Raw genomic sequence first — 72,089 nt, forward strand, 5'->3', positions numbered from 1 at the left:
CAGTGGGTATACTCAGGCCTTCCGGGTGTATGAGAGAAAGGATAGCCACCTTGACCCTCCAGGTTGCCCAGAACATATGGGAAACACTGGCAAGATTGTCTGGGACCTGATATTACCCCTAATGAACAAAGGGTATCACTTGTACTTAGACAATTTTTATACAAGTGTCCTTTTGTTCAAGCTACTGTATTGCTTTGATACAGTAGCTTGCGGTACAATTAAAAAGAACCGCACAGGTTTCCCAGGACAACTTGTACGCACCCGGCTACAAAGGGGGGAGACCTTAGCTCTGCGCCAAGAGGAGCTGTTGGCACTTAACTACAGAGACAAGAAGGATGTATACCTTCTTACCACCATCCACAATGAGAGGACGGTGGCGGTCTCTGTACGTGGCAGAGCTGAGATCATAAGGAAGCCAGTGTGCATCAAGTCTTATAACCGGCATATGGGTGGGGTTGATCTGGCAGATCAGCTGCTGCAGCCTTACCTAATTATGCGGAAGACAAGGGCCTGGTACAAAAAGGTTGCAATTTACCTAATGCAGATTGCAACCCACAATGCTTTTTTGTTGTTCAAAAAAGCAAACCCCAGAATGAAACAGACTTTTTTACAGTTTCAGCTCCAGATCATTTTGGGGATTTTGTACCATGATGCACCTGCTCCCCGGGCGGTGATGGGAGAGAGCAGAGTTGGGGCTACCCATTTTATTTTTAAAATCCCCCCTACTGCCGCAAAGCAGAAACCACAAAAAAAATGTAGAGTCTGTACCAAGAGGGGGAAGAGAAGGGACACCATATATCACTGTCCTGATTGCCCTGGACAGCCTGCACTCTGCATTGGGGACTGTTTCAAGCGGTACCATACAATGGTCAATTTTTAAAAAATAAATACATTTGCAGTTTTTTGGTTATGTTTACTGTTTTTTGGTTGTTTTTTTTTTTACTTTTACTGTTCCAGATTTTTACATTTCACTACTTTTTTTCTAAAATTGGGGCTGTGTTTTTTTTTTTTTCTTTAAAAACCCCTGTCAAACCTATGGACGGGGGACATAGGTGTTCTCAGGGTGCCTTGCAGAAAACAACCTAAAGTATTTTTTTGCAATAACTTACAACAGTCTCTCCTAAATCATAGTCAAAAAGTAGTGTGTGTGTGTAAAAATGAAAATTGAAAAATTACCACCATACATTTTCTCCATTTTTTTTGGCTAAACGGTTGCTTCAAAGACATCACAGCACACTATATACAATACCTTGGGGTGTCAACTTTTGAAATATATGCACATTCATGGAAAACAAATAAATTGGTGTATGTAAAAAGACCCTCAAAAAAGACGATAGGCAAAGAAAATATGTTAAATGTGAAAAAAAATCACAAATGCATGTCAGACATTTGGCATTGCACCCCCCAAACAAGCCAACAAACCTATGCATAGGTGGTATCACTGTACTCAGGAGATGTTGGTGAACACATATTGGGGTCTTTTTTGGCAGTAACACATAACAGGAGCTAAGAATCCATGTCTAAAGTACAATGTGTGTGAAAATTAACACAAAAAAATGAATACCCAATAGTTTGACAAAGACTAATGGTTGAATTAGTGCATACAAAGTGTTAAAATACCAGCATTTAAATTTACATTGGCCGGCTTCAGAAATGTCCTAAATATTACATGGGGCTACTAGATGCAGTCTCAACTGATAGTGATGTATCTGTGGCTGCTAGCCCCCCTGCTACCCCCCCTACCAGCCCCCCTGCCAGAAGGAGGCGTGTTGCTGCCATTGCCGCTGAAGAGTGGGTAATGCCTCATCTCCAGAGGCCAGATATCCCACCCTTCACAGCAAATGCTGGAATAAATATAGATGTGGCAGGTTTTAGCCCCCAACAGTTTTTGGAGGTGTTTCTGGGCGATGATGTATTGGGGAACATTGTCGCCCAAACTAATTTATATGCCCATCAGTACCGTGCTGCAAAGCCTGAAACATATTTGGCAAAGTAGCAATGGGCCCCCGTCTATGTGCCAGAATTTAAAAAATTCTGGGCATTGACTATGCTGATGGGCATCATAAAGAAACCCTCTGTTCGCTCCTACTGGAGCAGTAGCCCCATCTGCTCTACCCCCATTTTCTCCCAGAGTATGTCGAGGCAGAGGTATGAAATGATTCTGCATTTCATGCACTTCAGCGACAACAGCCTGTGCCCCCCTAGGGAGCATCCCCAATTTGACAGGCTGTATAAAATCCGCCCCCTGATTACCCAGTTTTCTGCCAGGTTTGCAGAGGCTTATACACCTGGAAGGAATATATGCATTGATGAATCCCTGATGAAGTATAAGGGAAGGCTGGGATTCAAGCAGTATATTCCTTCCAATCGTTCCAGGTATGGGGTAAAGGTGTATAAGCTCTGTGAGAGCGACAGTGGGTATACTCAGGCCTTCCGGGTGTATGAGAGAAAGGATAGCCACCTTGACCCTCCAGGTTGCCCAGAACATATGGGAAACACTGGCAAGATTGTCTGGGACCTGATATTACCCCTAATGAACAAAGGGTATCACTTGTACTTAGACAATTTTTATACAAGTGTCCTTTTGTTCAAGCTACTGTATTGCTTTGATACAGTAGCTTGCGGTACAATTAAAAAGAACCGCACAGGTTTCCCAGGACAACTTGTACGCACCCGGCTACAAAGGGGGGAGACCTTAGCTCTGCGCCAAGAGGAGCTGTTGGCACTTAACTACACAGACAAGAAGGATGTATACCTTCTTACCACCATCCACAATGAGAGGACGGTGGCGGTCTCTGTACATGGCAGAGCTGAGATCATAAGGAAGCCAGTGTGCATCAAGTCTTATAACCGGCATATGGGTGGGGTTGATCTGGCAGATCAGCTGCTGCAGCCTTACCTAATTATGCGGAAGACAAGGGCCTGGTACAAAAAGGTTGCAATTTACCTAATGCAGATTGCAACCCACAATGCTTTTTTGTTGTTCAAAAAAGCAAACCCCAGAATGAAACAGACTTTTTTACAGTTTCAGCTCCAGATCATTTCGGGGATTTTGTACCATGATGCACCTGCTCCCCGGGCGGTGATGGGAGAAAGCAGAGTTGGGGCTACCCATTTTACTTTTAAAATCCCCCCTACTGCCGCAAAGCAGAAACCACAAAAAAAATGTAGAGTCTGTACCAAGAGGGGGAAGAGAAGGGACACCATATATCACTGTCCTGATTGCCCTGGACAGCCTGCACTCTGCATTGGGGACTGTTTCAAGCGGTACCATACAATGGTCAATTTTTAAAAAATAAATACATTTGCAGTTTTTTGGTTATGTTTACTGTTTTTTGGTTGTTTTTTTTTTACTTTTACTGTTCCAGATTTTTACATTTCACTACTTTTTTTCTAAAATTGGGGCTGTGTTTTTTTTTTTTTTCTTTAAAAACCCCTGTCAAACCTATGGACGGGGGACATAGGTGTTCTCAGGGTGCCTTGCAGAAAACAACCTAAAGTATTTTTTTGCAATAACTTACAACAGTCTCTCCTAAATCATAGTCAAAAAGTAGTGTGTGTGTGTAAAAATGAAAATTGAAAAATTACCACCATACATTTTCTCCATTTTTTTTGGCTAAACGGTTGCTTCAAAGACATCACAGCACACTATATACAATACCTTGGGGTGTCAACTTTTGAAATATATGCACATTCATGGAAAACAAATAAATTGGGGTATGTAAAAAGACCCTCAAAAAAGACGATAGGCAAAGAAAATATGTTAAATGTGAAAAAAAATCACAAATGCATGTCAGACATTTGGCATTGCACCCCCCAAACAAGCCAACAAACCTATGCATAGGTGGTATCACTGTACTCAGGAGATGTTGGTGAACACATATTGGGGTCTTTTTTGGCAGTAACACATAACAGGAGCTAAGAATCCATGTCTAAAGTACAATGTGTGTGAAAATTAACACAAAAAAATGAATACCCAATAGTTTGACAAAGACTAATGGTTGAATTAGTGCATACAAAGTGTTAAAATACCAGCATTTAAATTTACATTGGCCGGCTTCAGAAATGTCCTAAATATTACATGGGGGCATGGGTAGTGAAAATTCCAAGTTGAAAAACTGGAATGCGCCCCCTAGAAATAAGGCCTTTTAGCCCCCAGAGAACCCGACACACCTATACATGGGTGGTATCACTGTACTCAGGAGATGTTGTTGAACACATATTGAGGTGTTTTTTGGCAGTAACATATAACAGGAACTGAGGATCCATGCCTAAAGTAGAATGTGTGTGAAAAATAACACAAAAAAATGACTACCCAAAGGTTTGATAAAGACTGTTGGTTGAATTAGTGCATGGAAAGTGTTAAAATACCAGCATTTGAAATACCCTAGGGTGTCTACTTTTCAAAAATATATAGTTTGATGGGGGTAAATTACATTGGCTGGCTTCAGAAATGTCCCAAATAGAACATGGGTGCATGATGACAGATGTGAAAACTGGAATGTGTCCCCTACAAATAAGGCCTTTTAGCCCCCAGAGAAACCGACACATCTATACATAGGTGGTATCACTATACTAAGGAGATGCTGCTGAAGACATATTGGGGTGTTATTTCGCAGTAACCCTTAACATTTTCAGTAAATGTATTCTTAAATTGCTATTTTGTCAAAAAAATCAATTTCTTTTTTTTTCTCAAAATTTAGCATAGATTGGTGGTAAATTGGTTGCATGAAAAAAGTCAAAATACCCCAAGTTTAATACCTTAGGTTGTCTTCTTTTAAAAAATATATACATTTGAATGAATATTCAGGGATTCCTGACAGATATCAGTGTTCAAATGTAACTAGCGCTAATTTTGAAAAAAAGTGGTTTGGAAATAGCAAAGTGCTACTTGTACTTATTGCCCTATAACTTGCTAAAAAAGCAAAGAACATATGAACATTGGGTATTTCTAAACTCAGGAGAAAATTTAGAAAGTATTTAGCATTGGTGTTTTATGGTGGTTGTAGATGTGTAAGAGATTTTGAGGGTCAAAGTTAGAAAAAGTGTGTTTTTTTTCCATTTTTTCCTCATATTTTATATATTTTTTTATATTAAATTATAAGATTTTATGAAAATAATGGTATATTTAGAAAGTCCATTTAATGGCGAGAAAAACGATATATAATATGTTTGGGTACAGTAAATGAGTAAGAGAAAAATTACAGCTAAACACAAACACCGCAGAAATGCAAAAATAGCCTTGGTCCCAGACGGTCAACAAATGGAAAAGTGGTCCGGTCACTAAGGGGTTAACCCCTTAATGACAACTGACATACCAGGTACGTCATGCATTAACAAGTAGTTAATGACAATGGACGTACCTGGTACGTCAGTTGTCTAAGAGAGTGCTGGAAGCGATCGCAATCTCTTCCAGCACCTCTCAGGGTATTGCAGTGATGCCTCCATATGGAGGCATCCTGCAATACCTTTTTAGAAGACTCCGATGCAGAGAGGGCCACTCTGTGGCCCTCTCTGCACCGGTAGCGATGGTGCCGGTTCGTTGGTGGGTGGGAGCGCAACAGGGAGGCGGGTGGGCGGCCCATCGCTACCCGGCATCCGGTTCCTAGAAGTGCAATGTGCATGCCGGGTGCCGGGAGCGTGCGGGGGGTGCGCGTGCGCGCGCATTAGCTGGCCACTGACACCAATGAGGAGGGAAGGGGGGGGGAAAGATTTTTTTTTAAAATAATATAAAAGGATCTGGGAGGGGGAGGGGGGGTAGGGGTATTGTGGGGGGCTGCTACACTACAGAAAACCTAAAAAAAAGAAAAAGAGCAAAAAATACTTTTGTTTTTGGGCAAATTGGGTACTGGCAGACAGCTGCCAGTACCCAAGATGGCCGCAATTAGATAGGGGAGAGGGTTAGAGAGCTGGGGGCGGGATCATGGAGGTTGGGGCTAAGGCAGGAGTCCATCACAGCTAAAATATTTTATTTTTTTTATTAAAAAAAAAAAAAAACTCCTTTTATTTAGTACTGGCAGACTTTCTGCCAGTACTTAAGATGGCGGGGACATTTGTGGGGTGGGGGAGGGAAGAGAGCTGTTTGGGAGGGATCAGGGGGTGGGATGTGTCAGGTGGGAGGCTGATCTCTACCCTAAAGCTAAAATTAACCCTACAAGCTCCCTACAACCTACCTAATTAACCCCTTCACTGCTGGGCATAATTTACGTGTGGTGCGCAGCAGCATTTAGCGGCCTTCTAATTACCAAAAAGCAATGCCAAAGCCATATAAGTCTGCTATTTCTGAACAAAGGGGATCCCAAAGAAGCTTTTACAACAATGTGTGCCATAATAGCACAAGCTGTTTGTAAATAATTTCAGTGAGAAACCTAAAATTGTGAAAAATGTAAAGGTTTTTTTTTATTTGCTCGCATTTGGCGGTGAAATGGTGGCATAGAATATACCAAAATGTGCCTAGATCAATACGTTGGGTTGTCTTCTAACAAAAAATATATACATGTCAAGGAATATTCAGGTATTCCTGACAGATATCAGGGTTCCAATGTAACTAGCGCTAATTTTGAAAAAAAGTGGTTTGGAAATAGCGAAGTGCTACTTGTATTTATGGCCCTATAACTTGCAAAAAAAGCTAAGAACATGTAAACATTGGGTATTTCTAAACTCAGGACAAAATTTAGAAACTATTTAGCATGGGTGTTTTTTGGTGATTGTAGATGTGTAACAGATTTTTGGGGGTCAAAGTTAGAAAAAGTGTGTTTTTTTCCATTTTTTCCTCATATTTTATTATTTTTTTTGTAGTAAATTATAAGACATGATGAAAATAATGGTATCTTTAGAAAGTCCATTTAATGGCGAGAAAAACGGTATATAATATGTGTGAGTACAGTAAATGAGTAAGAGGAAAATTACAGCTAAACACAAACACCGCAGAAATGTAAAAATAGCCATTGTCATTAAGGGTAAGAAAATTGAAAAATGGTCCGGTCATTAAGGGGTTAAAGGGATACTAAACTCATTTTTTTTTTCTTTAATGATTGGGATAGAGCATACAATTTTAATTAACTTTCTAATTTACTCCTACTATCAATTTTTATTTGTACTCTTGATATCTTTATTCAAAAAGCAGGAATTTAAAACTTGGGAGTAAGACTATTTTAGTGTCAACACCCTGGATAGTGCTTGCTTATTGGTGGCTACATTTAGCAAACCAATACGCTAGCATAAAACAATAATAGGCCGGCTTTTAAGCTTTATACATTCCTGCTTTTTAAATAAAGATAGCAAGAGAATGAAGAAAAATGATAATAGGAGTAAATTAGAAAGTTGATTAAAATTGCATGTTCTATATGAAACATTAAAGAAGAAAAATTAAGGACACCCAAAACAAGGTAAAATGAGAAGCAAAGAAAATAGTTCTCCCCGTTTATAACAAATAGTTATTTGATTAATCAGAATCTGGTTATCCTGAAGTGTTCCTAAAAAAAATATTTTTTTCACACAATCAATTATGCAACTTTTTTTTTTTTACTGAGGCTTACACAGATTTGTTCTACATGCTTCGTTCGTTGGCCAGGATGCTTGAACACAATGACAGAGTAAATAGAACTGGCAGTCAAATAATACGTTTAAAACAGGAGGAACAATACAACCCATTATTCTAAGACTGGACTTTTTTTTTCAATTTGCGTTTTTAACGTGATCAATGTATTATACTGATACTGAACAAGAATACAAATAGCTGAGCAGGAAAATGTATTTGTCTTCTGAAAAAAAAAATGATAATGTAGTATTAAATGGATTTTGATGTTAAATCGATTATTCGTTTTTCAAACTTTATAAGATATAACTTTAACACCCGTATAAAAAAACAAACATATAAAGTCGGCGAATTACGTCGCTACATTTTCCCACCCTACACAAGTCAGGTGAACAGTACGCAAACTCATTTTATTTTGCAGGCTTAGGGATTTGTGCGTGGTGACGTCACCTGTATCGGGTGTACGTCCTAGCAGTATGTGGAACGCCGGGCAGCTTCGGTGAGGTGAGAGATGTGGTAAACCCGCCTTATTACTGCTGCTCAACTGCAAATGTTGGCAATGAAGCACCCAGGATAAACATATATACACTGAAGTCAGCCCACGGAAACAGCTAGCCGAGAGGCGCCAAAAGCGAATGAGTGCGCATGCGCAACCGTCACACTGCACGCCCTTTGCGCATGCGTAATGTGGAAGCTTGAAATGATGCATTTGAGTAAATGGGGAAGTGCAACCGTTGCGCATGCTTACTAACGTCGTTGACGCTGTGCAGGGAAACCTCCTATTCAAGGTTTGCGCTTGCGCTCTACCGCCTTTCGTTATACGCATGCTTAGTGCTGCAGGATTCCTGTCCTGCTAGATAGTGAGCCTTGCGTGTTTCACATATGCTGCCATATAGTGAGGGCTCTTCCTAGTTCGCTTTCAGGGGGGCAATAAGGGGCCCCAGGGGTGGGGCAGAACAGACCAGGAAGCAGGTATCGCATCCCTTGAGGGGAGGGAAGAGAGGCTGGGCCCCTAGGAGGGGGCTCCTGAGAGCCCGAGGGGAGGAGCCAACAACCAGAACTGACAGCTGATTGATACCTGGGATATCAGTAGTAATACTATCAGAGCCTGAGTATAGTGAGTAACCATATTACTTAGTGTGTTTGAAACTAATATATATATCTTACTTTTGACATAATTTACAAACATTCTACTTCCTTGTGATAGATACGTGTGTCTTATAGATATGCTTTAGCTAAACCACATGGTTTATTAATGGCTATAAAACATAACAATATTTATATGTTAGTTGGCTGTTTCTAGTAATACCTGTTACCCTTTTACTTTCTGCCACAATAGTTTCAACTGTTACTAAATTAGAGAATAAGTTCTCTGATAAGATCCTTTTCCTACATTTTTTTAACATATATTCTATTTACATGTAAATCATAGTATTATCAGTCCTTAAAGGGACACTGAACCCCATTTTTTTTCTTTTGTGATTCAGATAGAGCATGCATTTTTAAGCAACTTTCTAACTTACTCCTATGATCAAATTTTCATTCTCTTGGTATCTTTATTTGAAATGCAATAATGTAAGTTTTTAGATGCCGGCCCATATTTGGTGAACAACCTGGGTTGCTCTTGCTGATTGGTGGATAAATTCACCTACCAATAAACAAGTGCTGTCCAAGGTCTGAACCAAATAAAGATAGCAAGAGAACGAAGAAAAAATTATATTAGGATTAAATTAGAAAGTTGCTTAAAATGGCATGCTCTATCTGAATCACAAAAGAAAAAAAATTAGGTTCAGTATCCCTTTAAGGATCCTGCCTCTACCAGATTTACAACACTCAAATACATAATAGTGGAAGTTGAAGGCATTGGATAGGTATAGGAAAAAAAAACTGTAAACTTAGAGATAGAGAATGCAAATTTAAGCAACTTTCTAAATTACTCCTATTATCAATTTTTATTTGTTCTCTTGCTTTCTTTATTTGAAAAAGAAGGCATCTAAGCTATTTTTTGGTTCAGAACCATGGAAAGCACTTGTTTATTGGTGGGTGAATGTATCCACCAATCAGCAAGAACAACACAGTGGGGCCCATTTATCAAGCTCCGGATGGGCCCGCCAGAAAACAGCAGTTATGAAGCAGCGGACTAAGGACCGCTGCTCCATAACCTGTCCACCTGCTCTGGGCAGGCAGGCAGACATCGCCGAAAATCAACCCGATCGAGTACGATCAGGTTGATTGACACCTTTCTGCTGGCGGCTGATTGGCCGCAAATCTGCAAGGGGAGGCATTGCACCAGCAGCTCACAAGAGCTGCAGGTGCAATGCTGAATACGGAGAGCGTATTGCTCTCCGCATTCAGCGAGGTCTGTCAGACCTGATCCGCACTGTCGGATCAGGTCCGACAGACGTTTAATAAATAGGCCTCAGTTTGTTCACCAAAAATGGGTCGGCATCTAAACTTACATTCTTGCATTTCAGATAAAGATACCAAGAGAATGAAGAGAATTTGATAATAGTAGTACATTAGTAAGTTGCTTAAAATTGCATGCTCTATCTGAATCACAAAAGAAAACATTTGGGCTCAGTGTCCCTTTAATCAGACAGAGGGAGACCAAAGGAAAGTGGAGCACTACCTATATTTTGACTTTGTTTTCCACCTTTTAACAGTCTCTTATCTAGATGATTTGGAGAAAAGTATAGTGTTTATTTACACAGGCATCTTTGTGTAGTCACCCCTAATACATGCAAATATTCAGTATTTTAAAGGGACATTTCAATCAAAATTTAAATACACATAGATTTATTGCATTTTGGAATAGAAACATATTTTCAATATACATATATTGGCAAAAATGCTTCTATTAATAGTTATCACTGTTTAAGTGTTAACATTTTTCTCTGCATGTTAAGTATAGCTAGATATTTTCACTGCACCCACATTTTAAAGAATGCAGCTGCTCAGATTATCAGTGGGGCGTGTATCATGTCAGCAATTAACAAATTGAGTCATTAGCAGATGGTACAAGCACCTTAGGCTCTCCGAACAAGTGTTGGGTTTAAAATGCTGGTGCACGGTGCATACTTAAATACACTTTTTAAACAGCTATAGCTTTTATTAGAAGCCTTTTTGCTAATGCATTTATATTACAAAATTGCTTCTGTTCAATACCAAAATGCACCCATGTGGTTTCCAATTTTGGCTGGAATATCCCTTTAATATTGTTCGTAGTATATACACAAACACAACTTTAATGTTTCTAGTAGTCTGTGATTGGTAAACAAAGAACAAAAAAAACCATCATAATGAAAAATAGAATAGTATGTTTTTTTTTTGTATATATTGTTAAACAGAATTATGTTTTATTCTTTCTGACAATAACTATTCCCTTTTTATTATAAAACCAAATATGAATTATTTTATTTCTGTGATGTGAACAGGCCTTGGAGGTGAGAGTCACTTGTAGATACTCAATGTTGCTGATGTTGTCTTGATTGTGTTACAATTTAGGCAGGTGAGGCATGCCAGGCAACGGAACTCATTATAATGAAGTACATTTGTAGTTTTCCAATAAGGCTTTATTTGTTAGTCTAGATTGGTAAAGGGACATGAAACCTTTTTTTTTTTTTTTTTAATTTTGTTAGAATGTGCAATTTTAAACAACTTCACAGTTTACTTATATTTAATTTATGTAGTTTGTTGGTATGCTTTGTTAAAAAGCATACCTAGGTAGGCTCAGGAGCAACAATGCACTACTGGGAGCTAGCTGCTGATTGGTTGCTGCACATATATGCTTCTTGTATTTTGCTCACCAGATATGTTCAGTTATACTAAGAGAATAAAGCACATTTTGATAACAGAAGCTGGGATGTTGTTTAAAGTTGTATACTCTATCTGAAACATGAAAAGGTTTGCATTTCATGTCCCTCTTAATGGACAACAGAAGTTAGTTTCACTTAAATTAGTTACAATTCTGTATTTAAAGTCAGGACTTGTACTGGTTTAGAGTCCTCAAGACACCCCCATTTCCCCCTCCTGACCACCCGGCTAAACTTTTAGCCAATATCAAGCTAAAATTAGCTAATATTAAACATGTTACATTTTTATTGCACAAATTATCATTAAATAAATTTGTTAAATTATGCTATTAATTTCTGCTTTGGATAGCAGAAAATGATACAATATTAGGAAATATTACACTGCCCTCACTGGTGACTTCATAATGCCTCCCAGCTACTTCATAATGCCACCCGGCTGGCAAAATTCAATGTGTAGAACACTGGTATGGGTTGACTCCTAGATTTCGAACACATTTTCTAGCTCTGTTTTAGCCTGTGTATCAGGTGAAAAAAAGGGGGGGGGGGTATGTACAGCACCTAAGGCTCAGGACTTATTGTAATAAATTGTGAGGAAGGGTTTACTACTAGTAAATTATTATTGTGATAAACCCTTCCTCACAATTTATTACATTCAGTCCTGAGCCTTAGGCGCTGTACATACACCCCCTTTTTTCACCTGTATCTTTTTCCATAGGGGTGAGTTAGGACCCCTTATCTGTACAGCCACAGGACAGATCATAGCGCTGGGCCACCTCTATCACATCTTAGCATGTGTATCAGTCATGAGTTTTGCACTATTGATCAAAAGCCTTGTATTGTATATCAAACATGGACTCAGTCTTGTGTTGTATTGAATATCTTTCTCTATTTCTTAGGGTGCCTCTTTTTATAATTGTCATTGTAATATAGGTGTTATCTTGAATGTATTGTGCCAAGATTCTCAGATAGGATCACTGATACTGATTTCACTTTTCAGGAGAAGGTCCCTCGGGTTCCTTTCTCCGCTCACACAGTACCATCAAGCTGGCGATGTCGCGAGTACCAAGTCCCCCTCCCCCGGCTGAGATGTCCAGTGGTCCTGTGGCTGAAAGCTGGTGCTACACACAGGTAATAATCTTATTGTTATTTTATAGCTTCTTTGTTGAGAGCTGTGTAGTAGCATGTGTTGGTATAGATTTGATAATGTAGCCTGATAACTCTGTTTTGGAGTTTAAAAATGGCATTTGTTAACTTGTTAGTTTAAAGTCTACAAAGACACGTTTCATCATTCTGTTCTTAATTATGTCTTGATTAAGTGCATAAGCCAGAACAATGTAGGCACTACAATATGTGTACATTTTTTGGGTTAATGCAGTAACGCATTAAATTGTAGCGTGACTATTTTCAAATTGGCGCTTGATGCATATTTTGTATGATGGGGTTGGAGTGCATGGAGGAGTTGTTATGTTGTACACAGGAGTGTTTGATACACATTTTGGTGTCTTTTTGTAATGAAAGATGGACACATGAAAGATAACAATGGTTGAATATAAGTGAGATTTGTAACTGTTCTCAAAGATTTGGAAGTACCAATAAGTGATTATCTCTTGTATGCCTCTTAGATCAAGGTGGTAAAGTTCTCATACATGTGGACCATCAACAATTTTAGTTTCTGTCGAGAGGAGATGGGGGAGGTCATTAAGAGTTCCACCTTTTCCTCAGGGGCCAACGATAAGCTTAAATGGTAAGGAAAATGATTGGTGCCCAGTGTGCATGTGTCATGTAAAACCCTCTAAAACTATTGTAATCATATGTTTGGGAAGGACACTGTAGGATTTGGGGTAGAACAAGAGACCTTAAATGGAGGGCATCTGAAGGTAATTTAACTTTTGTCCTCCTTGACACATGTCAGGTGCCTGCGGGTGAATCCCAAGGGACTGGATGAAGAAAGTAAAGATTACCTGTCTCTTTATCTGCTATTAGTTAGCTGTCCGAAAAGTGAGGTGCGTGCCAAGTTCAAATTCTCCATACTCAATGCCAAGGGCGAGGAAACGAAGGCTATGGGTAAGTGACTATTCCTGGCCCCCATCTTCTTTCCTTTTCACTTCACAAACTTAAAGACTCATTTCTTTGTTCTCTTTGTAGAGAGTCAGAGAGCTTATCGATTTGTGCAAGGAAAGGATTGGGGCTTCAAGAAATTCATTCGTAGGGACTTCCTACTTGATGAGGCCAATGGCTTGCTTCCTGATGACAAACTTACACTGTTTTGTGAGGTATATGGCCAACACAGTTATGCATACTGGCATATGTGAGAAGCTAAACAGCCCATCCAAGCAAATTTATAGTTCCTTTCAGGCTATGATAATTAAAATGCCCAAATCTAGGTCCTTAAATGGAAAGATACTTTAAATGTATACACAGCATGGAAAATGAACAGGTGTGGTGAGCTGAGATATGGTGTGTGTGGACCACATAATTGTTATTAAAGTGAGAAAAGTTTATTATCCCATCACTGAGTCATTTAAATTGTTTGGCCCAGAGAGAGAGAAAGGAAAATAACACTAATACAACCATGGCTCATTGGAAACGTCTTCATATTAAATGCTCTTTAACAGGAAGCTTTATACTGCCATGTTGCTATTCTTTGAAATGGCTCTGTCACCCATGTGATTCCCTCTTTACAGGTTAGTGTGGTGCAGGATTCTGTAAACATATCTGGTCAGAATACAATGAACATGGTTAAAGTCCCAGAATGCCGTCTTGCAGATGAACTTGGAGGATTGTGGGAGAACTCACGTTTCACTGATTGCTGTCTGTGTGTTGCTGGTCAGGAGTTCCAGGCTCATAAAGCTATTCTGGCAGGTCAGTGAGAATGACATATGTCATGGTTATTAGGTCAACTAGATCTTAAAAGGATAAAGTCCCACGTAGGGGCACATAAACTTTATCACTATATTGATACATGATAGTTTCAAGTTTATGCGATTGGAGCACAGGGAGTGTAAGTTAAGTGATCAACATAACCTAATTATTTTTATGTGTGTGTTCCTTTTATGTGTAATGATGTTAAATATTAGAATATAATATTTGATTTTGTTTTTGTGCAGCTCGGTCACCTGTATTCAGTGCAATGTTTGAGCATGAAATGGAAGAAAGTAAAAAGGTATTTTGGGATTTGTTTGTGGTTGGGTGTTATGGGCTGTGATTGGCTAATAACCAAGTTTTTGATAAGAGATCTAATTTAAGAGATAACCTTACCCTTTTATTTTATTTTTCTACAATTAACTCTGATATTTTTATTTTAAAAATAAAGGTCAGCATGGGACATGTAATCTGTTCTAACCTTCTAAAATGTTGTTGTTGGGATGCTATGTCAATATTCTGTATTAAACTTGAAGGGAACTGTTGTTCACAAGGAAAATCTTAGAGCACTGGTTTTCAAACCTGTCCACAGGCCACATTTTGTGGATTTCTGAACTAGAGTACAGGTGAAATAATCAGCTGATTAGTAAACAGGGTTATTTTACCTGCTTTCACCCAAGGTATTCCTGAAAACCTGGCCTGTTGGGTAGGCCTGAGGACAGGTTTGAAAACAGTGCCTTAGAGGTAAAAAAACAGGGGTTATGTGCTCTATTTGGGGAAATTACGAAAGTTGTATACATATGTAGTCCTGATATTATCCGTCTAAATTGTCATTGATGCACCAATAAAAGATCAGAGGACTTGCTAGGGTAAATGTGTGATTGGTTACTTGTTGTTTTGAGATAAAGCACTCTGTTTACTTTTAGGGATATGAAAGTCAAAATGTACCTTTCATAGTTAAGGACATATTTAAGAGACTCTTTAATTTACTGTTATTGAATTTACCTTGAGCTCCTGGTATACTTTGTTGGAACGCATATTTAGGTAGGCAAAAGAGCAGCAATGTGTTGCTGAGAGCTAGCTGGTGACTGGTAGCTATGCACATATGCCTCTTGTCATTGTCTCACCAGATGTGTTGAACTAGGTTCCAGTAATACATTGCAGCTTTGTTACTGACTTTAACTATGTTTTTCAACCTTTTGCAGGGGATAAGTGCACAGAGCATTTTATTATTGCACTGTTGGCTGCATATAATACATTAGACTATTTTATTTTACATCCCTTTTGTTAGTGCTGTTTTCAGTTTGTCCTTCTGAACCAAGAAGCAAGTATGTCTGAACTGCATATTGTATATTTTATGGGCTTTGGTTTAACATATTTATTTAACCCCTTAATGACCAAGGATGTACCAGGTACGTCCTACAAAAAACGGTTGTGAACGTCCTCGGATTTCAAGCGCTGGAAGCGATCGTGATCGCTTCCAGACGATTTCAGGGTATTGCAGCGATGCCTCGATATTGAGGCCTTGTGCAATACCCTTTTCTAAGCAACCAATGCAGAGAGGGCCACTCTGTGGCCCTCTCTACATCGGTCATTGATGTTGCCAGTCGTTTGTGGCGTGGGAGGGCTTGGCGGGAGGTGGGTGGGCGGCCTATCGCTGGAGGAGGGCTGGAGCAGGTGGGATTGCCACTCTACATCACTGCAGTGAGTGCGAAGGAGGGGGATCCTATGTGGGATCCATGTCTGGAAAAGGATATAACTGATAATGATAATAATAAAAGGATCTGGAAGGGGGGGTATGCTAATGGGGGGGGCAACTACACTATGGAATTTTTTATTTATTTTTTTAGAAAAATTACAATAATTTAGAGCAAACTGGGTACTGGCAGCCAGTACCTAAGATGGCAGCAAATAGAGGGGGGAGGGTTATAGAGCTGTTTGGGGGGGGGGGGGGGGGCTGAGGGAGATTGGGTGGTAAGGGGGGATCCTACACTGCAGAAAATATATATATTTTTTTTATTATTTATTTAATACTGTCAGCCTTTCCACCAGTACTTAAGATGGGGGTGACCTTTGGGGAGTGGGGTAGGGAAGAGAGCTGTTTGAGAGGGGTCAGGGAGTGATCAGGGTGGGATGTGTCAGGTGGGAGGGTAAATCTATACACTAAAGCTAAAATTAACCCTACAAGTTACCTAATTAACCCATTTACTGCTGGGCATAATACAAGTGTGGTGTGCAACGGCATTTAGCGGCCTTCTAATTACCAAAAAGCAATGCCAAAGCCATATATGTCTGCTATTTCTGAACAAAGGGTATCTCAGAGAAGCATTTACAATCATTTGTGCCATAATTGCAAAGGCTGTTTGTAAATAATTTCAGTGAGAAACCTAAAGTTTGTGAAAAGTTTAAAAAAAAAAAAAAGATTGTTATTTGATTGCATTTGGCGGTGAAATGGGGGCATGAAATATACCAAAATGGGCCTAGATCAATACTTTGGGTTGTCTACTAAAAAAAAGTATATACATGTGAAGGGATATTCAGGGATTCCTGACAGATATCAGTGTTACAATGTAACTATCGCTAATTTTGTTCTACTTGTACATATTGTCTTAACTTGCAAAGAACATGTAAACATTGGGTGTTTCTAACCTCAGGACAAAATTTAGAAACTATTTAGCACTGGTGTTTTTTGGTGTTTGTAGATATGTAACAGATTTTGGGGGTCAAAGTTAGAAAAAGAGTGTTTTTTTGTTTTTTTATCAGATTTTATAAAAAAAAAATTATAGTAAATTTTTATGATATGATGAAAATAATGGTATCTTTAGAAAGTCCATTTAATGGCGAGAAAAACGGTATATAATATGTGTGGATACAGTAAATGAGTAAGAGGGAAATTACAGCTAAACACTGCAGAAATGTATAAACAGCCCTGGTCCTTAAAGTGAAGGTCAATTTTCATGTGAAAGTGCCCGGTTTTTAAATATAACTATTAAAAACGGGGGCACTTTCATTCATGAAAATTGACATTGCACCGTATTTTAAAAATACTTGCCTTTCTTTCATGTAATTAGCAAGAGTCCATGAGCTAGTGACGTATGGGATACACATTCCCACCAGGAGGGGCAAAGTTTTCCAAACCTCAAAATGCCTATAAATACACCCCTCACGACACCCACAAATCAGTTTTACAAACTTTGCCTCCCGTGGAGGTGGTGAAGTAAGTTTGTGCTAGATTCTTCGTTGATATGCGCTCCGCAGCAGGTTGGAGCCCGGTTTTCCTCTCAGCGTGCAGTGAATGTCAGAGGGATGTGAAGAGAGTATTGCCTATTTGAATTCAATGATCTCCTTCTACGGGGTCTATTTCATAGGTTCTCTGTTATCGGTCGTAGAGATTCATCTCTTACCTCCCTTTTCAGATCGACGATATACTCTTATTTATATACCATTACCTCTACTGATTCTCGTTTCAGTAGTGGTTTGGCTTTCTACTACATGTAGATGAGTGTCCTGGGGTAAGTAAGTCTTATTTTCTGTGACACTCTAAGCTATGGTTGGGCACTTTTTTATAAAGTTCTAAATATATGTATTCAAACATTTATTTGCCTTGACTCAAGATGTTCAACGTTCCTTATTTCAGACAGTCAGTTTCATATTTGGGATAATGCATATGAATAAATCATTTCTCTTGTTAAGTGTATCCAGTCCACGGATCATCCATTACTTATGGGATATTAACTCCTTCCCAACAGGAAGTGCAAGAGGATTCACCCAGCAGAGCTGCTATATAGCTCCTCCCCTAACTGCCATTCCCAGTCATTCTCTTGCACCCAACGACTAGATAGGATGTGTGAGAGGACTATGGTGATTATATTTAGTTTTATACCTTCAATCAAAAGTTTTATTTTATAATAGCACCGGAGTGTGTTATTCCTTCTCTGGTAGAATTTGAAGAAGAATCTACCTGAGTTTTTACTATGATTTTAGCCGGCGTAGTTAAGATCATATTGCTGTTTCTCGGCCATCTGAGGAGAGGTAAACTTCAGATCAGGGGACAGCGGGCAGATTAATCTGCAAAGAGGTATGTAGCAGCTTATTATTTTCTGACAATGGAATTGATGAGAAAATTCTGCCATACCGATATAATGTAAACTCAGCCTTAAATGCAGTAGCAGCAACTGGTATCAGGCTGTCATGTATGTATATTTTACACTTCAGTATTCTGGGGAATGGCACTTCACTGGAATTATACTGTGTGCATAAGGCTTTAGTCTAATTTGCAGGGACTGGCAACAGGCTCTTTAATAACACTTAATTTATGTTAAACGTTTTTTGCTGGCATGTAAAATCGTTTCATTTTCTGAGGTACTGGGTGAATAAAATGTTTTGGGCATTATTTTTTCCACTTGGCAGTTGTTTTATTTAATTTATGACAGTTTACTGATCTCTCTCACTGTTGTGTGTGAGGGGGAGGTCAAAAAATTCAGTCAGAAGCTCATTGTATTTCCTGCATGATCCGGTTCATCTCTACAGAACTCAGGGGTCTTCAAAACTTGTTTTGAGGGAGGTAATCATTCACAGCAGAGCTGTGAGATTGTAGTTGACTGTGATAAAAAACGTTTATTTCTGTAACTTTTTTTTCTGCTATCAGGGTTAGTTATCCTTCGCTAATGGGAACAAGCCTTTGCTAAAATTGTGTTTTTTACAAAGATTTGATGCTTTAACCTTTCAGTTTATTAACTTTCAACTGTCATAACTCTTTCTGTGCTTCTTATAGGCACAGTACGTTTTCATATTATAGTAAATTACTTGAAAAGTATTTCCAAGTTGCTAGTTTATTTGCTAGTGTGTTAAACATGTCTGATTCAGAGGAAGACATCTGTGCTATATGTGCTAATGCCAAAGTGGAGCCCAATAGAAATGTATGTACTAACTGTATTGATGCTACTTTAAATAAAAGTCAATCTGTACAAATTGAACACATTTCACCAAACAACGAGGGGAGAGTTATGCCGACTAACTCGCCTCACGTGTCAGTACCTGCATCTCCCGCTCGGGGGGTGCGTGATATTGTGGCGCAGAGTACATCTGGGCGGCCATTACAAATCACATTACAGGATATGGCTACTGTTATGACTGAAGTTTTGGCTAAATTACCAGAACTAAGAGGTAAGCGTGATCACTCTGGGGTGAGAACAGAGTGCGCTGATAATGTTAGGGCCATGTCAGATACTGCGTCACAACTTGCAGAACATGAGGACGGAGAGCTTCATTCTGCGGCTGATGGTTCTGATCCAAACAGATTGGATTCAGATATTTCAAATTTTAAATTTAAGCTGGAAAACCTCCGTGTATTATTAGGGGAGGTGTTAGCGGCTCTGAATGATTGTAACACAGTTGCAATACCAGAAAAAATGTGTAGGTTGGATAAATATTTTGCGGTACCGTCGAGTACTGACGTTTTTCCTATACCTAAGAGACTTACTGAAATTGTTACTAAGGAGTGGGATAGACCCGGTGTGCCGTTCTCACCCCCTCCGATATTTAGAAAGATGTTTCCAATAGACACCACCACACGGGACTTATGGCAAACGATCCCTAAGGTGGAGGGAGCAGTTTCTACTTTAGCTAAGCGTACCACTATCCCGGTGGAGGATAGCTGTGCCTTTTCAGATCCAATGGATAAAAAGTTAGAGGGTTACCTTAAGAAAATGTTTGTTCAACAAGGTTTTATATTGCAACCCCTTGCATGCATTGCGCCTGTCACGGCTGCAGCAGCATTTTGGTTTGAGTCTCTGGAAGGGACATTTGAATCAGCTCCATTAGATGAGATTACACACAGGCTTAAAGCTCTTAAGTTAGCTAACTCATTTATTTCAGATGCCGTAGTACATTTAACTAAGCTTACGGCTAAGAATTCCGGATTCGCCATTCAGGCGCGCAGAGCACTGTGGCTAAAATCCTGGTCAGCTGACGTTACTTCTAAGTCTAAATTTCTTAATATACCTTTCAAAGGGCAGACCTTATTCGGGCCCGGATTGAAAGAAATTATCGCTGACATTACAGGAGGTAAAGGCCATGCCCTGCCTCAAGACAGAGCCAAACCTAAGGCTAGACAATCTAATTTTCGTTCCTTTCGGAATTTCAAAGCAGGAGCAGCATCAACTTCCTCTGCTCCAAAACAAGAAGGATCTGTTGCTCGCTACAGACAAGGCTGGAGACCTAACCAGTCCTGGAACAAGGGCAAGCAGGCCAGGAAACCTGCTGGTGCCCCTAAAACAGCATGAATTGAGGGCCCCCGATCCGGGAACGGATCTAGTGGGGGGCAGACTTTCTCTCTTCGCCCAGGCTTGGGCAAGAGATGTCCAGGATCCCTGGGCGCTAGAGATAATATCTCAGGGATACCTTCTGGACTTCAAATACTCTCCCCCAAGAGAGAGATTTCATCTGTCAAGGTTGTCAACAAACCAAATAAAGAAAGAGGCGTTTCTACGCTGCGTACAAGAGCTTTTATTAATGGGAGTAATCCATCCAGTTCCACGGTCGGAACAGGGACAAGGGTTTTACTCAAATCTGTTTGTGGTTCCCAAAAAAGAGGGAACTTTCAGGCCAATCCTGGATTTAAAGATCCTAAACAAATTCCTAAGAGTTCCATCGTTCAAAATGGAGACTATTCGGACAATTTTACCCATGATCCAAAAGGGTCAGTACATGACCACAGTGGATTTAAAGGATGCTTACCTTCACATACCGATTCACAAAGATCATTACCGGTATCTAAGGTTTGCCTTTCTAGACAGGCATTACCAGTTTGTAGCTCTTCCATTCGGATTGGCTACGGCTCCGAGAATCTTCACAAAGGTTCTGGGTGCTCTTCTGGCGGTACTAAGACCGCGAGGAATTGCGGTAGCTCCGTACCTAGACGACATTCTGATACAAGCTTCAAGCTTTCAAACTGCCAAGTCTCATACAGAGTTAGTACTGGCATTTCTAAGGTCGCATGGATGGAAGGTGAACGAAAAGAAGAGTTCTCTCTTTCCACTCACAAGAGTTCCCTTCTTGGGGACTCTTATAGATTCTGTAGAAATGAAGATTTACCTGACAGAAGACAGGTTAACAAAGCTTCAAAATGCATGCCGTGTCCTTCATTCCATTCAACACCTGTCAGTAGCTCAATGCATGGAGGTGATCGGCTTAATGGTAGCAGCAATGGACATAGTACCCTTTGCACGCCTACATCTCAGACCGCTGCAATTGTGCATGCTAAGTCAGTGGAATGGGGATTACTCAGACTTGTCCCCTACTCTGAATCTGGATCAAGAGACCAGAAATTCTCTTCTATGGTGGCTTTCTCGGCCACATCTGTCCAGGGGGATGCCATTCAGCAGGCCGGACTGGACAATTGTAACAACAGACACCAGCCTACTAGGTTGGGGCGCTGTCTGGAATTCTCTGAAGGCTCAGGGACAATGGAATCAGGAGGAGAGTCTCCTACCAATAAACATTCTGGAATTGAGAGCAGTTCTCAATGCCCTTCTGGCTTGGCCCCAGTTAACAACTCGGGGGTTCATCAGGTTTCAGTCGGACAACATCACGACTGTAGCTTACATCAACCATCAGGGAGGGACAAGAAGCTCCCTAGCAATGATGGAAGTATCAAAGATAATTCGCTGGGCAGAGTCTCACTCTTGCCACCTGTCAGCAATCCACATCCCGGGAGTGGAGAACTGGGAGGCGGATTTCTTAAGTCGTCAGACTTTTCATCCGGGGGAGTGGGAACTTCATCCGGAGGTCTTTGCCCAAATACTTCGACGTTGGGGCAAACCAGAGATAGATCTCATGGCGTCTCGACAGAACGCCAAGCTTCCTCGTTACGGGTCCAGATCCAGGGATCCGGGAGCGGTTCTGATAGATGCTTTGACAGCACCTTGGATGGCTTATGTGTTTCCACCCTTCCCGATGCTTCCTCGATTGATTGCCAGAATCAAACAGGAGAGAGCATCAGTGATTCTAATAGCGCCTGCATGGCCACGCAGGACTTGGTATGCAGATCTAGTGGACATGTCATCCTGTCCACCTTGGTCGCTACCTCTGAAACAGGACCTTCTGATCCAGGGTCCCTTCAAACATCAAAATCTAATTTCTCTGAAGCTGACTGCTTGGAAATTGAACGCTTGATTTTATCAAAACGTGGTTTTTCTGAGTCAGTTATTGATACCTTAATACAGGCTAGGAAGCCTGTTACCAGAAAGATTTACCATAAGATATGGCGCAAATACTTATATTGGTGCGAATCCAAGAGTTACTCATGGAGTAAGGTTAGGATTCCGAGGATATTGTCTTTTCTACAAGAAGGTTTAGAAAAGGGTTTATCCGCTAGTTCCTTAAAGGGACAGATTTCAGCTCTGTCCATTCTTTTACACAAACGTCTGTCAGAAGTTCCGGACGTTCAAGCTTTTTGTCAGGCTTTAGCTAGGATCAAGCCTGTGTTTAAAACTGTTGCTCCACCATGGAGTTTGAACTTAGTTCTTAATGTTTTACAGGGTGTTCCGTTTGAACCCCTTCATTCCATTGATATCAAGTTGTTATCTTGGAAAGTTCTGTTTTTAATGGCGATTTCCTCGGCTCGAAGAGTCTCTGAGTTATCTGCCTTACATTGTGATTCTCCTTATCTGATTTTTCATTCAGACAAGGTAGTTCTGCGTACTAAACCTGGGTTCCTACCTAAGGTGGTCACTAACAGGAATATCAATCAAGAGATTGTGGTTCCATCTTTGTGTCCTAATCCTTCTTCGAAAAAGGAACGTCTGCTACACAATCTAGATGTAGTCCGTGCCCTGAAATTTTATCTACAGGCAACTAAGGATTTTCGACAAACGTCTTCCCTGTTTGTCGTTTATTCTGGTCAGAGGAGAGGTCAAAAAGCTTCGGCTACCTCTCTCTCCTTTTGGCTTCGTAGCATAATACGGTTAGCCTATGAGACTGCTGGACAGCAGCCTCCTGAAAGAATTACAGCACATTCTACTAGAGCTGTGGCTTCCACTTGGGCCTTTAAGAATGAGGCTTCTGTTGAACAGATTTGCAAGGCTGCAACTTGGTCTTCTCTTCATACTTTTTCCAAATTTTACAAATTTGACACTTTTGCTTCTTCGGAGGCTGTTTTTGGGAGAAAGGTTCTTCAGGCAGTGGTTCCTTCCGTATAAAGAGCCTGCCTGTCCCTCCCGTCATCCGTGTACTTTAGCTTTGGTATTGGTATCCCATAAGTAATGGATGATCCGTGGACTGGATACACTTAACAAGAGAAAACATAATTTATGCTTACCTGATAAATTTATTTCTCTTGTAGTGTATCCAGTCCACGGCCCGCCCTGTCACTTTAAGGCAGGTAATTTTTCCATTAAACTACAGTCACCACTGCACCCTATGTTTTTCCTTTCTCTGCATGTTTTCGGTCGAATGACTGGTAATGGCAGTTAGGGGAGGAGCTATATAGCAGCTCTGCTGGGTGAATCCTCTTGCACTTCCTGTTGGGGAGGAGTTAATATCCCATAAGTAATGGATGATCCGTGGACTGGATACACTACAAGAGAAATAAATTTATCAGGTAAGCATAAATTATGTTTTTTTTCTTACCTTAAAATTTGACTTTTTCCCTGTGGGCTGTTAGGCTCGCGGGGGCTGAAAATGCTTCATTTTATTGCGTCATTCTTGGCGCAAAATTTTTTTTCTGTTTCCGGCGTCATACATGTCGCCGGAAGTTGCGTCATTTTTGCCGTTCTTTTGCGCCAAAAGTGTCGGCGTTCCGGATGTGGCGTCATTTTTGGTGCCAAAAGCATTTAGGCGCCAAATAATGTGGGCGTCATTTTTTGGCGCTAAAAAAATATGGGCGTCACTATTGTCTCCACATTATTTAAGTCTCATTATTTATTGCTTCTGGTTGCTAGAAGCTTGTTCACTGGCATTTTTTCCCATTCCTGAAACTGTCATTTAAGGAATTTGATCAATTTTGCTTTATATGTTGTTTTTTCTATTACATATTGCAAGATGTCCCACGTTGAAACTGAGTCAGAAGATACTTCTGGAAAATCGCTGCCTGGTGCTGGAGCTACCAAAGCTAAGTGTATCTGCTGTAAACTTATGGTATCTGTTCCTCCAGCTGTTGTTTGTACTGTTTGTCATGACAAACTTGTTAATGCAGATAATATTTCCTTTAGTACTGTTACATTACCTGTTGCTGTTCCGTCAACATCTAATGTTCCTGATAACATAAGAGATTTTGTTTCTAAATCCATTAAGAAGGCTATGTCTGTTATTCCTCCTTCTAGTAAACGTAAAAAGTCTTTTAAAACTTCTCATTTTTCAGATGAATTTTTAAATGAACATCATGATTCTGATAATGGTTCTTCTGGTTCAGAGGATTCTGTTTCAGAGGTTGACGCTGATAAATCTCATATTTATTTAAAATGGAATTTATTCGTTCTTTACTTAAAGAAGTCCTAATTGCATTAGAAATTGAGAATTCTGGTCCTCTTGATACTAAATCTAAACGTTTAGATAAGGTTTTTAAATCTCCTGTAGTTATTCCAGAAGTTTTTTCTGTCCCTGGTGCTATTTCTGAAGTAATTTCCAGGGAATGGAATAATTTGGGTAATTCATTTACTCCTTCTAAACGTTTTAAGCAATTCTATCCTGTGCCATCTGACAGATTAGAGTTTTGGGACAAAATCCCTAAGGTTGATGGGGCTGTCTCTACTCTTGCTAAGCGTACTACTATTCCTACGGCAGATGGTACTTCCTTTAAGGATCCTTTGGATAGGAAAATTGAATCCTTTCTAAGAAAAGCTTACTTGTGTTCAGGTAATCTTCTTAGACCTGCTATATCTTTAGCGGATGTTGCTGTAGCTTCAACTTTTTGGTTAGAAGCTTTAGCGCAACAAGTAACAGATCATAATTCTCATAGCATTATTATTCTTCTTCAACATGCTAATAATTTTATTTGTGATGCCATCTTTGATATCATTAGAGTTGATGTCAGGTATATGTCTCTAGCTATTTTAGCTAGAAGAGCTTTATGGCTTAAAACTTGGAATGCTGATATGTCTTCTAAGTCTACTCTGCTTTCCCTTTCTTTCCAGGGTAATAAATTGTTTGGTTCTCAGTTGGATTCTATTATCTCAACTGTTACTGGAGGGAAAGGAACTTTTTTACCACAGGATAAAAAATCTAAAGGTAAATTTAGGTCTAATAATCGTTTTCGTTCCTTTCGTCACAACAAGGAACAAAAACCTGATCCTTCATCCTCAGGAGCGGTATCAGTTTGGAAACCATCTCCAGTCTGGAATAAATCCAAGCCTTTTAGAAAACCAAAGCCAGCTCCCAAGTCCACATGAAGGTGCGGCCCTCATTCCAGCTCAGCTGGTAGGGGGCAGATTACGTTTTTTTCAAAGAAATTTGGATCAATTCCGTTCACAATCTTTGGATTCAGAACATTGTTTCAGAAGGGTACAGAATTGGCTTCAAGATAAGGCCTCCTGCAAAGAGATTTTTTCTTTCCCGTGTCCCAGTAACCCAGCGAAGGCTCAAGCATTTCTGAAATGTGTTTTAGATCTAGAGTTGGCTGGAGTAATTATGCCAGTTCTGGAACAGGGACTGGGGTTTTATTCAAATCTCTTCATTGTACCAAAGAAGGAGAATTCCTTCAGACCAGTTCTGGATCTAAAAATATTGAATCGTTATGTAAGGATACCAACATTCAAAATGGTAACTGTAAGGACTATCCTGCCTTTTGTTCAGCAAGGGCATTATATGTCTACAATAGATTTACAGGATGCATATCTGCATATTCCGATTCATCCAGATCACTATCAGTTTCTGAGATTCTCTTTCCTAGACAAGCATTACCAGTTTGTGGCTCTGCCGTTTGGCCTAGCTACAGCTCCAAGAATTTTTACAAAGGTTCTCGGTGCCCTTCTGTCTGTAATCAGAGAACAGGGTATTGTGGTATTTCCTTATTTGGACGATATCTTGGTACTTGCTCAGTCTTCACATTTAGCAGAATCTCATACGAATCGACTTGTGTTGTTTCTTCAAGATCATACGACACTCTCTGACGTGGTGGACAGATCACCATCGTTTAGTTATCTTTCCACCTCTAGTTCTTCTTCCAAGAGTAATCTCCAAGATTCTGAAGGAATGCTCGTTTGTTCTGCTGGTAGCTCCAGCATGGCCTCACAGGTTTTGGTATGCGGATCTTGTCCGGATGGCCTCTTGCCAACCGTGGACTCTTCTGTTAAGGCCAGACCTTCTGTCGCAAGGTCCTTTTTTCCATCAGGATCTCAAATCCTTAAATTTAAAGGTATGGAGATTGAACGCTTGATTCTTAGTCAAAGAGGTTTCTCTGACTCTGTGATTAATACTATGTTACAGGCTCGTAAATCTGTATCTAGGGAGATATATTATAGAGTCTGGAAGACTTATATTTCTTGGTGTATTTCTCATCATTTTTCCTGGCATTCTTTTAGAATTCCGAGAATTTTACAGTTTCTTCAGGATGGTTTGGATAAAGGTTTGTCTGCAAGTTCCTTGAAAGGACAAATCTCTGCTCTTTCTGTTCTTTTTCACAGAAAGATTGCTAATCTTCCTGATATTCATTGTTTTGTACAAGCTTTAGTTCGTATAAAACCTGTCATTAAGTCAATTTCTCCTCCTTGGAGTTTGAATTTGGTTCTGAGGGCTCTTCAAGCTCCTCCGTTTGAACCTATGCATTCATTGGACATTAAATTACATTCTTGGAAAGTTTTGTTCCTTTTGGCTATCTCTTCTGCCAGAAGAGTTTCTGAATTATCTGCTCTTTCTTGTGAGTCTCCTTTTCTGATTTTTCACTAGGATAAGGCGGTGTTGCAAACTTCTTTTAAATTTTTACCTAAGGTTGTGAATTCCAACAACATTAGTAGAGAAATTGTGGTTCCTTCATTATGTCCTAATCCTAAGAATTCTAAGGAGAAATCATTGCATTCTTTGGATGTAGTTAGAGCTTTGAAATATTATGTTGAAGCTACTAAGAATTTCCGAAAGACTTCTAGTCTATTTGTTATATTTTCTGGTTCTAGGAAAGGTCAGAAGGCCTCTGCCATTTCTTTGGCATCTTGGTTGAAATCTTTAATTCATCATGCTTATGTGGAGTCGGGTAAAACTCCGCCTCAAAGGATTACAGCTCATTCTACTAGGTCAGTTTCTACTTCCTGGGCGTTTAGGAATGAAGCTTCGGTTGATCAGATTTGCAAAGCAGCAACTTGGTCTTCTTTGCATACTTTTACTAAATTCTACCATTTTGATGTGTTTTCTTCTTCTGAAGCTGTCTTTGGTAGAAAAGTACTTCAGGCAGCTGTTTCAGTTTGAATCTTCTGCTTATATTTTCAGTTTTTTTCTTTATAAGATTTAAACTTTATTTTTGGGTGTGGATTTTTTTCAGCAGAATTGGCTGTCTTTATTTTATCCCTCCCTCTCTAGTGACTCTTGCGTGAAAGATCCACATCTTGGGTAGTCATTATCCCATACGTCACTAGCTCATGGACTCTTGCTAATTACATGAAAGAAAACATAATTTATGTAAGAACTTACCTGATAAATTCATTTCTTTCATATTAGCAAGAGTCCATGAGGCCCACCCTTTTTGTGGTGGTTATGATTTTTTTGTATAAGCACAATTATTCCAATTCCTTATATTTATGCTTCGCACTTTTTTCTTATCACCCCACTTCTTGGCTATTCGTTAAACTGAATTGTGGGTGTGGTGAGGGGTGTATTTATAGGCATTTTGAGGTTTGGGAAACTTTGCCCCTCCTGGTGGGAATGTGTATCCCATACGTCACTAGCTCATGGACTCTTGCTAATATGAAAGAAATGAATTTATCAGGTAAGTTCTTACATAAATTATGTTTTTTCTTCTGAAACGCCGGATCGCTGTTCTGAAACAGTGCCCCGCCTGCTTCTTCCTGGTTTACTTACCCAGCAGTGACAAAACCGGCTTCTTCCAATCTTGGAGTTGCCTCAGGCAATGATTCCCCCGGGGGGGAAGCCGTGATTGGAGGATGCCAGAATTGTCATTGCTGACGTATGAAGAGGCTTGCGACGGGTTGGTGAAGCACTGGATCGGCTTCAAGAAGAAAAGGTAAGTATATTTTAAGAAAACGGGTGAAATGTCATTTTTCATGAATGATAGTGCCCCTGTTTTTTAATATTTTTTTTTTAAAACGTGCACTTTCACACGAAAATTGACCTTCACTTTAACGGTAAGAAAATTGAAAAATGGTCTGGTCACTAAAGGGTTAAAGGGACAGTCAAGTTAAAATTAAACTTTCATGATTCAGATAGGGCATGCAATTCTAAACAACTTTCCAATTTACTTTTATCATCACATTTGCTTTGTTATCTCTGTATTCTTTGTTGAAAGCTAAACCTAGGTAGGATCATATGCTATTTTCTAAGCCCTTGAAAGCCGCCTCAGGTGATTTTGACTGTTTTTTACAGCTAGAGGGCATTAGTTCGTGTGTGCACACATTGATAACACTGTGCTCACATTGTGCTAAAGCCTGTGGAGTTACCTAGGAGTCAGCACTGATTGGCTAAATGCTGTCAAAAGAACTGAGATAAGGTAGCAGTCTGAAGTGGCTTAGATACAAGGTAATCACAGAGGCAAAAATTGTATTAATATAACTGTTGGTTATACAAAACTGGGGAATGGGTTATAAAGGGATTATCTATCATTTTGACAGACCCAATCAGACTCATATGTATGTGAACTGTGACCATTTACAGTGCTCACTTGAAGCTGGTGTCTCAGACAAGTCACTTTTCCAAGAATGAGCATCTGCCTTTCTACAATTGTTAAATAACACAATCTCCTTTACAAACAAAGACCTCTGTCAGACTCCAGAAAATAAACAACTTTTCCAAGCATATAATGTGTGATAAATTACTTTTTATACACCGTTGCACACATTGCTGCAGTAGAGTGCTAAAGACAAGAACACAATTCTAAGTAAATTTGATGGCAGACGTAAACTGGAAATATTTTTAAAATTGTATACTCTAATATGATTCTAAGGGATATTTTAACAGTACAAATAAACAATTCTAGACATACTGGCTCATTTAAAGGGACAGTAAAATCTAACTTATGGTAAACTCTCCCCTTTATAAAAACTGATCAGGAATATTAGTAGCACTTTTAGATGGAGTTTAATTCATCAATAATGAAGTTGCACTATAACTTACTTTTTAATATAGATATAAAATTCAAATACCCTGCACTCCGCTACCCACTTTAAACATAAATTTTTCTGTGAGCTAATTGTTTGATTTGTTCTCCAATCAGCACTATAGCTACAACAAAAGTGCCATAGGGGAAGAGCACTGATTGGAGAACAATTCAAACCATTGGCTCACAGAAAAATTGACTTTTGAAGTGGGTGGCGGAGCGCAGGATATTTGAATTTTATCGCTTTATTAAAAAGTAAGTTATAGAGCATCTTCATTACAACTAATTAATTAAACTCCATCTAAAAAATCGCTAACGTTCCGGATCTGATTCTATGAAGAGGAAAGTTAACAGTCACTTTAAACTTTCATGATTCAGACAGAGCATGCGATTTTATCCCTTTGAGTGCCAAGCAATTTCCCACCTGGGTGCTAAGCTGGATTTGAGGATTTCTGTATTTTTAAAAAAAAAAAAAAAATAATAATAATAAAGTTGCGCGGTGACGTCATCACGCAAAACGTGAAGCCCCGGGGATGCCTGTCACTATACAGGCCCGATCGCCAGAGTGGGATTCTATGGGAGCCCCCAGATTGCCCTCAAGGTGGGTGAGTGCTATTGACGGCTCTAAGTTGTTGTCAGCACCTGACTGGGAAAACTTGCGACAGCTCAGAGCCGTCGTTGGCACTCACAACTTTACAGTGTACTTCTGTTATCTAATTTGCTTTGTTGAAAAACATACCTAGGTAGGCTCAGACGTAGCAATGCACTACTGGGAGCTAGCTGCTGATTGGTGGTTGCTCATATAGGACTCTTGCTCACCCTATGTGATCAGCTAGCTGTAGTGCATTGCTGCTCCTTTAACAACGAATACCAAGAGACTGAAGCAAATTTTATAATAAAAGTAAATTGTAAATGCTCTATCTGAATCATAAAAGAAAAAAATGGGTTCATGTCCTTTTTTTTTTTTTAAAGCTTAGTCTGAGACTAGCATTTAGATGTATCTTCAATATTTAAACAATATCATTAAAAAAATAGAAGTGTAAAGGTTTAGTTTTTATAAATTACCTTAATTTATTTAAATTAATGTGCACATTTATGTTTGAACCTAGATATAAAATAGGCACTAAAAGAGAGAGTGCAACAAGGTTGTGTGGAATATAGGATTGTTAAAGTAACTAACATGGTATCCACACAGTCTTGTTTACACACTCTTTTAAGAAAAGGAAGAAAACTTAGGTTACAACATGGGACACACATTACTTAATAGGAACTAATTGGAATTGAGAAAAAACAATTATTTTCAGCATTAAATTTACATGAAAGGGGACAAAATAAATAATGAGCATATATTACAAAGTTGTTTTTTTACTACACACAATTAAACATTTTTATTTTGCAATCTCATACTGTTAAATTTACCTTTTTTAAAGTTTAATTTAGCGTTTTTATGTTGATTTAATAAAATACATTTGCATTGAATTGAGCACATATTCAGGATTTTAAGCTCACTGGCCTAGATCATGATCCAGTTGTAAACTTAAAGGAAATAGTTTTGGCTATATTGTGTATGTGGACACCTCTACTGAGTGCTGAAGCATGTAGCCCGTAAAAATCCCCTATCTTCTGTTGCATCACTCACTACAGAGTTCTAAACTGCTTCTGGAAGCAGCATTAGCACAATAACTGTGCATCAGGAGCTCCATGACATGGGTTTCCATGGCTGAGCAGCTGTACACAAGCCTCACATCAACATGTGCATTGATAAATGTCAGCTGGAGTGGTATAAAGCACACTACCACTGGGCTCTGGAGTGATGAATCACACTTTGCTGTCTGGCAGTCTGATGAAAGAATCTGGATGTGGCAAATGCCAGAATAATGATAACTTCTTGAATGCATATTACCTACTGTAAAGTTTATTGGTGGGATAATGGTCTAGGTCTGTGTTTGATGGTTTCTGCTAGGCCCCTTAGTTTCAGTGAAGGATCATCTTAATGCTACAGGATATAAAGATGTTTTAGACAACTGGATTCGTTCACCTTTGTGGCAACAGTTTGGGGAAGGCTCCTAGCATGACTGTGTGCCCAAAGCAAGGTCAATGAAGCCATGGTTTGACAGGTTTGTTATGTAGGACCTCGAGTGGTTTGCTCCAAGCCCTGGTTTTAGCCCATTGAACATGTTTGGGTTGATTGCAAGACCATCCAGTATCAATGCCTAACCTCACAAATGCTTATTTTGGCACAAATTCCCACACACATTCATTGTGGAAAGCCTTCCCAGAAGAATTGTGGCTGATCTAACTGCAACTGGGGGGGGGGGGGGTGTTTCCATATTAATGCATATGTGTGATGGTCAGGTGATCACATACTTTTGGGCATATAGTGTATATATTGGATATTGACTGACAGGAAAGAAGCTCTTACCTTAACTTCAGCTTGTAGGGGCATAGATGAGTAACACTAAAGGGACATGAAACACTTAATAAATGCTTGATAGGATGATGCATTCAAAGAAAAGATTAGTCTGAGCATAACATGTAGATGTATTATTTAAAGATTAATTAGCTGTTTAAATATTGACAAAATAAGTGTAAAGTTTTAGTGTCTATAAAACAATGAGATCTGCCATATTGTAACTTGAGTTACTTTCTCTGCTGTGGCCAATTAGGGACAGTTATAAATAGGCCACTAGAGTGTGCAGCCAATGGCTATGTGGCTATCTGGACCTCTATTTCTAACAGGAACTGAAAAGCTCACAGTTTCAGAATGGAATTACAGGAAAAGGGGATAAAGTAAATAATGATAGTATATTGCGGTGTGTGTATCTATGTATATGATTTATCATTTTATATTACCATCTCAAAGTTTTCTATGTCCCTTTTTAACGAGCAAACCAAAACACACATAAGGACTTGATAAATCACAGATACTACAGAGACATAGCTCCTAAAATTTTAGCCCTCTGGGTTGTAAACAAAGTGTGTGTCTTGAACCTTTTAATAATTTTTTTTTTTTTGCTCCTAAATTTGTCAAGCCCTGTTCTATAATGTGATGCCAGCATATGTTATACATATGTAACAACATATGTAACTTCTTGCAATCTGATTAATACCTTTTATGGTTCAGGCATAAGCCATGTTCTACTCTGGTGCCCTAGGTTTGATTAACCATGATATCCAGATTTGAAAATTTTATTATATGAAAGTAATTTCTACATTTCATAAATATTGTTTCATTGGTTGTGCTGTCCTTTAAAGTGACATAAAACAAGTTGGGATAGAGACAAAATATATTATGTACTTTAATTACTTTACCTGCAAATTTATACCGCAATGCCTCGCCATTAACCCTTTAAACAACTATGCAGCTATATTTGTAACATTTAGGTAAAGCTTGGTGAGTTTAGCACAAAAAAGAGCTCTGGAAAAGGACAGACATATAAGTTCTAATACTAAGATGGATTAGCCTCAGTATAGAGACAAGATGTTTTGATTGTAAGCCTCTTTCAAGCAACTGCCCTAATGGTGGGGGCTTGTTTCAGAAGGTTATGGTATGATTTATAAAAATATGAATCTGAGCAACAACAAAAAACATTGAATGGAACAGAATATGTATTTGAATCATTTCAAATGATGCACTATGTGCAGAATTATATAACATTCGTTTGTAGGTTTACTGCCCCTTTAAGACACAGTGAGTCCACGTGATCATCAATTACTGTTGGGTTTATCACTCCTGGCCAGCAGGAGGAGGCAAAGAGCACCACAGCAATGCTGTTAAGTATCACTTCCCTTCCCACAACCCCCAGTCATTCTCTTTGCCTCTAGTGCAAGGAGAAGGTGAAGTAATTAGGTGTCCTGATTAAGATTCTTCTGCCAAGATTTTTTTATTTTTAAGCCAGGGCAGGATTGCTCTGATCTTCCATTACAATTTAGGTATAGCTGTACTCTACTTTAGTCTCTTCAGCAGGGCTGTGGTAGCTTTAAAGCAGTGAGGAACTTGTAAAGTGTGCTTTGCTGCGTTTTCCTAACTTGTTGCTGCCCTGGTATTGAAAGCCTGAGTAGGTTTACTCTCCTTTCTTTTTACACAGGTCTCTGTGAGCAGCGGCATGCTCTCATACTTTGTGAGTCATCTGACTGACAAATGACTAGAATGCAGCCTTTTGTTCTTCTGGGGCTAGAAGGCTGGCATTGAAAGGGTTAAGGACCCTCTGCTTTTAGTGGGACAAATCCTTATGGCTGCTTAGGGCAGTGTGCAGGCACATTAATCATGAGACTTGGAGACTTAGGGGTTAATCTCCTTCATAGCAAGGAGGGGGTTAACCACCTTGAGGCTCAGATCTAATTTTAGTACTTTTGTTCTGTATTTTGGCAGACCCTTTTTAGTGACTGAGTGGTCTGAAGTGACTAGGTCAGGGGAGAAAGAGTATATGGCGCCATTTCTAAGGGGCTGTGTAGCTGTGCTGGTGTCTTAGAAGGGACTGAGCACACATTGTGGTTTCACTTTGATTTTCCTGCTTTGTTTTTAGAAGCGCTTCAGCATGGAACAGAGTGGAAGCTGCACGAGGGTGCCAGTGTACTAATTACGATTTTAGCACTTTATCTATGCTTTTGACAGTTAATTCCTCTTACATAGAGAAGAGTTAGTAACGGAACGAAGCTTCCTTTCAGCGCCGGTTTTTGGCCACTCCTTTTTAATATCAGAGCGGCGACATTTTTAGATGCCTGAGCATGTGTTTTTAACTCTGCCTCGTTCTCTGACATGAGAATGGAACAGAGTTATTCTGTTTGCCCCGTAGATGCAAACGGATGTAATATATCCGTTCTAGGTCATTTTCTATTCCTCTAGAGTATGGTAGAGACTTTCCTATATGGAACTCTGTGAAGATAAGCAAGCTGCAAGAGCAGTATGCTTATAAGCTAGAGGGAAATGACTTGGTGATCTTCGCTACAATGAGATTGATTGCAGTATGTTTTTAAGTTTATTCCTTTATACTTTATTCAAACGTTAAAGTAAAGTTCTCTTCCTTGTCCTGTATATGTAAAAGTTGAATATCTGAGAATACATTTCTTTATTAAGGGGCTTATATTATGAACAGTTGCTGATATGTATTGAGGGTGCTCTGAATTAGTATAACGGTTAGAGCAACAGCTTAAGACTTTGACAGCTCAGGTTTGATTCCCATTACAGGGAAATACATTTTAAACATTTAAATAAAGCTCATCTGTTCCTTTTAAATAGATTGTATCCATTAAAATCCTTTTCTGGAGTTTTTGCCTCTAAGAATAAGTTTAAACATTTTAAGATGTCTATTTTCCTTGCAAATTAAGCAATTGATTGCTTAGATCAATCTGAGCCTTATATCTCCTAGGATGATGCTGATTAGGCAATGCCACAGCTCTCTCCCTTTATGTCCCAAGCCTCTTTGGCGTTACAGGCAGTGTCCTGCGGTTCATTTAAATCTCCGGGAGGAGTATTTGTGCTTACAGATTTTGCAGTTCAGGTGTTCTTTACGTTTGTCACGCCGCACCGCTCTAGCTGTTGCTAGGGGCGCGGCGTCTCCTTCCCTGCTCGTTGTCTGGGGTAGTGTCAGTTCCGGATGCTCCAGATGCCGGTCGGAGCTCAGTGGCGCAAATCTGCCCCTTTTTAAATGTTTTTAGAACGATCTGTCACTGCCCAAGTATAGGTTTTACTTTGTGTGCTCCTGGGTGTGTCAGATCGTTTTTTCTTGTGCCTAATACCGTTACTGAACCTGCCTGCCTGACTACTTTACCTGCCTTAACCCTTACACTTCTGGATTGATCACTGTTGCTGAACCTGCCTGCCTTAACCCTTACACTGCTGGATTGATCACTGTTGCTGAACCTGCCTGTCTGACTACTCTACCTGCCTTAACCATTAAACTGCTGGGCTGCTCTACTGTTGCCAAAACCTGCCTGCCTAACTATTCTAGTGGTTTATCCTTGGACTGCTTTACTGTTGCCAAACCCTGCCTGCCTAACTATTCTAGTGGTTTATCCTTGGATTGCTTTGCTGTTGCTAAACTGTGCCTGCCTGACCATTCTAGTGGTTCATTCTTGGACTGCTCTGCTGTTGCCGCTGGGGACTTTCTCTGCTCTGGGATATTCCCTATCATTCCGGCTCGATTCCGGGATAACAAGACTACTCGCCAAGTTTGGTCTGATAAAGGGAGTATCCCACGAGCATTACATTATACTTGGGCAATGCAGCCAGATGAGATGGCACAAGCTGTTTATCTTTAGGGACAGATGTTGGGAACCCATACCACACAGTTGCAGAATATGGATTCCAAGCTAGAGAGGCTATTACCGCTCAACTCTCCTTACTAGTTGCAGCAAGGGATGCCGCTCCTGTTGCTACACCACCAGCCCCTACTCCTAGTGCTGTCACTTCTTCCTTTGCTTCTGGAAGTATACCCCGGATACCCTTGCCTGACAGGTATGAAGGTACTACTCTACTGACTGCAGGGGCTTTCTAAACCAATGCAGGCTGGACTTCCGCAATGATCCTCACACCTTTCAGTCTCATCAGTCAAGGGTCACCTTTATCATTTCCTTGCTAAAGGACAAGGCTCTAGCCTGGGTCTCCCCCCTTTTGGAACAGAACGCTACACTACTGCATGATGCTGATGAGTTCATTTCTGCTTTATCTTCTGCCTTTGGGACTTCTGGCCGTACCTCTGCTGCGGAATATTCTCTTCTGGATCTCCGCCAAGGCAATAAAACTGTGGCACAATTTGCCATTGAGTTCCGCACCTTGGCACTTGAAACCACTTGGGATGGCAGTGCTCTCAAGGCAGCCTTTATGAGGGGTCTCCATGAACGCGTCAAAGATTAACTCGCTTATCGTGATATTCCTTCTTCTTTGGATGACTTTATAGCGCTTTGTATCAGTCTGGACTCTTGCTTTCAGGAAAGGCAAGCCGAGACACACAGAACTAGGAGGGTCCTTCCCTCCTGTCGTCCTATTCGCCCAGTTTCGGCAGCATCCGCTACCCTTTCAGCTACTCCAGTTACCTCAGTAGAGGAACCCATGGATCTCTCCTCCTTCAAACCTTCAGAGTCTGAAAGACAGAGAAGAAGGAGACTGAGACTATGTTTTTATTGTGGATCTAACACCCACCAACTAAAGGACTGTGACATTCGGCCAGGAAAAGCCAATGCTAAGGGGATAACACTGGGGTACCTCTAAGCATGGTCTCAACTAAATCCACTCACTCCTGGTACCTGTTACCCTTACCTTCCTTTAGAATACTGTTCATTCTCAAGCCTTCATTGATTCAGGGGCAGTTGGAAACTTCCTGGATCACAGTTTTATGATTCAAGCTGGTTTGCCTCTTCTGCAGAAAAGACATTGGGGCCTATCTATCAAGCTCTGTACGGAGCTTTAGGGCCCGTGTTTCTGGCGAACCTCCAGGCTCGCCAGAAACACCAGTTATGAAGCAGCGATCTAAAGACCGCTGCTCCATAACCCTGTCCGTCTGCTCTGATGATGCGGACAGGAATCATCGCAATTCAACCCGATCGAGTACGATCGGGTTGATACCCCCTGCTGGTGGCCAATTGGCCGCGAGTCTGCAGGGGGCGGCGTTGCACCAGCAGCTCTTGTGAGCTGCTAGTGCAATGCTGAATACTGAGAGCATATTGCTCTCCACATTCAGCGATGTCTGTCGGACCTGATCCGCACTGTTGGATCAGGTCCGACAGACATTTGTTAAATAGGCCTCATAGTATCAAAATAACTACCCTTCATGGCACCCCCCTTGGTTCGGGCGTGATCCATTTTGAGTCAGCACCCCTGACACTGGGAGTCCTCCACACTGAACAGTTGCAATTTGAGGTCATTCATTCCCCAGCACAGCCTGTCATCCTTGGTCTTCCTTGGCTTCGAGTACACAATCCACAGTTCGATTGGGCTGAGGGACAACTGGCCTCCTGGGGTACCTCCTGTTTCCACTCCTGCCTTGCTAAAGTCATTTCTCTGCCCCGTATTCCCATAGGCAGTATACAGACTCCTTCAAACATTCCTTCAGTATACACAGACTTTGCGGATGTGTTTGAGAAAAAAGCAGCCGACGTGCTGCCGCCCCACCGTCCTTTATGACTGCAAGATCGACCTCTTTCCCGGATCCCCACTTCCTAAAGGGAGAAATTATCCACTCTCCAAGGCTGAAACCAAATCCATGGAGTACATCCAAGAGAACCTTCGCCCTTCCTCCTCTCCTGCTGGTGCTGGCTTCTTTTTTGTCAGTAAGAAGGATGGTGGGCTCAGACCCTTCAACAACATAACCATCAAGAATCGCTATCCCATACCATTGATCACCGAACTGTATGATTCACTCCAGGATGCTCGCTTTTTCACCAAATTGGACTTATGTGGGGCATACAATCTGATTCACATCTTTCCAGGCCACGAATGGAAGACCGCCTTTAACACAAGATCTGGGCATTACAAGTACCTTGTAAAGCCCTTTGGGCTGTGTAACGCCCCTGCAGTCTTCCAGGCATTTGTCAACAATGTCTTCCGTGACCACCTCAACCGCACTGTCATCGTTTATCTGGATGATATCCTTGTTTTCTCTTCCACTTTAGAGGATCATCATAGGCACGTGAGACAGGTACTTCTTTGTCTCAAAGATAATTCTTTGGCAGCCAAGCTAGAAAAGTGAGTTTGATCAAGTTCAGATCCAATTTCTTGGATATGTCATCTCGAAGGAGGGTTTTGCCATGGATCCTGCTAAACTCACTGCAGTACTAGAATGGCCTCAACCTACCTCTTTAAAGGAATTGCAGAGGTTCTTGGGATTCTCCAATTATTACCGCAAGTTTATAAAGAACTTTTCTCAAACAGTAGCTCCTCTCACTGAATTGACAAAACGGAACAAAAACTGTAAATGTTGGCCTCCTGAGGTCATAAACGCCTTCTCTTGTCTGAAAAAGGCTTTTTGTTCAGCTACTGTGCTCCGCCATCCTGATCCTGACCTACAGTTAATTTTAGAGGTTGATGCCTCCGATATAGGGGCTGGAGTAGTTCTTACTCAAAGGGACCCTTTGCCTTCCAAGTCACTCCCTGTAGCATTTTTCTCTAAATGCTTTACTCCTGCTGAGAGGAACTACGATGTGGGTAATCATGAACTCTTAGCCATTAAGATGGCTTTGACTGAATGGCGTCACAGGTTAGAGGGCACCGCCAATCCTATTTAGATTCTCATCGACCATAAGAATCTGACTTACCTAGAGACTGCTCATCGACTCAATCCTCGACAGCCCAGGTGGGCCTTGTTCTTTTCCCATTTTAACTTTGTGGTCTGTTATCTTCCTGGGACCAAGAACAAAAGGCGGACGTCCTTTCCCGTCAGTTCCCTCACTCAAGTGATTCCTCAGAAGCTCCTATCAAACACATCATACCACCCTCCTGTGTGGTTGCTCAACTCAATAACACCCTTCTGCAAAGATTGCAACGTGCTTAGTCTAGTAAACCTCCTGGTGCCCCCATGGCCTCTGATATCCTCTTTGTACCTCTGAACCTACGCATCCCTGTGCTAGCCTGGGCTCATGATGGCAAACTCTCAGGACATCCTGGGTGGACTAAGACTTTCAAGCGTCTTTCCCAACATGTTTGCTGGCCTACTATGAAGTCTGACGCTCAGGATTATGTGAAAGCCTGCACAATTTGTATAGCCAACAAGACGCCTCCTGGCTTGCTCCAATCATTGTCCATTCCCAAACGACCATGGGCACACATAACAATGGACTTCATTGTGGACCTTCCTTCTTTTGACCACCATACAGTTATCTGGGTTGTGGTGGACTGCTTTTCCAGACTGGCTCACTTCGTAGGCCTAACCAAACTGCCTTCTGCTCAGGAATTGTCGTCCCTTTTTCTCTTGCATGTGGTGCGACTTCATGGCATTCCTGTGAATATAGTTTCCGACAGAGGTCCACAGTTCATCTCTGCCTTCTGGAGAGCCTTTTGTAAGTTGATTGAAACCACTGTTTCCTTGTCGTATGGCTACCATCCTCAGACCAAAGGACTAAAAGAGAGCAAACCAGGATTTTGAAGCCTACCTTAGAGCCTTTGTCAACGCTTGCTATACCAACTGGTCTGAATTGCTACCCCTAGCTGAGCTGGCAAGAAACACTCATTGGCACTCTTCTCTTTGATGTTCTCCGTTTCAAGCCGCAGCAAGGTATGAACCTTGTGTCTTCCCTCTTTCAGCTCAGTCCACTGGGGTCCCTGCCGCAGACCGACACGTCACTGAATTTGCCACTCATTGGCAACGTATTCGCTCTCAGCTGCGTTCAGCTGAATTTGCCACTCATTGGCAACGAATTCGCTCTCAGCTGCGTTCAGCTGTCGTCATAGGGCTTCTGTACGTGCCATCCCAGTGGGTGAACGTGTTTTGATCTCTACTCGACACATTCGTCTACATCAACCCTGTCACAAATTGGGGCCTAGGTTTATCGGCCCTTACAAGGTCCTGAAAAGACTGTCTCCTGTTGCCTACAAAGTGGCCTTGCCAAAAACCCTACGCATACATCCAGTGTTCCACATCTCACTACTTAAACCTTACATCAAGAACAGATATACCCGGCTCCGAGCTCCTCCTCCTCCACTCTTGGTTTGTGGTGACCCCGAATATGAAGTAGCTAAGATTCTGGACTACAGGTGCACATAACTGCAGTATCTGATACATTGGAAGGGTTACTCCGTGGCAGATCGTTCCTGGGTTCCTGCCCGTGATGTGCATGCTCCATCTCTGGACTCCAGATTCCTTGCTGCTCATTCTTTGAGGCTGACTTTGGTTCCCAGAGGGAACCCTTTGAGAGTGGGACTATGTCACGCTTTGCCACTCTAGCTGTTGCTAAGGGCGCGGCGTCTCCTTCCCTGTTCATTGTCAGTGGCAGTGTCGGCTCCGGATGCGTGCGGTGCTGACGTCCTCACCGCACGCTCCGGTTCCCGGTCGGAGCTCAGTGGCGCGAATCTGCTCCTATTTAAATGTTTTTAGAACAATCTGTCACTGCCCAAGTATAGGTGTTACTTTGTGTGCTCCTGGGTGTGTCAGATCGTTTTTTCTTGTGCCTAATACCGTTACTGAACCTGCCTGCCTGACTACTTTACCTGCCTTAACCCTTACACTTCTAGATTGATCACTGTTGCTGAACCTACCTGCCTTAACCCTTACACTGCTGGATTGATCACTGTTACTGAACCTGCCTGCCTGACCATTCTAGTGGTGTGCCCTTGGACTGCTTTACTGTTGCCAAACCCTGCCTGCCTAACAATTCTAGTGGTTTATCCTTGGGCTGCTTTGCTGTTGCCAAACCCTGCCTGCCTGACCAATCTAGTGGTTCATTCTTGAACTGCTCTGATTTTGCTGCTGGGGGCTGTCCTGCCTGTGGTGAGTGCCGCCTTCCTCATCTCAATAACTTTCTCTGCTCTGGGATATTCCCTATCATTCCCGTTCGACGCCAGGATAACAAGACTACTGGCCGAGTTTGGTCTGATAGAGGAGTATCCCACGAGCGTTACAGCGATATCTGCAGCTTTGTCCGGTTTTTCCTTTTCTTTCAGGAAATATGCAGAGGATAGGTTTTATTTCGGAATGTAAGGTTTCTGCTCCATATTCTACTACGCAGTTTGCTCTCTCTTCAGAGTTGGTGAGGAGATTTCGCCTGTAGTTTTCTGAGGGTGAAATCTCAGATTTGGACAGTTTAATTCCTTCATCTGACGCTGAAGTAATATTCTTCAGATGTATGCCTGATCACCTCGTGTATTGTTAAGGAGGTTTTGGCTACTTGGACGACATTGATTCCCTTGTCGTTGTCAACCTTTGAAAGCTTGTGAACGTTGTCATTTCTTTGCTGTTCCTTCCTATTAGGAAGTGTTTCTAGACATGCCTCCCTGTCTCCTGTCCTTTATCGGATTTTCCTGTCACTGACTCCATTATAATGCACGGTGCTCTGAGTAGAAGGGAGCTTTTCTACTATGGCTCTGAATACTTTGATCCTTTGGAGGGTAGCTGCTCCTTTACAGATCTGTGGATAAGAAGCTGGAGGTTTATTTGTTAATTTAGAACATTGCCTGGTCTTATTAGACTTGCTGTGCTAATTCGCCGGGCATTGTGGATGAGAAGCCTACTTGTGGCTTTGCAGTACAGCTTAGGCTTTATAGTTCTGCAATTGCAGGTTCAATATTTAATGTTTTCTCCAATTCTTTGAGACCTTGTTTGGACTTGGTTGGCAGTAATGTCTCCTGCCTTTTCGGGTGGAGTTCTATCTAGATTTCCTCCCAGGGGCAGATTTCTCATTCTAGAGTACCTGCAATCCAGGTATGATGAGAGGCATTTCTTGAACTGGGTTCAGGTGCTTCCTCTCTAGGAATAACAGTTCCAGTTCCAGTCTGGGAACGGGATATAGGTATTTCCTCGAGTTTCTAAGGTTTTGTCTTTGCAAAGTGGTACCCATTCTCCTTTAATCAAGAGGACCTGTTCAGTCCAAACATAGACCTGAAGAATGTGTCTTTATTGTTCCCATTATTGGGATCTTCTCAAGTTTCTGAGTCTTGTCATCCTAGAAGGGCTTTTAGGCCTTGGAGTATTCTAGGGTGCTCTTCTGGACAATATATGTTTCAGGTGTCATCCTTCTTCGAGCATTCTCTCTTTTAAGAGATCTAGTCCAAGCTTCTTCCCACGCATGGAAAATTAATCTGTTCCATCTAGTAGGGTGATTTTATTTGGGGACCTTAATAGATTCTTTTTCATAGGAGAAGATTATAACAGAGGTCGGATAATCAAGGATTATTCCTCTTCCTTTCTCTGCAGTCTTCTGTCTGGCCAACAGTGAGCTCTTCTGGTCCGGTAAATAGTGTAGCCTTTTGACAACCAGAAGGTTGGGAGTCTGAGTTCAGCTGCAGTTGTTTATTTTCCAGGGAATGGAGAATATTTGGATCGGTCTCAGAGGATAGATCTAGGTCAGTCGACGAATCTCTATCCCATAGTGTTTTCTCGGGAGTAGCTGTCTCAGGGCGTGTGCTTCTAGAGACATTCCTAGGTGTTGTGTCCATGGACGCCAACCTGCGGGACTGGGAAGTGTCTCCCCTCCTCTTTTTGGAGTTGGGAACGATTTACAATGCTCTGATGGCTTGACCTCAGTTGTCTTACTGGGGTCCCTCTGGTATAGCTTAGTGGTTAACACACCTAGCTGGAAAAAGAGTTTGAATCCACCCAGAGGTGTTGGTTCCTTGTGTTGTGACTTATTCAGCTGCCCTTGGAATTTAGAGAGCTTGTGGTCAATTAGTTTCTATTCCAGTCAGACAATATCACCTCATTGTTTTTCATCAATCTCTAGGGAGGAACTCTGAGTTCCTTAACCATGTAGGAGGTGTTTTCGATTGTTCCTTGGGCGGATGCTCACAATTGTTGTCTATATGCAATCCACATTCCAGGAGTGGATGGATTTCCTGAGCAGACAGACTTTCTATCCCGGGGAGTGGGAACTCCATCCGGAAGTGCTCTCCAGGTTAACAACCAGATGGGGGTTACTGGAATTGGATCTGATGGAGTCTCGTCAGAACACCAAGCTCCCAAAGTACGGTTCAAAGTTGAGAGATCCTCAGGCCTTTCTGATAAATGCTATGGCATTTCCTTGCAACTTCAGGTTGGCATATGTGTTTCCTCCGTTTGCTTTCCTTGCACGATCCCAGGAATTTTCGCTTGAGTCAAGTAAGAGTGAATGTCTGATTTCTGCTCTATCTATTTTGTTACACCATCGTCTGGCGGACATGCCGGATGTACAATCCTTTGTCAGGCCCTGGTTAGAATCAGGCCTGTGTTTAAATCTGTTGCTCCATCTTGGAGTCTTAACCTTGTTCTTAAAGTTTTGCACCAGTTCCCACTTATGCATTCCATAGATATTAAGTTATTATCTTGGAAGGTTTGTTTCTTACTGCTGTTTCTTATGTTCAGAGGGTTTCTGAATTCTGTTTGCAGTGTGACTCTCCTTATCTCATATTTCATGCAGATAAGGCAGTTCTTCATACCAAGTTTGGTTTTCTTCCTAAGGTTGTTTTGGACAGACATATTAATCAGGAAATTGTTCCTTCTCTCTGTCCTAATCCTTCTTCTCATAAAGAACGTTTGTTGCACAACCTAGATGTTGTGCGGGCTCTTAAATCCTATTTTGCAGACGACTAAGGTTTTTCATCAGTCTTCTGCATTGCTTGTTTGCTTTTTTGGCAAATGTATAGGACAGAAAGCTTCTGCCACTTCTCTTCTCTCTGGTTGAGAAGTATTATTTGTATGGCATATGAGACTGCTGGACGGCAGCCTCCTGAGACAATTACAGCTCATTCCTATAGGGCTGTTTCTTCTTCTTGTGCCTTCAAGAATGAGGTCTCTGTGGAACAGATTGCAAGGCTGCGACTTGCTCTGCTTTGCACACTTTTTCAAAATTCTATAAATTTGATACTTTTGCCTTGGTTGAGGTGTCTTTTGGGAGAAAGGTTCTGCAAGCAGTGGTGCCTTCTGTTTTGGTTACCTGTCTTGCCCTCCCTTATCATCTGTGTCCTCTTGCTTGGGTATTGATTCCCAACAGTGATTGATGATCCCGTGGACTCACCGTGTCAAGAAAGAAAACAAAATGTATGCTTACCTGATAAATTTCTTTCTTTCTTGACACAGTGAGTCCACGGCCCTCCCTGTTTTTCAGACCGCTTTTTTATATAAACCTCAGGCACCTCTACACCTTGTGTTATTTCCTTTCTCCCCTTTTCCTTCGGTCGAATGACTGGGGGTTGTCGGAAGGGAAGTGATACTTAACAGCTTTGCTGTGGTGCTCTCTGCCTCCTCCTGCTGGCCAGGAGTGATATTCCCAACAGTAATTGATGATCCAGTAGACTCACCATGTCAAGAAAGAAAGAAACTTATCAGGTAAGCATAAATTTTGTTTTTCACTTAGTTTGATTATTTTGCCTTGTTTTGGTTCCCTCTGACTTGCATGCTTTTCTGCCTAATTGTATACATTAGCAAGGGCACCAGATGACAGCACTAGTTCCTGTCATGTACTTCAGGCATGTGCTTGCTACATAGCCAGGCACTGTATCTATTCAACAAAGAATAACATGAGAACAAAGCAAATTTAATAATAGAAGTAAATTGGAAATTGTTTTAACATTTTATTTTTATCTGAATAATGAAACAAATATTGGTATTAATGTGCCTTTAATGCTCATGTAGGTGTTACAATGCTTTTTAACTCTTCTGTTGAGAGAACTGCAAACATATTAAAATCTAGTGTGTGCGAGACAGAATTGAAAGTAAGGCACACACATATGCAGTACATTTCAAATACTGTTAAATCTTGCAAAATACTACTTTATAATAGTTACTACTGCTATAATGATCACTTTTAATGTGCACATGACCCAGAGCATTATGGCACCAAGCCTAGCGTATTTGTGCTGCAGGTATTGTTTAAATGCCACTGGTGACATCACAAACGGAGCAGCATGCATCAGCTCCACTTTTAAGTTATTGTCTCAGTAATAGCTTTTAAAAGAAGCATTTGTAAAAATGCAGAAATATCAGTATTTGCCTATGCAATGCTGTGCATTACAAATGCAGTCTGTACCGCCTCTTTTTTCTTAAAGGGATATGGAACCCAACATTTTTCTATTATGATTTAGAGTATAAAATTTTTAAATAACTTTCCAATGTACTTCTATTATTAAATTTGGTTCATTCCCTTGGTATTCTTTTTAAAAGAATCAGCAATGTGCTTCTGGGAGCTAGCTGAACACATTTGTTGGGCCAATAACTAGAGGGATATATGTGCAGTCACCAATCAGCAGCCAGTAGTGCATTGCATATCAGCTGGCTGAGCATCATGGGACATGTAGTTCCAAAACCTCTGAAGGGCCAAGTTTGGGGATGTCTGGTCTACATGAATCATCAAGTTTAATTTGAACTTTTGTGTCCCTTTTAAGGTTGACTGACGAGCACAACAGCCATACTATTTCTATAGCATCATACTATTGTGCTGCAGCTACCTTCTAGAATCTGATATCACCGCTACTAGGCATGCAGAGTTTCTGATGAGTTCCGATGTCAGAGTAGCAGCTGCTATAGAAACATATAGTGTTGGCTATGCTCTTGCTATTCGCTGTACCGCCTGCCACTCGACCTTAAACCACTAAATTTCTGCCTGTTTCTAAGCCACTACAGACAGCCTCTTATCACTTGCTTTTTTATTAGCTTTTCACAAGAGACTGCTTATTCATGTGGGCCATGTAGATAACATTGTGCTCTCCCGTGGAGTTGTGCATGACACAGCACTAAATGGCTAAAATGCAAATCAGTAGATAATAAATAAATAAATAGCCATGTGATAAGGGGGCTGTCAGAAGAGGCTTAGATACAAGGTAATCACAAAGGTTAAAAGTATATTAATATAACCATGTTGGCTGTGCAAAACTGGGGAATGGTTAATAAAGGGATTTTCTATCCCTTTTAAACAATAACAATTTAGGAGTTGACTGTCCCTTTAAGAAAAAATGTTTTAATGGACAGATGGCCAAGGGACATGATTAAAGGACCAATAAAGTCAAAATCAAACTTTCATGATACAGATGCAGCACAACATTTTAAACCACTTTCTAATTTGCTTCCATTATCAAATTTTGAAGTATTTTTATGTACATACATACTTTCTGAGGCACCAGCTTCTATTGAATATGGGAAACGTTTACATGAAATGCATATATGCATTTTGTGATTGGTTGATGGCTGTCACATGATACAGGGGTAGGAATTGTAAACATATTTTGAAAATTGTAAGAAAAAAAATCTGCTCATTTGATATTCATAGAAGCGCTTGTTAAGCATTTGTTTATTATGCAGCTTTACTGTATTGGTCCTTTAAAAAGGAGAAGCAGTAAGTTTTAAATAATAAATGTGGTGTTTATAATAACCAATAGCTAATGGTAATATAGAATAAGTTGTATATATAAAAAATACTCTGCAATATACTTTCATTATTTATTTTGTCTCCTTTTCCTGCATTTCCATTTTCAGTTCCTGTTAGAAATAGAAGTGCAAAACACTATTTTGTTCTACACAGCCATTGTTTGCACACTCTAGTGACCTATTTGTAATGGTCTCTAATTGGCCACTGCAGAGAAGGTAACCTAAGTTAAAACATGGCAGTTCCCATTGTTTATATAGACACTTAAACTTTACACTTATTTTGTCAATATTCAAACGGCTAATGACATTTTTTTAGTGTTTTTATGTCCCTTTTAATTTTTTTTTATTTTTTTTCTGGTAAGACAGAGCAATTTAGGTTTTTACATGTGGCAGATTGCTTCTATTTCGGTTTGTATTTTTATAATGTCCCAGGGGAGATGGGGAAACAAGATGTGGACTTCTTGCCCAATGTGCTTAGAGGGATATGGCTGCACCTCACTGACGAGGCCCAAAGGAGGCTGAAACGATCGTCTGGGGTTGCCATTTCTCTTGTTCAGAGGAGAATATCCTGGTATTTTGGGACTGGACTGACCTTGTTAGGCGGGATCAGACTGATATATTTCAGGAAAGTTTTCCTCCTGTGAAAAGCACAATTAGGATAAAAGAAGCTACTCCCAGGTGGTAACTGGACCGTAGAACAACCACTGAGCTGTTGTTCTTTCTCGTGTCTGCTTCTCTTTCTGTTTGGGTTTGTACATGTGTGCCACTGAACAAAATGGTATAAATGTGTAATTAGGAGGTTGTTACTGCACATGCTGAATTACATCATGGGATAAGATTTGGTCCAGATGAATGGACTAAGGAGTACCAGTTTCCCACCACTGCATATCAGATTGTTGAGTTGATTTATGCTATATTTGTTTCATTATGCTGGGATTGATGGTGGACGGCGGAGGGGTTTTAATCACATAATGAAACTGGATTTGTGATTCTAGAATCGAGTGGAGATAAAGGATGTGGAGCCAGATGTGTTCAAGGAAATGATGTGTTTTATTTACACCGGGAAAGCATCCAATCTAGATAAAATGGCAGATGATTTGCTGGCTGCAGCAGACAAGGTAAGATTGTGTGATAGTATTTGCATGTGTGCAGTATGCATTTGTGCAATATCAGTTGAACTAGTAAATTATTTATTTTCTTGTGAGTTGTTTTGTGGAATTAATAAACTGTGCAGGATTTCCCCTTGGAAGCAGTAGAAACTGTAAAGTAGTGAGCCAGTAATTTTTTTTTTTTTTTTTACATTCTGCAAAATAAGGAAATGGTGGCGGAACCTTTTGATTGTATAGGTTTCCTTATGTCATTATTTCAGGGTAGAAATAGCCTTGAGCCTTATATTTGAATGTCTTCCTGATTTAAAGTGAAATAAACCACTATGACATTCATCGCACTATAATACTTCACTTGTCAGAGAAAATGCAGTTGTGATTATTACAAAATAACGTTATAGCATAGTATCCAGGAAAAAGAAAAGTAAAAAATAAATAAAAAAGACAGAGGAAATGTATTTTATTAGGCAAGAATACTTAATCCAAAAATGTCATGTTTAAGTGAATTGGTAATTCCATGAACCTTTGCTTGCTGTTTTTCTACCTTTTGCAACAATGTGTGATTACAAAAAAAAAAAAGCTGATGCTACTGATAAGTGCAGCATGGGCCAGAAGGGCACTGTAGTTCGATCTACTGGAAATTACCATAAAGTCCAGATCTCATTACTCAAGGTTCTTTTTGAACATCACATTTGACATATGCTTGCTGGGAAACTGAAACCTGCAGCCTAGCAGAGTAAATACTTACAATAAAAGTCATTTCAAGCCAATAGCTTTATAGATCAGTATGGAAAGTATGTTCCAATGGGCTTATTATTATTATTGTTTTATATCTGTTAATTAAGATTGTATTTTTTATTTATTTTTTAAGTTAAACTAACAAGTGCAGATGCCACTTTTGAGTCTGGTTTACTGTTAAACTGTATTAGGTTTATTCAAATATGAGATTACTTTATGGGCAAAAGTGCACCGTATGTAAATTATGTAAAGCAGTAGTGAAGATTTTTCTTGTTCATTGTACAAGGTATTTTTAATTTTTTTTAAATGTATCTTCTGACAGTTTAGAGCAAAGCACTACAAGTTATCTGTTACTACAACTGAGATTGTGGCTCAAACCTTTTGTTGTAGTCAAAGTGCAACTATTGACATTTTCTTTGTGATTCATTGTTTTATATGTTACTTAGGTAATATGAAAACGTGCATTTTAGGTTGAGAGGGGTGGATTCTAGATGCAACACTGAACCAGTTTGCCCAGCTTCCAGGCCCATCAAAAGTTTTATATGCAATGCTTGTGTGAATGTGTGTTGCATTTGTTAATCAAATATGTAATCTGTAGCGTCTGACGATAAAACAGTTTGAATGCTGTGTGTGTGTCTGTGTATACACGTGTGTCTGTGTATACACGTGTGTGTGTGTGTGTATACACGTGTGTGTGTGTATAAACGTGTGTCTGTGTATACGTTATTATTATTAGGTATTTGTAGAGCGCCAACAGATTCCGCAGCGCTGGAATACGTGTGTGTATACACGTGTGTGTCTGTGTATACACATGTCTGTGTATACACGTGTGTGTGTGTCTGTGTACGTGTGTGTGTATACACGTGTGTATACGTGTGTGTGTCTGTATACACGTGTGTCTGTGTATACGTGTGTGTGTCTGTATATACGTGTGTGTCTGTATATACGTGTGTGTCTGTGTATACACGTGTGTTTGTGTATACACGTGTGTTTGTGTATACACGTGTGTTTGTGTATACGCGTGTGTCTGTGTATACACGTGTGTTTGTGTATACACGTGTGTGTCTGTGTATACACGTGTGTGTCTGTGTATACACGTGTGTGTGTGTCTGTATACACGTGTGTCTGTGTGATGTGTCTGTGCATATACACGTGTCTGTGTGATGTGTCTGTGCATATACACGTGTGTCTGTGTGACTTGTCTGTGTACACACGTGTCTGTGTATACACGTGTGATGTGTCTGTGTATACACATGTGTGTCTGTATACACGTGTGTGTCTGTGTATACACGTGTTGTATACACGTGTGTGTGTGTATACACGTGTGACGTGTCTGTGTATACACGTGTGACGTGTCTGTGTATACACGTGTGACGTGTCTGTGTATACACGTGTGTGTCTGTGTATACACGTGTGTCTGTGTATACACGTGTGTCTGTGTATACACGTGTGTCTGTGTATACGTGTGTGTGTGTGTCTGTGTATACACGTGTGTGTCTGTGTATACACGTGTGTGTGTCTGTGTATACACGTGTGTGTGTGTCTGTGTATACACGTGTGTGTGTGTCTGTGTATACACGTGTGTGTGTCTGTGTATACACGTGTGTGTGTGTCTGTGTATACACGTGTGTGTGTCTGTGTATACACGTGTGTGTGTCTGTGTATACACGTGTGTGTGTCTGTGTATACACGTGTGTGTGTGTCTGTGTATACACGTGTTGTATACACGTGTGTGTGTCTGTACACGTGTGACGTGTCTGTGTATACACGTGTGTCTGTGTATACACGTGTGTGTGTGTCTGTGTATACACGTGTGTGTGTGTCTGTGTATACACGTGTGTGTGTGTCTGTGTATACACGTGTTGTATACACGTGTGTGTCTATACACGTGTGACGTGTCTGTGTATACACGTGTGTGTGTGTCTGTGTATACACGTGTGTGTTTGTGTATACGCACGTGTGTGTGTCTGTGTATACGTGTGTCTGTATACACGTGTGTGTGTGTGTCTGTGTATACACGTGTGTGTCTGTATACACGTTTGTCTGTGTGATGTGTCTGTGCATATACGTGTGTGTCTGTATACACGTGTGTGTCTATGTATACACGTGTGTCTGTGTGACTTGTCTGTGTATACACGTGTGTGTCTGTGTATACACGGGTGATGTGTCTGTGTATATACGTGTGTGTCTGTGTATACGTGTGTATCTGTGTATACGTGTGTGTCTGTGTGTATACGTGTGTGTCTGTGTGTATACGTGTGTGTCTGTGTGTATACGTGTGTGTCTGTGTGTATACGTGTGTGTCTGTGTGTATACGTGTGTGTCTGTGTGTATACGTGTGTGTCTGTATACACGTGTGTGTGTGTGTCTGTGTATACACTTGTGACGTGTGTGTGTCTGTGTATACGTGTGTGTGTGTCTGTGTATACACGTGTGTGTGTGTGTCTGTGTATACACGTGTGTGTGTGTGTCTGTGTATACACGTGTGTGTGTCTGTGTATACACGTGTGTGTGTATACACGTGTGTGACGTGTCTGTGTATACACGTGTGTATCTGTGTATACACGTGTATATACGTGTGTCTGTGTATACACGTGTGACGTGACTGTGTATACACGTGTGTGTCTGTATACACGTTTGTCTGTGTGATGTGTCTGTGCATATACGTGTGTGTCTGTATACACGTGTGTGTCTATGTATACACGTGTGTCTGTGTGACTTGTCTGTGTATACACGTGTGTGTCTGTGTATACACGGGTGATGTGTCTGTGTATATACGTGTGTGTCTGTGTATACGTGTGTATCTGTGTATACGTGTGTATCTGTGTGTATACGTGTGTGTCTGTGTGTATACGTGTGTGTCTGTGTGTATACGTGTGTGTCTGTGTGTATACGTGTGTGTCTGTGTGTATACGTGTGTGTCTGTGTGTATACGTGTGTGTCTGTGTGTATACGTGTGTGTCTGTATACACGTGTGTGTGTGTGTCTGTGTATACACTTGTGACGTGTGTGTGTCTGTGTATACGTGTGTGTGTGTCTGTGTATACACGTGTGTGTGTGTGTCTGTGTATACACGTGTGTGTGTGTGTCTGTGTATACACGTGTGTGTGTCTGTATACACGTGTGTGTGTATACACGTGTGTGACGTGTCTGTGTATACACGTGTGTATCTGTGTATACACGTGTATATACGTGTGTCTGTGTATACACGTGTGACGTGACTGTGTATACACGTGTGACGTGACTGTGTATACACGTGTGACGTGTCTGTGTTTACACCTGTGACGTGTCTGTGTATACACGTGTGTATCTGTGTATACACGTGTGTATCTGTATACACATGTGTGTCTGTGTATACACATGTGTGTCTGTGTATACACATGTGTGTCTGTGTATACACATGTGTGTCTGTATACACGTGTGTCTGTGTATACACGTGTGTGTATACGTTTGTGTGTATACGTGTGTGTCTGTGTATACACGTGTGTGTGTCTGTGTATACACGTGTTTGTGTATACGCACGTGTGTCTGTGTATACGTGTGTCTGTATACACGTGTGTGTGTCTGTGTATACACGTTTGTCTGTGTGATGTCTGTGTATACACGTTTGTCTGTGTGATGTGTCTGTGTATACACGTGTGTCTGTATACACGTGTGTGTCTGTGTATACACGTGTGTTTGTGTATACGCACGTGTGTGTGTCTGTGTATACGTGTGTCTGTATACACGTGTGTGTGTCTGTGTATACACGTTTGTGTGATGTGTCTGTATACACGTGTGTGTGTGTCTGTATACACGTTTGTCTGTGTGATGTGTCTGTGTATACACGTGTGTGTGTGTGTGTCTGTATACACGTTTGTCTGTGTGACTTGTCTGTGTATACACGTGTGTGTATACACGTGTGTGTGTGTGTCTGTGTATACACACATGTGTATACACAGTGTGTGTGTGTCTGTGTATACACGTGTTGTATACACGTGTGTGTGTCTATACACGTGACGTGTCTGTGTATACACGTGACGTGTCTGTGTATACACGTGTGTCTGTATACACGTGTGTGTGTCTGTGTATACACGTTTGTGTGATGTGTCTGTATACACGTGTGTGTGTCTGTATACACGTTTGTCTGTGTGATGTGTCTGTGTATACGTGTGTGTGTGTGTGTCTGTATACACGTTTGTCTGTGTGACTTGTCTGTGTATACACGTGTGTGTATAATACACGTGTGTGTGTGTCTGTGTATACACACATGTGTATACACAGTGTGTGTGTGTGTCTGTGTATACACGTGTTGTATACACGTGTGTGTGTCTATACACGTGACGTGTCTGTGTATACACGTGACGTGTCTGTGTATACACGTGTGTGTATACACGTGTGACGTGTCTGTGTATACACGTGTGTGTATACACGTGTGACGTGTCTGTGTATACACGTGTGACGTGTCTGTGTATACACGTGTGACGTGTCTGTGTATACACGTGTGTCTGTGTATACACGTGTGTCTGTGTATACACGTGTGTCTGTGTATACACGTGTGTGTCTGTATACACGTGTGTCTGTGTATACATGTGTGTGTATACGTTTGTGTGTATGTGTGTGTGTCTGTGTATACACGTGTCTGTGTATACACATGTGTGTCTGTGTATACACGTGTGTGTCTGTGTATACACGTGTGTGTGTGTCTGTATACACGTTTGTCTGTGTGATGTGTCTGTGCATACACATGTGTGTGTATACACGTGTCTGTGTATACACGTGTGTGTCTGTGTATACACGTGTGTGTGTGTCTGTATACACGTGTCTGTGTATACACGTGTGTGTGTGTGTCTGTATACATGTGTCTGTGTATACACGTGTGTGTCTGTGTATACACGTGTGTGTCTGTGTATACGTTATTATTATTAGGTATTTGTAGAGCGCCAACAGATTCCGCAGCGCTGGAATACATGTGTGTGTCTGTGTATACACGTGTGTGTCTGTGTATACAAGTGTGTGTATACACGTGTGTGTCTGTGTGTGTCTGTGTATACACGTGTGTGTGTATACACGTCTGTGTATACGCACGTGTGTGTGTCTGTGTATAAGTGTGTATGTATACACGTGTGTGTGTCTGTGTATACACGTGTGTGTCTGTATACACGTGTGTCTGTGCATACACGTGTGTGTCTGTGTATACACGTGTGTCTGTGTGACTTGTCTGTGTATACACGTGTGTGTCTGTGTATACACGTGTGTGTGTGTGTCTGTATACACGTGTGTGTGTATAAACATGTGTGTCTGTGTATACTTTATTATTATTAGGTATTTGTAGAGCGCCAACAGATTCCGCAGCGCTGGAATACACGTGTGTGTCTGTGTATACACGTGTGTGTCTGTGTATACACGTGTGTGTATACACGTGTGTGTCTGTGTATACACGTGTGTGTATACACGTGTGTGTCTGTGTATACACGTGTGTGTGTGTGTATACACGTCTGTGTATACGCACGTGTGTGTGTCTGTGTATAAGTGTGTATGTATACACGTGTGTGTGTCTGTGCATATACGTGTGTGTCTGTGCATATACGTGTGTGTCTGTGTATACACGTGTGTGTCTGTGTATACACGTGTGTCTGTGTGACTTGTCTGTGTATACACGTGTGTGTCTGTGTATACACGTGTGTGTGTGTGTGTGTGTGTCTGTATACACGTGTGTGTCTGTGTATAAACATGTGTGTCTGTGTATACTTTATTATTATTAGGTATTTGTAGAGCGCCAACAGATTCCGCAGCGCTGGAATACACGTGTGTGTCTGTGTATACACGTGTGTGTCTGTGTATACACGTGTGTGTGTGTATACACGTCTGTGTCTGTGTATGCACGTGTGCGTGTGTCTGTGTGCGTGTCATTGTGTGTGCGTGTCTGTATACACGTGTGTGTGTTTATACGTTTGTGTGTATACGTGTGTGTCTGTGTATACGTGTGTGTGTCTGTATACACGTGTGTGTCTGTGTATACACGTGTGTTTGTGTATACGCACGTGTGTGTGTCTGTGTATACGTGTGTCTGTATACACGTGTGTGTGTCTGTGTATACACGTTTGTCTGTGTGATGTGTGTGTGTCTGTATACACGTGTGTCTGTGTGACTTGTCTGTGTATACACGTGTGTGTCTGTGTATACACGTGTGTGTCTGTGTATACACGTGTGTGTCTGTGTATACACGTGTCTGTGTATACACGTGTGATGTGTCTGTGTATACACGTGTCTGTGTATACACGTGTCTGTGTATACACGTGTCTGTGTATACACGTGTGATGTGTCTGTGTATACATGTGTGTATCTGTGTATACGTGTGTGTGTCTGTATACACGTGTGTGTCTGTGTATACGTGTGTGTATACACGTGTGACGTGTGTGTGTCTGTGTATACGTGTCTCTGTATACACGCGTGTCTGTGTATACGTGTGTGTGTCTGTGTATACGTGTGTGTATACACGTGTGACGTGTGTGTCTGTGTATACGTGTGTGTGTGTGTCTGTGTATATGTGTGTGTATACGTGTGTGTGTGTATACACGTGTGTCTGTGTATACGTGTGTGTGTCTGTGTATACACTTGTGTGTGTGTATACACAGTGTGTGTGTCTGTATACACACACGTGTATACACAGTGTGTGTGTGTCTGTATACACGTGTTGTATACACGTGTGTGTCTATACACGTGTGACGTGTGTGTGTCTGTGTATCTGTGTATATACGTGTGTGTATATACGTGTGTGTATACACGTGTGACGTGTCTGTGTATACACGTGTGACGTGTCTGTGTATACCTGTGTATACACGTGTGACGTGTCTGTGTATACACGTGTGCCTGTATACACGTGTGCCTGTATACACATGTGCCTGTATACACGTGTGTGTATACACGTGTGTGTGTATACGTTTGTGTGTATACACGTGTGTGTCTGTGTATACACGTGTGTCTGTATACACGTGTGTGTCTGTGTATACACGTTTGTGTGTGTGTCTGTATACACGTTTGTCTGTGTGATGTGTCTGTGCATATACGTGTGTGTCTGTGTATACACGTGTGTGTCTGTGTATACACGTGTGTGTCTGTGTATACACGTGTGACTTGTCTGTGTATACACGTGTGACTTGTCTGTGTATACACGTGTGTGTCTGTGTATACACGTGTGTGTCTGTGTATACACGTGTGATGTGTCTGTGTATACACGTGTGTATCTGTGTATACGCGTGTGTGTGTCTGTGTATACACGTGTGTGTGTCTGTGTATATACGTGTGTGTCTGTGTATACACGTGTGACGTGTGTGTATCTGTGTATACACGTGTGTCTGTGTATACGTGTGTGTGTCTGTGTATACGTGTGTGTGTCTGTGTATACACGTGTGTCTGTGTATACGTGTGTGTGTGTATACACGTGTGTGTGTGTCTGTGTATACGTGTGTGTCTGTATACACGTGTGTGTCTGTGTATACGTGTGTGTGTCTGTGTATACGTGTGTGTGTCTGTGCATACGTGTGTGTGTATACACGTGTGTGTATACACGTGTGTGTCTGTGTATACACGTGTGTGTGTGTGTGTCTGTGTATACACGTGTGTGTATACACGTGTTGTATACACGTGTGTGTGTCTATACACGTGTGACGTGTCTGTGTATATACGTGTGTGTCTGTGTGTCTGTGTATACACGTGTGTCTGTGTATATGTGTGTGTCTGTGTATACGTGTGTGTGTGTATACACGTGTGTGTGTGTCTGTATACACGTGTGTGTCTGTGTATACGTGTGTGTGTCTGTGCATACGTGTGTGTGTATACACGTGTGTGTATACACGTGTGTGTCTGTGTATACACGTGTGTGTGTGTCTGTGTATACACGTGTGTGTGTGTCTGTGTATACACGTGTGTGTATACACGTGTTGTATACACGTGTGTGTGTCTATACACGTGTGACGTGTCTGTGTATATACGTGTGTGTCTGTGTATACACGTGTGACGTGTCTGTGTATACACGTGTGACGTGTCTGTGTATACACGTGTGACGTGTCTGTGTATACACGTGTCTGTGTATACACGTGTGACGTGTCTGTGTATACACGTGTCTGTGTATACACGTGTGACGTGTCTGTGTATACACGTGTCTGTGTATACACGTGTGACGTGTCTGTGTATACACGTGTCTGTGTATACACGTGTGACGTGTCTGTGTATACACGTGTGTGTGTATCTGTGTATACATGTGTGTCTGTGTACACGTGTGTGTGTGTGTGTCTGTATACACGTGTGTCTGTGTATATACGTGTCTGTGTATACACGTGTGACGTGTCTGTGTGTAAACGTGTGTGTGTATACACGTGTGTGTGTGTACACGCATGATGATGATGATTATTAGCAGTTATTTGTAGATGTATAATGTAATCTTTTATCTCTCTCTTTACATATCTGCAGTATGCACTAGAGCGTCTAAAGGTGATGTGTGAAGAAGCCCTGTGCAGTAATTTGTCAGTGGAGAATGCTGCTGAAATTCTTATTTTGGCGGATTTACACAGTGCAGACCAACTTAAAACGCAAGCTGTGGACTTCATCAACTAGTAAGTGTGTTGGCAAGGTGTATTAAATCCAAAGGGGCTGTGATAGCAGGAATAGGAGAAGCCTTCAAAGTGGTGCATAATAATCTTTCACCTGTCATGTTCGCTAGCTGTGTTCCATACCCCACTTCTAATTGTCTATCTCTTTGTGCTTTTTTACTTTAATGTTCCGGTAATTTCAAGTTCTGATCCTTCACAACATTTTTTTTTTGTTCATTTAAACATTTACCCTTCAATCCACCTCTAGTCTAGTCACTTTGTCACATGTCGGTTGCTTTTTTTAAATTGATTTAATTCTACATCATTGTATCCACACTTATCTTTCTCACACTATCATTTTCCATTTGTGACTTTTATCCTTTTAGCCTTCCAGTCATACATTTTTTTTCTCATTGCGTTCTCTGCCCCCCTTAGTCACGCCTCAGATGTAATGGAGACCTCAGGTTGGAAGTCCATGGTAGTCTCTCACCCACATCTTGTAGCTGAAGCATACCGCTCATTGGCATCTGCCCAGTGCCCTTTCCTTGGGCCTCCACGCAAGCGTCTGAAGCAGTCCTAGGCCCCACTTCTGTCTTTTGGAGCCGCACTCTCCTCTTCCTCATCGTGTGAGAGACATTGGTAGGTGGTGGAGAGCGGAGGTTTCTATGTTTACCTCCTTTGCATCGTACATGTGTTGCTACCCACCTTCCCTCAAGCTGTGTGGCTGAACTGAGCCTCCTCGCCCCCTTCTTCTGGGTTTGGAGCAGCTGCATAGTGGGCGTGCCCTTTACCACTCACCCCTTGCAAGATGAAATGTTTTATATTTTATGGACTGTCGGAGTGTTTCCTGGCTGGAGCTTTCCTTTATTTATCGGGACAGAGAGAAGCTTCTGAGTAGCCTGCCCCTTCATTCTCCCAAAGGACTTTGGAGATGGACATTCAAGAACTAAATGCTTTCTTCAAATGCCCTACCACCCCTTATGTAGGAGGGGCATTACTTGTGAAATTGTTTCTGGGATCCATTTTATTTTTCATCCCTTTGTGTATTTTACTTTTAATCCTTTTTTGTTTTTAAGTCATTTTTATTAACTGTTATTATGCTTATTCTGTCCCTTTTTTTTTCTTTCTACAGTTTTCTTGAGCTTTTTTGTCTTGTGTTCCTCCTTTCTCCGTTACTCTTATTTCACCTAACTTTGCTTATATTTACCATCACCCTACCCTAACAAGGATCCCCTCTTTATTTTGAGGGCAGCCACTTATGCTTCAAAGCCGGTAGATTTATTTTGTTTTTTGAGAATATAAATAATTCCTATTTTGTATTGTGCGGTATAATTCTTTAACCACATTCTATAGGAATATTCTTAGTGCTTGAAAATAAGAACAGAGCCATTGTGTTTCAGACTCTCCTTCAACTTCTGCATGTGACTGACCAGTTAACACAGGGATAGATCACACAAGTCTGGAAATCAGGCGGCTAAAAGTTTAGTTGTGGGTTCATTTATTACATTATTGGTCTCTATTACCCGGACATGTCTGGCACCTAAAAGTGTAGCTCACTCCTAAATTGATATTGTTTTTACTGTAATTGGGTTATTTTCATGGGATTAACATAACATGACACTGTGATTTCCATTAGGGTGGAATACAACATTTGTGTCCGAGACATTATGGCAAATATTTACATAGAATGTGGTGGTAAATAGGAACCTAAAGGCTCACTAGGTCTACCCATCTTACATGAAACTGTTTTCTTACGATAGCCTTATGCACGTCCCAGGCATTTCTTTTTTAAATTATTTTACAGTCCCTGTGTTTACCACCTCTATTGGAAGTTTATTCCATGAATCTACTACCCTTTCTGTTAAAAAAAAAATGCTTCCTCACATTTCTCCCAAGAAGATACTTTTCTTAAATGACCACTAATTACAGTAGAATTGAAAAACGGACAAATACAACAATAATTCTTTAGTACTTAAGGAGCAGTAGAATATTTTCTAGCAAAAGTTAATCCTATTTGTCCTCCCCCTGTCTCATGGGACAGACATTAGACAATCACAAAATCCATATAAGTATACACTGTGCACTTTTGCACATGCTCACTAGGTGCTGGAGCCTCAGATTTTAAAACAACTTTTGAATTAACTTTTATACATTTTTTCTTCATTCGTTCTCTTGGTATCTTTTTTTGAAAGCAGGGATGTTTGCTTAGGAGCCGGCCCACTTTTGGAACACTATCTGGCAGCAGTTTTGCAAGAGCACTAGAGGGCAGCACTATTCCCTGCCATGTAGTGCTTTAGATGCCGACCTAGGTATCTCTTCAGTAGCATGGGAGCAAAGCACATTTTATAATAGAAGTAAATTGGAAACTTTGTAAAATTGTAAGCTCGTCTGAATACAAAGGACATTTTTTGGGCTCCATGTCCCTTTAAGGAAATCTATTTTTTGAAAGAACATCAATAACAGGACTGTTACAGCAACAAACGTTTACACTTTACTCTGTTTGGAGCAAGTTTTTTTTTTTTAATTCTCAAAATGCATCTGACTGTGAAGAGTTTTCATCATGCTGCAACATGCCTCTTATTCATGCTCTTTATAAAGGGTTACATGCATTTCTATTTCCATTGTTTTAGTCTGTTCCCTGTGTAGTCATTGAATGGTGTACATCTCTATTCACTGCTTGCTTTCCTTGAAGAGAAAACGTTAAAAATAAACAAGCACTCTTTAAAATGGTATAGCAATCTGCAAACATTGCAGTATTAAAGGGACAGACAACTCAAAAAAATGTATTGTTAAAAAAGATAGCTAATCCCTTTGTTAGCCATTCCCCAGTTTTGCATAACCAACATTGTTATATTAATATATTTTTTATCTCTGTGATTGCCTTGTATCTAAGCCTCTTCTGACAGCCCCCTGATCACATGACTTTTTATTTATTATCTATGGACTTGCATTTTTGCTTTGTTGTGCAGAACCCGCGTGAGCACAATGTTATCTATATGGTGCACATGAACTAGCAGTCTCCTGTTGTGAAAAGCAAATACAAAAGCATGTGATAAGAGGCTGTCTATAGGGGCTTAGAAACAGGCAGAAATGTAGAGGTTTGAATGTTATAAAGTATATTAATATAACAATGTTGGTTGTGCAAAGCTGGGGAATGTGTAGTAAAGGTATTATCTTACTTTTTAAACAATAACAATTTTAGTGTTGACTGTCCCTTTAAACCCATATGAATATAGTATGGTGACACTATTGTGGTAGATGTCACTTGATGTAGCTCCTTTTGGCCATATTCCTGGAAGTGCTGTGCAGGAAGTAACGAGGAAGCTGAGACAGGTTTGCTCCACACTGTCATAATAAAACCCCCGCGCTTTTCTTCGTGCTGCTGTGCGTGCGTTAGCACCATCTGCTCTGGAGAACAGCAGCTTGGAACAAGCTGTCTGTGTCCCTCACAACAGCAGAGATGTTAGGTGCCAGCTCAGCTCTTCAGCTCAACCAAAAGCTTTTTGGGGGTGTCTTTTTTTTTTTTTTTGCATACATAAGTTATGAGCAACATCTTGTATAATTTGCAAAGGTTTGACTCTTTCTTTCTTAAAATCCGCTTTAAAGGGAATGGAACATGAGATTACATTTAAAATCAAGATTAAAAAAAAGGGGATCAATAATGTTTCAAAGTGTCTTGTATACAGCTGTCTTTGGGTCTGTGCTGCACGTAGAAGAGTGCTGGCACATTTCCTTTTGGCCTGTATGCAGCAAATTATTTGTAGAAATAATATTAGAGAACGGTGATCTAGAAATGTAGTTTGTGGGTTTAAAGGGACACTAAACCCAATTTTTTTTCTTTCATAATTCAGATAGCGCATGCAATTTTAAGTTATTTTCTAATTTTACACCTATTATAATTTTTTCTTTGTTCTCTTGCTATCTTTATTTAAAACCAGGAATGTAAAGCTTAGGAGCCCAGCCCATTTTAGGTTCAGCACCCTAGATAGTGCTTGCTTATTGGTGGCTTCATTTAGCTACCAATAAACAAGCATTACCCAGGTTCTGAACTAAAAATGGGCCGGCTCCTAAGCTTTACATTCCTGCTTTTTAAATAAAGATAGCAAAAGAACAAAGAAAAATTGATCATATGAATAAATTTAAGCAACTTTCTATCTGAATCATTAAAGAAAAAAATTGGGTTTACCTGCCACTAAAAGGGAAGGGAGGGAATAATGCAAAATGTTTCATGCATCTCTTCCATTCCCTACTGCATAAATTAAAAAAACTAAAACCTCTAAACAACTATACTGCATATCAACCCCCCTCCCCTGAGTAACTGGTATTACTCCTGCTAAAAAAAAAAGTGATGAGAGGGGGTCTGCTTAAGCTAATAAATAGGTGTATGTTTAAATAAGTGAAATGTAAAGATTTAAATATTTTTTTTTTCTAAAATGTCCAGGAACTGAGCTGCAAGGGTGGAAAAATTGAATGAGACTAGTATCCTAATGGTGGACAGAAGAACCTTGTTACATGAGGAAAATAAAATGCACATATTTAATCTGCAGTATTCTTAAATATAGGCTTGGCATATGTTTTCCTTTTACCAAAAGCTTATAAAATACCCTATATCTTCTAGATACGGTGCTGATTTAAAGCAAGCATTGAAGGTATAGTAAACACCACAAATGTTATTGTTTAAAAAGATAGATAATCCCTTTATTTAGCATTGACCTGTTTTGCATACCCAACAGTGTTATAGAAATATACTTTTTACCTCTGTAATTACCTTGTACAGTATCTAAGCTTCTGCAGACTGCCTCCTTATCTCAGATCTTTTGACAGACTTGCATTTCAGGCAATTAGTGCTGACTTTTAAATAACTCCACGGGCGTGAGCACAATGTTATTTATATGAAACACATGAACTAATGCCCTCTAGCTGTGAAAAACAGTCAAATGCATTCATATAAGAAGTGGCCTTCAAGGGCTTAGAAATTAGCACACGAGCCTACCTAGGTTTAGCTTTCAACTAAGAATTCCAAAAGAACAAAGCAAATTTGATGATAAAAGTAAATTAGAAAGTTGTTTAAAATTGCATGCCCTATCTGAATAATGAAAGTTTAATTTGGACTTTACTATCCCTTTAAAGCATAATTTCAAATGTATTTATTATGAGAAAATGAAGACATCCTTTTATTAATTGAGATAGAATGACCAATTTAAAACCTAATTTTTTTTTTTTAAATTTAAAACTTTTTCTGTGAGAGCATATTGAGGTAAGAGATACCTGAATGTCTGAATCTGATCCTCAGTTTTCTTTTAACTGCCCAAATATAAAGCAACATTTAATCTTAAATGTTATCCCCATAAAATGTTTAATGAAAGGGGCATAATACTCAAATGCATTTTGTATTATTATTAAATAGGTGGCCCTGTGCTGAATAAACTAACTTTTTTTTTACTGGGTGTTGTTGCACTCACTTGGTGAGCAAAAGAGTCCTAGGACTTATTTGTACACAGTCATGCAGTTTCCCTTTAGTTTGAATTTAAACAGTTTATTTTTTTAACCTTTTTAATGATATATATATTTATAACATGTTTATCTGCTGCAGTTTCATATACGTGGTACATTAAAGGGATACTAAAGACGATTTTTTTATTTAGCCACCAATAAGCAAGCGTTACCCAGGTGCTGAACCTAAAATGGGCCGGCTCCTAAGCTTTTTCAAATAAAGATACAAAGAGTACAAAGACAAATTTATAATAGGAGTAAATTATAAAGGTGCTGAAAATTGCATACTCTTTGAATGATAAAAGAAAAAATGGGGGTTTAGTATCCCTTTAAGTCTGAGTGGCGTGTCACATTAGGTATAGCATATGCTTTTCCTGTAATAATTTCATTCCTCAGGGCACACTTAACAGGCTAGATGTGAATGAGACATGGTAAATAACCATAACCATGGTTACTAATCAGCTGATTATTTCACTTAGGCTCTAGTTCAGATATCCTTAAAATCAGGCTTGTTAGTGTGCCTTGAGAACTTACTGAGAAGCACTGAGCTTACATTATTTTGCCTGCTTTACCTTTAATTTACCTCTAATAATGGTTGTCTTTTTTTTTTTACCTCTCCAGAGAAGCCAAAAAGCTTCCCACAGATTAAAGAATGGTGTAGTTTTAATATACTGTACATTAATTGCTTAGAGTAATGCAGGAGCTCAATAATTTCTGTTTCTCTTTAGCCGCAGCAAACACTTTAATATAAACATACTGGCGGTTCTGTCTTAAATTGCAAAACCCTGCACATTTTATTAAATAACAATTTTAAATAATTTAAAAAAAAAGTCTGTCTTAATATGAATCCTTTGCAGTGCAGGGCCTCCTTACAGAGCAGCGTCTATTCATGGGTATAAATATATATATATATATATATATATATATATATATATATACACACACATATATACAGGTGGCCCTCGATTTACGCCGGTTCAATTTGAGCTGTTTCAGAATAACAACCTTTTTTTTTCAGTCATGTGATTGCTATTGAAAATCATTTAGAAGCATTGCATTGATTAAAATAGCCAGTAGGTGGAGCTGTCCGCTTGTGTTGCAGTAAAGATATGCAAAGCCAAGCACACAAACAGGTTGGAATGAATTAGTCTAACTAGATATGAGCTATCGAGCAGCTTTTCATAGGAACAAGATCTTCCTGTCTATAAATCAGTCCAGATTGGAATGCATAGAAAGAACTGTTTGCAGAAAAATGCAAGTAAACTCTGTGTTGTGATTATTTTATAAGGTTTATAATGCTGTTTAGCAAATGTTTTTGTTCATTTAACTTAGTTTAATTATATATTCTGTGTTGTGTGATTATTTTATTAGGTTTATAATGCTGTTTAGCATTTAAAGTCTTCATTTCAAAGCTTTAAAAATAATGTATTAGGTGTTACCTATGACAATTTCGAGAGGGGTTTGGAACCTAACTCCCTCACTTCCCATTGACTTACATTATGAACTGGGTTTCAATTTAGAACGGTTTCCTTCTGGAACCTAACCCCGGCATAAACTGAGGGCTACCTGTATATATCTTTAAGTTTCTGATGGAGAGAGAATTATCTGTTTGCAGCCATCATGGATTGAGTGTTATTTGCATGTCTTTATTATGTGTTTATTCTCTCTCTCACACACACATTTGTTTTTCTATCGGTATGTTAAAATTAACCCCTTGAGTGCTAACGACGACTCTGAGCCGTCGCAGAGTTTCCCACTCGTGCTAACGACGGCTCAGAGCCGTCGCTAGCACTCTCCCACCTTGAGGGAGATCTGGGGGTTCCCACCTGCTCCTACCCCGGCAATCAGGCCTGCATAGTGACAGGCATCACAGGGCTTTACGCTTTGCGTGGTGACGTCACCTCGCAACTTTATTGAAAACGAACAATACAAAGTATAGGGAAAGGGGGCATGCTGCTTAGAAGCCTGTATCTCAGGCATCTAAGCAGCTACAGACACCCAAGTCCCACCGTTGGAAAGGTAATCGCCTAACCTTTACAATGGTGTAAGTCTTGGGGATCTGTTAAAAAAAAAAAAAAAGTTAAAAAATGTTTTAGGTAAAAACATAAAGAAAAATTAAGCTTAGCACCCAGGTGGGAAAGTGCTTGGCACTCAAAGGGTTAAAGAAACACAGTTTGCCTAGTGTGACTGATTATAATTGTTAGGCTCTTTAAATACACCGTTGGATCATGCCTGTAAACTTTCATTAGCATTAATATTAATTCACATTTCTGATGTATTGCTTTAAGAGCTAAACGCATCATGACTGATCAAGGGAGAAGACTGACACTATCCTCAATGTGTCATTTTCATTTTTCTTTTAAAACTGATTAGCTGTCATAGGAAAAGATTAGTTCTCCATCTTTTTTTTGCTTATGAAGGTCAAAACAATTCACAGAGAGAGAATTTTTGTTGTTGGTCAATTTGAAGCTTTACTCATTTAAAAAATTCAGCATATTTATTTAGCTTCCAAAGCAAAAATGCAATAACATTTCAGGAATCAATGAAATATTTTCTTACTGTAAGATTTAAGGGTAACATTTATAGAGGGAGATTAAAAATAGTTTCACCAATGTCTGTACAATTATGATACATTAGTGTGCGGAGCGTTGATTAAGTATAAGCATTTAACTTCAAAACCAATCTGGTGCTGCACCGCTGTGTAAGCGTTTGTCCAGTAGTAATTACTTGGCTTTAATTAGATTTCTTTCGATCTGTCCTGGGACTCATTAGACTTTCCTGCAAAGTCTGTGAACTTGTTTACTCTTAACGACTTTCAGCTTAATTTAATGATACTGGTTTTAATTGTATGACCTATTACAAATCAAACATTCTTAGAAGAAGCTCACATCATTGAATTGCCATGAAGCAGTGACATATGCTTTTCTAAGGGAATCCCACCCTTCCACGATATACTGATGACAAACTTCAACCCACTAAGTATTTCAGTCATGCCCCTTTTTCCCTCAGAGGTATTCTCCTTTTAACCTCATTTAACACGCTGCTACTGTTAGGTGGTTCTGCTTCTATATGAGACTGACATAGAAAGCAATTAAACATGCCATAATCATTAGGTCACTTTGTTTCTATGTTGTCTAAAACTGTCCTCATAGAATTCTAACAGGGCTGGAGTTAAAGGGATATAAAACACAGCTGTGTAGTCTTGCAATAAATGATCACATTATGATGTGGTTACTTTTATTCACAGTCTATATAATGAGTCTGTATACAAAACAGCATGTGAGATCCTAGTAGCTGTGTGCATCTGACAGAAGAAATTGTTTGACGAGATTAGTGGAAAAAAGTTCTACTTGATTTTTTTTGTTTTGTTTAAGAAGATAGATGACACCTTTACTACCATTCCCCAGCTTTGCATAACCAACATTGTTATATTAGTTACATATTTAATTGCCTGTTTCTAAGACCCTGCAGGCTGCCTCTTATCTCAGTGCTTTTTATTAGCTTTTTTTTTTTTACAATCTTGTACTACAGTTATTGTTAATGTTTGCCATATAGGTAACATTGTGCTCACTCCCATGGAGAATAATGGGTTCACAAAAACCTGCACTAACTGGCTAAAATGTAAGATTGTCTGCATGGGCTTAGATACAGGTAATCATGAAGTAAAAAAATGTATTAAAATAAGTGTTGGTTATGCAAAACTGGGGAATGAGTAATAAAGGGATTATCTATCTTTTTAAACCATAACAATTTTAAAATAGACTGTCCCTTTAATCTCCAGTAATAGCGTTTTTTTTATTGTAAGTGCAATGAAATTAAGGAACACTTTCACTGAGGATGTAGTACCTGCCAATATAATAAATAGCTTTAAAATGTACTTGGATATATTTTTGGCTATAAACAGCATCCAAAGGTATAATTCCTTAAATTTGTAGGCAGTTTTAAAGGTATTACAGACATTGCTTGCAGTTTAACAAAAATGTTTAAAGAGGATCTGAAGTCTGTAATGTGCATTTGTCTGACTCGCAATTTTCGTAGTTGTTACGGGAAAAGGAGGCAAAATATATAATAAATGTATATAATGTATTGTAATTTTCTCCAACATAGGTGTGTCCGGTCCACGGCGTCATCCTTACTTGTGGGATATTCTCTTCCCCAACAGGAAATGGCAAAGAGCCCAGCAAAGCTGGTCACATGATCCCTCCTAGGCTCCGCCTACCCCAGTCATTCTCTTTGCCGTTGTACAGGCAACATCTCCACGGAGATGGCTTAGAGTTTTTTAGTGTTTAACTGTAGTTTTTATTATTCAATCAAGAGTTTGTTATTTTAAAATAGTGCTGGTATGTACTATTTACTCTGAAACAGAAAAGAGATGAAGATTTCTGTTTGTATGAGGAAAATGATTTTAGCAACCGTTACTAAAATCCATGGCTGTTCCACACAGGACTGTTGAGAGGAATTAACTTCAGTTGGGGGAACAGTGAGCAGTCTTTTGCTGCTTGAGGTATGACACATTCTAACAAGACGATGTAATGCTGGAAGCTGTCATTTTCCCTATGGGATCCGGTAAGCCATTTTTATTCAGACAGTAAATAAGGGCTTCACAAGACTGTAGACATTTTCTGGGCTAAATCGATTCATATATTACACATATTTAGCCTTGAGGAATCATTTAATCTGGGTATTTTTGTTAAATAATATCGGCAGGCACTGTTTTAGACACCTTATTCTCTAGGGGCTTTCCCTAATCATAGGCAGAGCCTCATTTTCGCGCCGGTATTGCGCACTTGTTTTTGAGAAGCATGACATGCAGTCGCATGTGTGAGGAGCTCTGATACATAGAAAAGACTTCTGAAGGCGTCATTTGGTATCGTATTCCCCTTTGGGCTTGGTTGGGTCTCAGCAAAGCAGATACCAGGGACTGTAAAGGGGTTAAAGTTAAAAACGGCTCCGGTTCCGTTATTTTAAGGGTTAAAGCTTCCAAATTTGGTGTGCAATACTTTTAAGGCTTTAAGACACTGTGGTGAAAATTTGGTGAATTTTGAACAATTCCTTCATACTTTTTCGCAATTGCAGTAATAAAGTGTGTTCAGTTTAAAATTTAAAGTGACAGTAACGGTTTTATTTTAAAACGTTTTTTGTACTTTGTTATCAAGTTTATGCCTGTTTAACATGTCTGAACTACCAGATAGACTGTGTTCTGAATGTGGGGAAGCCAAGGTTCCTTCTCATTTAAATAAATGTGATTTATGTGACACTGAAAATGATGCCCAAGATGATTCCTCAAGTGAGGGGAGTAAGCATGGTACTGCATCATTCCCTCCTTCGTCTACACGAGTCTTGCCCACTCAGGAGGCCCCTAGTACATCTAGCGCGCCAATACTCCTTACTATGCAACAATTAACGGCTGTAATGGATAATTCTATCAAAAACATTTTAGCCAAAATGCCCACTTATCAGCGTAAGCGCGACTGCTCTGTTTTAGATACTGAAGAGCATGAGGACGCTGATGATAATGGTTCTGAAATGCCCCTACACCAGTCTGAGGGGGCCAGGGAGGTTTTGTCTGAGGGAGAAATTTCAGATTCAGGGAAAATTTCTCAACAAGCTGAACCCGATGTGATTACATTTAAATTTAAGTTGGAACATCTCCGCGCTCTGCTTAAGGAGGTATTATCCACTCTGGATGATTGTGAGAATTTGATCATCCCAGAGAAACTATGTAAAATGGACAAGTTCTTAGAGGTCCCGGGGCTCCCAGAAGCTTTTCCTATACCCAAGCGGGTGGCGGACATTGTAAATAAAGAATGGGAAAGGCCCGGTATACCTTTCGTCCCTCCCCCCATATTTAAAAAATTGTTTCCTATGGTCGACCCTAGAAAGGACTTATGGCAGACTGTCCCCAAGGTCGAGGGAGCGGTTTCTACTTTAAACAAACGCACCACTATACCCATAGAAGATAGTTGTGCTTTCAAAGATCCTATGGATAAAAAATTAGAAGGTTTGCTTAAAAAGATGTTTGTTCAGCAAGGTTACCTTCTACAACCTATTTCATGCATTGTCCCTGTCACTACAGCCGCGTGTTTCTGGTTCGATGAGCTAGTAAAGGCGATCGATAGTGATTCTCCTCCTTATGAGGAGATTATGGACAGAATCCGTGCTCTCAAATTGGCTAATTCTTTCACCCTAGACGCCACTTTGCAATTGGCTAGGTTAGCGGCGAAGAATTCTGGGTTTGCTATTGTGGCGCGTAGAGCGCTTTGGTTGAAATCTTGGTCAGCGGATGCGTCTTCCAAGAACAAACTCCTTAACATTCCTTTCAAGGGGAAAACGCTGTTTGGCCCTGACTTGAAAGAGATTATCTCTGATATCACTGGGGGTAAGGGCCACGCCCTTCCTCAGGATAGGTCTTTCAAGACCAAAAATAAACCTAATTTTCGTCCCTTTCGTAGAAACGGACCAGCCCCAAGTGCTACGTCCTCTAAGCAAGAGGGTAATACTTCTCAAGCCAAGCCAGCCTGGAGACCAATGCAAGGCTGGAACAAGGGAAAGCAGGCCAAGAAACCTGCCACTGCTACCAAGACAGCATGAAATGTTGGCCCCCGATCCGGGACCGGATCTGGTGGGGGGCAGACTCTCTCTCTTCGCTCAGGCTTGGGCAAGAGATGTTCTGGATCCTTGGGCACTAGAAATAGTGTCCCAAGGTTATCTTCTGGAATTCAAGGGGCTTCCCCCAAGGGGGAGGTTCCACAGGTCTCAATTGTCTTCAGACCACATAAAGAGACAGGCATTCTTACATTGTGTAGAAGACCTGTTAAAAATGGGAGTGATTCATCCTGTTCCATTAGGAGAACAAGGGATGGGGTTCTACTCCAATCTGTTCATAGTTCCCAAAAAAGAGGGAACGTTCAGACCAATCTTAGATCTCAAGATCTTAAACAAGTTTCTCAAGGTTCCATCGTTCAAAATGGAAACCATTCGAACAATTCTTCCTTCCATCCAGGAAGGTCAATTCATGACCACGGTGGATTTAAAGGATGCGTATCTACATATTCCTATCCACAAGGAACATCATCGGTTCCTAAGGTTCGCATTCCTGGACAAGCATTACCAGTTCGTGGCGCTTCCTTTCGGATTAGCCACTGCTCCAAGGATTTTCACAAAGGTACTAGGGTCCCTTCTAGCGGTGCTAAGACCAAGGGGCATTGCAGTAGTACCTTACTTGGACGACATTCTGATTCAAGCGTCGTCCCTTCCTCAAGCAAAGGCTCACACGGACATAGTCCTGGCCTTTCTCAGATCTCACGGATGGAAAGTGAACGTGGAAAAGAGTTCTCTATCTCCGTCGACAAGGGTTCCCTTCTTGGGAACAATAATAGACTCCTTAGAAATGAGGATTTTTCTGACAGAGGCCAGAAAAACAAAACTTCTAAACTCTTGTCAAACACTTCATTCCGTTCCTCTTCCTTCCATAGCGCAGTGCATGGAAGTAATAGGTTTGATGGTAGCGGCAATGGACATAGTTCCTTTTGCGCGCATTCATCTAAGACCATTACAACTGTGCATGCTCAGTCAGTGGAATGGGGACTATACAGACTTGTCTCCGAAGATACAAGTAAATCAGAGGACCAGAGACTCACTCCGTTGGTGGCTGTCCCTGGACAACCTGTCACAAGGGATGACCTTCCGCAGACCAGAGTGGGTCATTGTCACGACTGACGCCAGTCTGATGGGCTGGGGCGCGGTCTGGGGATCCCTGAAAGCTCAGGGTCTTTGGTCTCGGGAAGAATCTCTTCTACCGATAAATATTCTGGAACTGAGAGCGATATTCAATGCTCTCAAGGCTTGGCCTCAGCTAGCAAAGGCCAAGTTCATACGGTTTCAATCAGACAACATGACGACTGTTGCGTACATCAACCATCAGGGGGGAACAAGGAGTTCCCTGGCGATGGAAGAAGTGACCAAAATCATTCAATGGGCGGAGACTCACTCCTGCCACCTGTCTGCAATCCACATCCCAGGAGTGGAAAATTGGGAAGCGGATTTTCTGAGTCGTCAGACATTACATCCGGGGGAGTGGGAACTCCATCCGGAAATCTTTGCCCAAATTACTCAACTGTGGGGCATTCCAGACTTGGATCTGATGGCCTCTCGTCAGAACTTCAAGGTTCCTTGCTACGGGTCCAGATCCAGGGATCCCAAGGCGACTCTAGTAGATGCACTAGTAGCACCTTGGACCTTCAAACTAGCTTATGTATTCCCGCCGTTTCCTCTCATCCCCAGGCTGGTAGCCAGGATCAATCAGGAGAGGGCGTCGGTGATCTTGATAGCTCCTGCGTGGCCACGCAGGACTTGGTATGCAGATCTGGTGAATATGTCATCGGCTCCACCATGGAAGCTACCTTTGAGACGAGACCTTCTTGTTCAAGGTCCGTTCGAACATCCGAATCTGGTCTCACTCCAGCTGACTGCTTGGAGATTGAACGCTTGATATTATCAAAACGAGGGTTCTCAGATTCTGTTATTGATACTCTTGTTCAGGCCAGAAAGCCTGTAACTAGAAAAATTTACCACAAAATATGGAAAAAATATATCTGTTGGTGTGAATCTAAAGGATTCCCTTGGGACAAGGTAAAGATTCCTAAGATTCTATCCTTTCTTCAAGAAGGATTGGAGAAAGGATTATCTGCAAGTTCCTTGAAGGGACAGATTTCTGCCTTGTCTGTGTTACTTCACAAAAAACTGGCAGCTGTGCCAGATGTTCAAGCCTTTGTTCAGGCTCTGGTTAGAATCAAGCCTGTTTACAAACCTTTGACTCCTCCTTGGAGTCTCAACTTAGTTCTTTCAGTTCTTCAGGGGGTTCCGTTTGAACCCTTACATTCCGTTGATATTAAGTTATTATCTTGGAAAGTTTTGTTTTTGGTTGCAATTTCTTCTGCTAGAAGAGTTTCAGAATTATCTGCTCTGCAGTGTTCTCCTCCTTATCTGGTGTTCCATGCAGATAAGGTGGTTTTACGTACTAAACCTGGTTTTCTTCCAAAAGTTGTTTCTAACAAAAACATTAACCAGGAGATAGTCGTGCCTTCTTTGTGTCCGAAACCAGTTTCGAAGAAGGAACGTTTGTTGCACAATTTGGATGTTGTTCGCGCTCTAAAATTCTATTTAGATGCTACAAAGGATTTTAGACAAACATCTTCCTTGTTTGTTGTTTATTCTGGTAAAAGGAGTGGTCAAAAAGCAACTTCTACCTCTCTCTCTTTTTGGATTAAAAGCATCATCAGATTGGCTTACGAGACTGCCGGACGGCAGCCTCCTGAAAGAATCACAGCTCATTCCACTAGGGCTGTGGCTTCCACATGGGCCTTCAAGAACGAGGCTTCTGTTGATCAGATATGTAGGGCAGCGACTTGGTCTTCACTGCACACTTTTACAAAATTTTACAAGTTTGATACTTTTGCTTCTTCTGAGGCTATTTTTGGGAGAAAGGTTTTGCAAGCCGTGGTGCCTTCCATTTAGGTGACCTGATTTGCTCCCTCCCTTCATCCGTGTCCTAAAGCTTTGGTATTGGTTCCCACAAGTAAGGATGACGCCGTGGACCGGACACACCTATGTTGGAGAAAACAGAATTTATGTTTACCTGATAAATTACTTTCTCCAACGGTGTGTCCGGCCCACGGCCCGCCCTGGTTTTTTAATCAGGTCTGATAATTTATTTTCTTTAACTACAGTCACC

The 72,089-nt window shown here is 40.6% G+C and overlaps 1 protein-coding gene across 2 annotated transcripts; it reads left to right on the plus strand.

Moving 5' to 3' along the window:
* Positions 1 to 7,982: 7,982 nt before the first annotated feature.
* SPOP (speckle type BTB/POZ protein) lies at positions 7,983 to 58,182 on the plus strand. 2 transcript variants are annotated; one of them, XM_053700163.1, is made up of 10 exons: positions 7,983 to 8,041; positions 12,347 to 12,477; positions 12,972 to 13,093; positions 13,262 to 13,413; positions 13,495 to 13,622; positions 14,034 to 14,211; positions 14,457 to 14,512; positions 47,445 to 47,567; positions 56,745 to 56,887; positions 57,299 to 58,182. In XM_053700163.1, exons 2-10 carry the CDS (start codon positions 12,400 to 12,402, stop codon positions 57,441 to 57,443), a joined length of 1,125 nt encoding a protein of 374 aa, XP_053556138.1. In that variant the 5' UTR covers positions 7,983 to 8,041; positions 12,347 to 12,399; the 3' UTR covers positions 57,444 to 58,182. The 2 variants fall into 2 exon arrangements, with proteins under 2 accessions (XP_053556138.1, XP_053556134.1); XM_053700159.1 differs by lacking the exon at positions 7,983 to 8,041 and adding an exon at positions 8,120 to 8,654.
* Positions 58,183 to 72,089: the final 13,907 nt, after the last annotated feature.

This window comes from Bombina bombina, chromosome 1, assembly GCF_027579735.1.
Source record: "Bombina bombina isolate aBomBom1 chromosome 1, aBomBom1.pri, whole genome shotgun sequence".
Taxonomy (NCBI): Eukaryota; Metazoa; Chordata; class Amphibia; order Anura; family Bombinatoridae; genus Bombina; species Bombina bombina.

Excerpts from the sequence above, each read along its gene's own strand:
- SPOP (XM_053700163.1), top strand. The coding sequence starts at position 12,400 with ATGTCGCGAGTACCAAGTCCCCCTCCCCCGGCTGAGATGTCCAGTGGT. Across the intron at positions 13,414-13,494 it reads CGAGGAAACGAAGGCTATGG|AGAGTCAGAGAGCTTATCGA; the intron begins GTAAGTGACTAT and ends TTCTCTTTGTAG. Across the intron at positions 14,212-14,456 it reads TCATAAAGCTATTCTGGCAG|CTCGGTCACCTGTATTCAGT; the intron begins GTCAGTGAGAAT and ends GTTTTTGTGCAG.